This window comes from Piliocolobus tephrosceles, chromosome 19, assembly GCF_002776525.5.
Source record: "Piliocolobus tephrosceles isolate RC106 chromosome 19, ASM277652v3, whole genome shotgun sequence".
Lineage (NCBI taxonomy): Eukaryota > Metazoa > Chordata > Mammalia > Primates > Cercopithecidae > Piliocolobus > Piliocolobus tephrosceles.
Window position 1 is genome coordinate 50,376,416 of NC_045452.1, and position 64,003 is coordinate 50,440,418.

The 64,003-nt window shown below is 39.8% G+C and overlaps 2 protein-coding genes and 1 pseudogene across 4 annotated transcripts; all 3 read left to right on the forward strand.

Moving 5' to 3' along the window:
• The first annotated feature begins 1,657 nt into the window (after positions 1–1,657).
• On the forward strand, positions 1,658–8,497 carry LOC111527068 (THUMP domain-containing protein 1-like). The gene is given in 4 exon segments (XM_023193242.1): positions 1,658–2,274; positions 2,712–2,864; positions 3,203–3,508; positions 8,482–8,497. Coding segments are annotated over 4 exon segments (1,092 nt in total).
• Positions 8,498–9,496: 999 nt separating this feature from the next.
• On the forward strand, positions 9,497–17,015 carry LOC111527060 (annotated as a pseudogene).
• A 16,044-nt stretch (positions 17,016–33,059) lies between these two features.
• Positions 33,060–54,885, forward strand: N6AMT1 (N-6 adenine-specific DNA methyltransferase 1). Of its 3 annotated transcripts, XR_002725867.1 has the most exons (7): positions 33,060–33,221; positions 35,352–35,438; positions 36,488–36,578; positions 38,837–38,920; positions 48,641–48,782; positions 50,569–50,748; positions 54,341–54,885. XR_002725867.1 is itself a non-coding variant. In XM_023190069.2 (6 exons), the coding sequence occupies exons 1-6, from the start codon at positions 33,088–33,090 to the stop codon at positions 50,673–50,675; spliced, it is 645 nt and encodes a 214-aa protein (XP_023045837.1). In that variant the 5' UTR covers positions 33,064–33,087; the 3' UTR covers positions 50,676–54,885. The 3 variants fall into 3 exon arrangements, 2 of the variants coding, with proteins under 2 accessions (XP_023045837.1, XP_023045851.1); XM_023190069.2 differs by having other exon boundaries at positions 33,064–33,221; positions 50,569–54,885; XM_023190083.1 differs by lacking the exon at positions 35,352–35,438 and having other exon boundaries at positions 33,077–33,221; positions 50,569–54,885.
• The last annotated feature ends 9,118 nt before the right edge of the window (positions 54,886–64,003 follow it).

The window sequence follows — 64,003 nt, forward strand, 5'->3', positions numbered from 1 at the left end:
AGAAATCAGGGGAATTGTTTATTTGAAGCATGAAACCTAAGTTAATGAATGGGATATTTTCGTATTCTTGCAAAGCCAAGAAATATACATTCTACTGCCCACTGGGGAAAAAAACAGGATATTTGCCAATGGAAGTCCAGTTAGGACATTAGCCTCTGATAGCAGCTGACTTCCATCTTATCCAAGGGCTCTTTCAAAAGTTTTCCCTACTTTCTGATAACTTTTCTCTCTCTTTTTCCTTTCTCTCTTTTTTTTTTTTCTTTGAGACAGGGTCTCACTCTGTCTCCCAGGCTGAAGTGCAGTGGCGTGACCATGGCTCACTCAATCAATCCTCCCACCTCACCTCCCGAGTAGCTGGGACTACAGGCACGCACCGCCACACCCGGCTAATTTTTTTGTGTTTTTTGTAGAGACGGAGTTTTGCCATGTTACCCAGGCTGGTCTCAAATTCCTGGGCTCAAGCAATCCACCTGGCTCTGATAACCTTTCTGCACATATATATACATATATCAAAATGATAAATGTACATGGATTTTTCAGGAAGTGGGGAAACTTTTCAGAGGCTACTATTTCACTAAAACCCCATAAGTGGTCAATACTAACATCAATTAGTAGACGCAGCCCCTAGATGAGTGTGGCAGCCTCTACAAAATAAAGTAAAAAACTGGTGATGGGTTGGGGGAGGGATGATCCAAGTAATTTAAAGAGAAATCCTTCCATTAATAATCATTTATGACACTTATTTGCTTATTGAAATTATAAAGTTTGTACAAACTTTCTGTTTTTCTTTTTTTTTGGAGACACAGTCTTGCTCTATCTCTGAGGCTGGAGTGCAGTGGCTCAATCTCAGCTCACTGCAACCTTCTGTCTCCTGGGCTCAAGTAATACTCCTACCTCAGCCTCCCAAATAGCTGGGATTGCAGGCATGCACTACCACACCCAGCTCATTTTTGCACTTTTAGTAGAGACAGGGTTTTGCCATGTTGGCCAGGCTGGTCTCGAACTGCTCGCCTCTAGCCTCGCCCACCACAACCTCCCAAAGTACTGGGATTACAGGTGCAAACCAGTATGCCCAGAACAAATTTTCTTAATATATATTTTTTCATGCTGAGTGTCAAACCATGAGCCTCATGTCCTAGGTGATATTTAGCATTCCCAAAATGGTATAGAGTGCCCAGAAGGCAAATGTTTTGTCTTTTACCAAACACACATCACTTTGCTTTTGCATATATACACACACACACACACACACACGCCTAATATACACATATATGGTTTTTTCCCACACTGAACTCTAAGTGATCGCCATACAAAGCATAATTGCTTTCGGATCTTGTTTAGTTTCCTAAGAAGGAAGTTTCCTTTCAGGAAGCTGCACTGGCTAGATGCCTTCATGAAACACTAACAGGATTTCAAAAGAAATTTGTCTCCTCAGAAAGAGAAAGATGTGTCCATGAAATCTTTGTGAGAAGACAAAAACACTTCAGTGATTAAAAACTACTCATGGTCTGCAGGTAAGAAGGCATATGTATCCCAAATGTTGAAGCCATCGTACTTCTTCTATTCACACCCCTAAACCATGTAGAAGTTCGCCGGGAGGTGACGACTCCAACAGCTGTGGAGAAGCGTTTCTCTTTCCTCTCAGCTTGCACACATCATGGCGGTTGCCGCCCAGCAGCCTCCTCAGCCTGGCGGCAGGAAGCGCAGAGGCAAGGCTCAGTATGTGCTGGCCAAGCGGGCTCGGAGCTGCGACTCTGGCGGACCCAGTCAGCTATAGCCCAGGCTACGGGGCATCCTCATCACCTGCAACATGAACCAGCGGAAGTGTGTGGAGGAGGTCTACACCCTGCTCAACGAATATGGCGACGACACGTATGGGCTGGAAAAGTTTATAGACAAGGATCAGAAGGCCCCTGGAAGTGAGGGAGATAATGATGTGCAGGCTGCCTTGAAGAAAGAAGTTGGTGACATTAAGGCATCTACAGAGATGAGCCTAAGAAGATTCCAGTTAGTGGAAAGTAGAGCAAATAACATTGTCTTCATTAGGACACTCGGGATAGAACCTGATATATTGGTGCATAATATTCTCCAGGATGTGTACAAAACCAAGAAGACTCAAGTTATTCTACGAATGTTACCCATCTCAGGCACATGCAAAGCTTTTTTAGAAGATATGAAAAAACATGCAGAAACATTTTTGGAACCCTGGTTTAAAGTTCCAAGCAAAGGGATGTTTCAGATTGTGTACAAATCTCAAAATAGCAGTCATGAGAGGTGAACCCAACTGGACTTCCTGGGTCCAGTGGGGACTTGGAGAACTAGTCTGTCTTACAAGGGGATTGTAAAATGCACCAATCAGTGCTCTGTAGCTAGCAAGAAGTGTGTAAAATGGACCAATCAGCAGGATTCTAAAAGTAACCAATCATTGTGAGGATTGAGAAAAGGGCATTCTGATAGGACAGAAACAGGACATGGGAGGGGACAAATAAGGGAATAAAAGTTGGCCACCCCAGCCAGCAGTGGCAACCCACTTGGTCTCCTCACATGCTGTGGTACCTTTGTTCTTTCTTCACAATAAAATCTTGCTGCTGCTCACTCTTTGGGTCCGTGCCACCTTTAAGGGCTGTAACACTGACTGGGAAGGCCCGCGGCTTCATTCTTGAAGTCAATGAGATCACGAACCCACCAGAAGGAACCAACTCCGGACACAGTCACAAGAATAGAGAAGTTATCAAAGAATTGGGAGGAAAAGTGTGTACCCTCCATTCAGAAAATAAACTGGATCTCACCAATCCACAGTACATGGTGGTAGTAGAAATCATCAAAGCTGTCTGTTGCCTGAGTGTCGTGAAAGATTACATGTTGTTTAGAAAATACAATTTCCGGTTGGGCGGTGGCTCATGCCTGTAATCCTAACACTTTGGGAGGCCAAGGAGGTGGGCAGATAACGAGGACAAGAGATCAAAACCATCCTGGCCAACACGGTGAAACTCCATCTCCACTAAAAATTTAAAAATTAGCTGGGCATGGTGGTGCGGGCCTGTAATCTTAGCTACTTGGGAGGAGGCTGAGGCAGGAGAATCGCTTGAACTTGGGGGGCGTAGGTTGCAGTGAGCTGAGGTGGGAGATGGTGCCATTGCACTCCAGCCTGGCAACAGAGCATTCAAAAAAAAAAAAAAAAAAAAAAAAGAAAGAAAGAAAGAAAAAGAAAATTCAATCTCCAGGAGGTGATAACGAGCTCTAAGGATCCATCACAGCTTAACTCAAAGCAGGGAAATGGGAAAGAAGGTAAACTGGAAGCTGCTGACAAATCAGATCAAAACAACACAGCAGAAGGGAAAAATAACCAGCAGGTACCAGAGAATACTGAGGTGCTGAGGCAGACAAAACCGTCTAATCCACAGGTGGTAAATGAGGGAGGAGCCAAACCCGAACTTGCAAGTCAAGCCACAGAAGGGTCCAAATCAAATGAAAATGATCTCTCACAGGAGGCCATTTGGTGCTGGAGGTGGGTTTCTCAACTGGGGCTCTATGAGATGTTGCTGGGGTTCCACCTTGAATTGTGACTAAAAACAGTTTTTTAATTGGGTGCTGCATTATGCTGTTCTCACAGTAGTGAACAATGATTGCACAGCCCCGTTAATCATTTTGTTAGGGATCTTTCAGCCCTTATGGAATTATGTAGAGGCAGACCCCTGTGCCACACTATTGCAAAGAGGGGAGGATGGGAGGGGAGGGGGAAGCTGGCCTCTCCCAGGCTCCTCTTATGCAGTGCCAGCTGACTTACTGTAGTGAACTAACTGTAAAGTAGAAAATCAGAGGGGAGTTTTCATTCGAAGGCAGGAGTTTTTACATGCCACAGCTCAGCTGTCCCCCTGCCACTTTGTTGTAAACATTGCAAAAATGTGGATCATGTAGGTTAGAAGTGAACTGTTTGAAGTTTTTGTACTTTTGTGATTTTCTTGTTTGGCTATGTCTGTTTTTATATTTTATTAACATTTGTGTGTAACAAAGCTGACAGTTCAGTGCTGCAATTTGGGAAGGCAAGATGTGAGAAAGAAGAGAGCCATTTTAGGCACAGAACTACAGACATTTCTGAAAAGGTTGGTGATGAAGAATTTTGGTCTTCTGAGTATACTTCAGTATTCCAGTGCAACAAGGGACACAAAGAAATTCTGTCTTTATAATGAAAGCTAGTCCTCAAGGGTTTTATACGAACTCAGTCCAAGCTGTCCTATCCCACTGTGCATAGTCTGTGGCATGCAACTTACAAAACTAGAAATTGTAACTATAAATCACAGCCACTTGACAAGAAAGAATATTCATTATTTTCAAATTGCTTTTGGACTATCAAAACAGTAAGGCTTTTGTTCAAAAATCACATTTAGTCAAAAGGTTTAGGAAGCGAATAATCTAGTAGCAGAACTTATCTCAGGAAAGGAAAATATGCATAGTTGATGAGAATCTAATAACATTACAATGCTGGGGCAGGATGCATTACAAAATTGAAAAGACTTTATTCTCAATAAGTCTTGAGAATAAAAGACTTTATTCTCAATAAGTCTGATATCTCAAATGATGCTAAAAAGGTTTTGCGCCATTAACTGAAAAGCAGCAGCTTCTCTATCCAGGATGATGAGTCAACAGGTTTCACTAATATTTGTCATGCTGTAGCATTTGTAAAATTTGTAAATGATGAAACTCAAAGAAAACTTCTTCTGTTTCTAGGCTACCAAAGCAAAGGCCAATATATAATGTTGTTACATCATATCTGGTAACCAGAGGTCTGTTATCTACCCTCCTGGTGCCCCATCAGTGGTTGTCTCCATAAGTCATTTTGCATCATTAAAAAAAAAAAAAAGAAAGAAATCCTGATGTTGACGTTATAGCACACTGCTTTCTTCACAGAGATGCTGATATCAAAAAACTTGAAGATACAGTGATGTTCTGAATAATGCTACAAAACTGGTTCCCCGTATCAAAGACCCATTTATGCAAAAATGTTTAAAAAATTAAAACACCCAAAACAAAAACCTGGACAAACAGCACATAAACCTCCTGCACCATCAGACATCCAGTGACTTATCAGAGGAAGAGTCCTCTACAGGACATTTGAGTTGAAAGGTGAATTGCCAAGTACTTACCAGAAAACAGCCAGCTTTTGCTGAGTGCTTTGGAAATGAAAAATGGCTACAGAAACTAGCCTATTTAGCAGACGATTTTCATCACATGAACAAATGAACAAGTCTCTGAAAGGTTCTGGGGAAAAAAATTTTTCTTAAAGTGACAAGAGTCTTAGATCTACAAGGAACCTGATTTGCTACTTTGCCAGGGGAATTCTTGAAATGTTTCTGCAGCCACTTGGACTTGAAAATGAAGAGTACAACTCTCAAATCTTTCTAGAACCCACCTGCAGGAACCACAAAACCCAATTAAGTAGTATTTTCTCTCCTTTTCCCAGCACTAGTATATGACTGTATGGGGAACCCTTTCTGCAAACCCGCTCAACTTGGAATTTTGTCTCTGAAAGAAGAGAATGAACTCAGCTCTAGTCTGACAGTCCTACATTTCTGTGAATTAAGAGTATTCTTCAACTTAGTGCTCACACTCACACACCATAAGGGTTCCCTGCAGGGGTTTCCTGAATTTGAAAGTTTTTTCACGGCCTATTTTTTGGGTAAAATAATTGAAAAAGGCAGACACCAACAAAGTCTGCAAAGTAAACTGTCCAGATTAAGAATATTAAGGAGCTGTAAAGTTAGCTTGTGGAAATGGGCTTATCCTTAAGTTTTGAAAAGTTAGGAAGTAGTAAAAATGTTAGGCTTCCTGCACAAATGGCTATGTTTATTTAATGGCTAGTGAACATGGGAATATATTTTTATCCTCCTAGCTAGTGGTTCTGTTTGGTAAACCAGACTAGAATGATTTGAGAGGAGCGAAGAGAATAGGCAGGACCTTCCTTCTACAGCTTTACATATTTAGAATGTTAATTCTTAATGGCACTGAAGTTACCTTGAAAAGATTGATAAGAGGTTTATTAATATTATTTAGGGGAATAGGGAGGATAGAATTTTGATGCCTTCTTCAGCAGACATACTCCATGACAAAGATTCTTTTATTTTGATAGTGCATGACAAAAGGACATGGAAAAAAATTGACCATATGCCTACAGAATATACAACTCTGTGGAACTAAGTTGTTTTTACTTTGTGAAAGTTGCCACGCTACAGAAAGATTTTGATTTTATAGTTTGTTTTTAGTTGCCTTTTATATTTATTTGTATTTGGTAAGGCTCGGTTATACAAGCTGTTCCTTCCCAGCTACAAAATCCTGTGTTTGGTTGTAACCTGAACTCATTAAAAGACTTGTTTTCAGGTTTATCAACTGTTTATTTTCACTGGCATTTGAGCATGTTATTTTATAAATGATGAGATTCCAGGGTAGGAGGTGAGTGCTTTTAATTCGCCTTTAGTTTTTTCTTCTAAAAATTATGTCAGTTAAAAAACAACAACAACAAAAAAACCTGCAGTCTTGTGGTTTAGAAAACTTGTGTAGCTCTATAGAGAAAAGAATGTTAAATTTTGTATTTTAAAACATGTTTCTCTAAGGTTAAACATGGTTTTCAAATGTTATTTTTACTTGTACTTTGCTTTTGGTACAGCCAAATATCAACCTTGTTTTTCATAGTTCCTGATATTTTCAAAAAAATCAAAATAAACTTGTTCCCTAAAAAATAAAAAAAAATTAGTTTGCCAATGGTCTAGGAAGCTCTAACCTCATCATTCTATTGGTAGCATAGTTTATTCCTAACCAGACACACATGGGTTAATGGACCCACAAGGTTTAGGTCTTTCCTAATGGCTTCAATTGGGTGATTTTTATCCAAGCAAGCTGCCTCCTCTTTTTAATTCTGTCTTCCCTGTAAGTATTCCTATACTAAAAGGAAAAAATACATTTTTCATTTTACCAAAAAAAAAATTACCTAAATTAGGGTTTTTATAGTAACAATGTCTTCATAGTTATGGACTACCTTTCCTTCCTTTAAAAAAAAAAAAAGGCAACAAAACATCCACAAAAGTCACTTTCACCCACCACAGAAAACCCTACCTCCCACCATCCAAAAATGCCACCTTTGAGCTGCCAACAGGATTTCTCACTATTCCTTAGGCATTCCTCCAGATAGTTTTTTCAAAGTCTGACTTAATTCACCACAATTTAACCTGAGATTTGTAGAGGTCAGACTCTAGCAAAATACGATTACAAAAAATGGAGATTAAACTAGTTTTAAACTGCATAAATATATATATATATATATAAATAAATCCATCAACTCTCTCAACTGCAGCAGTCTAATCATTAATAGTCTACCAGTTAATTATTCCATTAATAATCTAGCAGTTCTCCTGCCTCAGTCTCCCGAGTAGCTGGAACTATAGGCACATGCCACCATGCCTGGCTAATTTTTGTATTTTTAGTAGAGACAGGGTTTCCCTATGTTGCCCAGGCTGGTACAAACTCCTGACCTCAAGTGATCCACCTGCCTCAGCTTTCCAAAGTGCTACACAAGCTCTTCCCAAGAGCTACACAAGTTTTCTAAACCACAAGACTGCAGGTTTTTTTTTTGTTGTTGTTGTTTTTTAACTGACATAATTTTTAGAAGAATCTACCAGTTCAAACTACCGGTTCTCCCAGTCTTCAATGTGCCCATAGATGTCAGAAGATTAGTCTCTTATATCCACTTACGTTTGTCTCTTTAGAGAATTTGACAATTAGTGTGTAAAGTTTAAATTGCTTTTAAGTTGGTGTTAGCTGCACCATGTTAAGAAAATAAAATCAGTGTTGATTTGCTGTATTCTTCTCCTATTGCTACTATAACAATATATCCAAACTAGTATCATTTTAACATGTCATCAATATTTTAAAATTATTGCCAGGCGCATTGGCTCACACCTGTAATTCCAGCACTTTGGGAAGCCGAGGCAGGTGGATCACTTGAGGTCAGGAGTTTGTACCAGCCTGGGCAACACAGGGAAACCCTGTCTCTACTAAAAATACAAAAATTAGCCAGGCATGGTGGCATGTGCCTATAGTTCCAGCTACTCGGGAGACTGAGGCAGGAGAACTGCTTAAACCCAGGAGGAGGAGGTTGCAGTGAGCTGACATTGTGTCACTACACTCCAGCCTAGATGACAGAACAAGACTGTCTCAAAAACAAAACAAAGCAAAAATCATCAAGGTATTTTTGTACTCTTCTTTACAAAATCCATAGTGTATCTTAGACTTCCTGCACATCTCATTACATTCTAGATACAATTCCAGGGCACAGTAGCTCCAGGTGGGGTGGACAGTGCAGGTCTAGGGGGTGCTGGGTTAAAGGGTTGGACAAACACTGCGTGAACACTACCAGTTCTCCCAGTCTTCAATGTGCCCATAGATGTCAGAAGATTAGTCTCTTATATCCACTTACGTTTGTCTCTTTAGAGAATTTGACAACTAGTGTGTAAAGTTTAAATTGCTTTTAAGTTGGTGTTAGCTGCACCATGTTAAGAAAATAAAATCAGTGTTGATTTGCTGTATTCTTCTCCTATTGCTACTATAACAAATTATCACAAATTTATTGGCTTAAAACAACACATATTTATTATCTTACAGTTCAGGAGATCAGAAGTCTAAAACGGGTTGGCATGGTTGTGTTCCTTCTGGAGGCTCTTGGGGGAATCCATTTCCCTGCCTTTTCCAGCTTCTGGAGGTGGCCTGCATTCCTTGGCTCAGGGCCCCTTCGTCCATCTTCAAAACAAAAGCAGCAGCATATCATCTTCAACTCTCTCTCTTTCTCTCTCCTCTGCTCAAACATCATATCTCCTACCCTTATTTCTTTCTTCCTCCCTCATAGGAGGAGCCTTCTGATGACATTGAACCCACCTGGTTAATCCAGGATACTCTCCCCACATCAAGATCCTTAACTCAATCATGTGTACAAACTCCCTTTTGCCATGTAAAGTTCATATTCACAGATTCTGGGGATTAGGATGTGAATATCTTTGGAGGACCACGGCAGACAGAATTGTCTACCACAGTGAAACAGGCTCATATGCTCAACTCAGATCTACAGGTGAGATTTTGTCACAACACGTCTAATTATGACATAGCTATGGCAAAAACTAGCTATGCCCTCGATCAGTGATCCCCAGCCTTTTTAGCACCAAGGACCAGTTTCGTGAAAGACAGTTTTTCCATGGCCAGGAGGTGGAGGGGATAGTTTCAGGACAAAACTGTTCCACCTCAAATCATCAGGCATTAACTAGAATCTCATAAGAAGCACACCACCTAGATCCCTCGCACGTGCAGTTCACCATAGGGTTCGTGCTCTTATGAGAATCTAATGCCGCTGCCGATCTCACAGGAGGCGGAGCTCAGGCAGTAATGCTCATTTACTTGCCACTCACCTCCTGCTGTGCAGTTCAGTTACGAACAGGCCACAGACGAATACCGGTCCATGGTCCAGGGGTTCGGGACCTCTGTCCTGGGTGACTAGTTGTTCCAAGCAGTATTTCATAAAACTAAAAATGTAGTGTAATAAATATTAGACACATGCTTGGCTTTAATAAGTGAATGTGGCGGTTTCTAGAATTGAAATATATATGCTTAGGGAAAGGCAAGATAGTAGGTATATGAGTTGAATCTGGAAAGAAAGACTCTTCAGCTGTGTAGTACCTATTTTTTAAGCCGTTGTTCCAAATTTGCCAGGAAAAATCTTCACCTTCACACTCAAGTAATTAGTACCACATTTAGCATGGAGTATACTTTGTCACAAGGATATGATAAAATTCTTTTATAAGAATTTACTCTTTGCTAAATACATGTGATGAAGTAAAAAACATCTTAAATCAACAAATATCTAATAAGAATATTATGAGGAAGGCACAGTGCCCAGTACAAAATATACCATAACTTAAACTATAAATTTAACTTTCTTAAGAATAACTACTTTAAAAATTTTCCTTCCTTAGCAAGTCAGTGCAAGCAAACTGTTCATGGATTCCACTGGAATACTGCCCTTTAATACTTTCTCTTCAATTTAATCTTATTTGGAGGTTCTGTTTACACACTGAAAGAGAAAATTGAGGCAACAATTCCAATTTTAAAACATGTGTTCCTAAACTGCCTGGATCAACAACATCTGAGTTTGCACCATCCCTATGTGCTCGGGCTCCAGGTCTCTTGTCCTTGGGGGATGGACAGATACACCTTGACTTGTGATGGGGTTATGTCACAATAAACTAATCATAAATTGAAAATATCTCAAGTTTAAAATGCAATTAATACACCAAATCTACAGAATATCGTGGCTTAGCCTAACCTTCTTGAAACATGCTCAGAATACTTACATCAGCCTACAGATGGGCAACATTACCTAACACAAAGCCTATTTTATAAGGTGTGGAATATCTCATGTAATTTTTTGAATACTATACTGAGAGTAAAAACCAGGATGACTGTATGGGCACTCCAATTAGAGTTTCTACTGAATGCTTTTCACTTTTGCACCATCATAAAGTCAAAAAAGCATAAGTGGAACCATTGTTAGGTTGGGGACCATTTCTAATCCTCAGCTCATGCTGCAATAACAAAATACCATAGACTGAGTGGCTCAACAACGTACATTTATTTCCACAGTTATGGAGGCCAGAAGTCTTCATGCACCAGCATGGTTGGAGCTAGATCTCTCTTTCTGGCTTGCAGATGGCCGCCTTCTCCCTGTGTCCTCACAATGGCAGAAAGAGAGACACACAGCAAGCTCTCTGGTGCCACTTCTTTTAACAGTACTAATTCCATCGTGAGGCCATGGCCTCATGACCTCATCTAAACTTAATTATCTCCCAAAGGCCACATCTCCAAATACGATGACATTGGGGGTTAAGGCTTCAAAATATGAATTTTACAAGGAAGTAATTCAGTCCATAGCATGGAATATGCAGGACCTAGGCAAAAAAGGGCCTCAGGGTGATGACCTATTCTGGCAAACTGGATCAAACTCAGCCCTTTAGTCATCCTGCAGCGTTCCTGGTGGCTTCTTCCAGACACCCCAGGCTGTGGGGAGAAGAGTGAATGTGATTACTGCTGAAAGCTCACTTCTCAGGTTCTCTAAATATGGGTTCAATGTGCAACCCTCAAAGGGAATTTTCTACCCAAAACTACAGCTTTGCAGCTAAACAATTATATTCTTGAAATGATGCCTAGGGAGACTGAGTTTTCTTAAATAACAAATCTAAGGAGAAACCAAATGCTTAGCTAGCAAGACAACTTTCTTGCCTAATTTTGCTTTTTAAAATATTTTTTACTTTCTCGAAATAGAAATAAATAGGGTGAAGTTCTATAAGCCAGGGAAAAGATTCACTTACTGATTCTTGAACTAAAATATCACTGTGCTGAAAAGAGAAGTAGATGATGAGTATATATATGACAATCACTTTCATGAAAACTCAGTTCTAGAAAGACACTAAATTTCATTTATTGTTTGTCTAAAAAGAAAGCGCATGCATAGTAATTAACGGAGAAGACGGTCAAAAAGTAACTGTTCTAGTGCTTTATTCTGGATAAATGCAGTGTAATTATGATTCTTGTGAATTTCAGTAAAGCATGATTTAATACTACAGCAAGGGTTCCATTAAAGTGTGGGTATTAACTTTCCAATAATTTCTAGAAATTGAAATGGAATGTGTTTGGCAATAACATGACATTTTGACACCAATGAAAATATTTTATGTAGTTACGTAAGTGATAAAAATAAATGCTTTATAAAAATTTATCCAGAAGGACTTATAACTAGGAAAAACAATCATAATTAACAAGATTTTGTGAAGCGTGCAGCAGCCAAAGACAACTTTTAGACCAGCTGAAGGTGATGAGGTCATTTCTGGTCCTAAGTTCATAGAATGTGACCACCTGTAGAGATTTTTTTTAAAGCACTTAAAAGAATTAATTTTCCAAATATGGAGAAACTGAGAGAGTCTCTGTCTTTTACGTGACTTTCTATTGTGCCAATGTAATGGAATCAAATACACAGTTCAGCTTTTTAAACAGCTGTTCCTATGGTGCAGGAGTAAATGTGTAAACTCCACCAGTACCAGCTGGAAGAAAAGAACATGAATCTATTATTTCCGAATGTATTATGAAGCCTAGATTTTGTTTCCAGGATAGAATGTGTCCAAAGCAACCAAATTAAGAGGAGGATTGTGAAATTATCCAGTGGATAAGGAACCACCTTGACATTTCGACTGGCTGATACAAAGCTATATGGGCAGGTGACCCTGCCTCTTGTTGCATTAACTGTGCAGAGTCCACCACAATACTGAAGAGATTCTTTTTACTATTTTTAACTGAGATCATTACAGCACAAGACTCTTAACCACAGTAACATCAAAAGAACAAGAAGCAATTTTATCAAGTACATATCTTTTTCAAAATGAACATTACTGATCTCTAAATTCATAATGTCTAGTGAGGATTTCTAAGTCAAATGATAATAACTATGATGATAGTAATAATAATAGAAGATATTTCACTAAAACATGCATATCTTTTGACTCTACATTTAAATATAATTTTAATAAAATTCTATTTGTAAGTATTACCAAATAAGGACAAAAAACTTTTAGTGTATGATGGTGTTTTTCAAAATAAAATTTATCTTTTAGACAAGTTTTAGGTTCACAGCAAAATTGAGTACAAAGTACAGAGAGTTCTCGTCTATACCCTGCACCCCCTGATACACACACGTAAACAACTATCAGTCTCCTGCAAGGAAGGGGTACATTTGTTACAATCAACAAACCTACATTTATACATGTTTATCATCCAAAATCCAGAGTTCATTGTTGATGTTGTATATTCTATGGCTTTGGACATGTATCCACCATTATAGTATCATAAACAATAGTTTCACTGTTGTAAAAAATCCTCCATGTTCCATCTACTTATCTCTCATTCCTCCTCAACCCTTGGCAAGTACGGTTCTTTTTACTGTCTCTATAGTTTTGCATTTTCCAGAATGTCGTATAGTTAGAATCACACAGTATATAGCCTTTTAAGATTGGCTTCTTTCACTTAGCAATATGCATTTAAGTTTTCCCCATGTCTTTTCGTGGCTTCATTTTAGTTTTGAATAATCTTCTGTTTTCTGGATGTACCACAATTTATTTACCCATTCACCCAGAGAAAGACATCGTGATTGCTTCTAAATTTTGGCAATTATGAACAAAGCTGTCATAAATATTAGTGTGCAGGTTTTTGTGTAGACACATGTTTTCAACTCATTTGAGTAAATACCAAAGAGCACTATTGTTGGAGTGTATGGTAAAAGTATGTTTAGTTTTTGTAAGAAATTGCCCAGCTGTCTTCCAAAGTAGCTGTACCATTTTGCATTCCCATCAGCAATGAATGAGAGTTCCTATTGTTGCAAATTCTCATCAGCACTTGTTGTCAGTGTTTCAGATTTTGGCCATTATAATAAGGGTGTAACAATATCTCATTGTGGCATTAATTTGCAATTTCCTAATGCCATATCATTTTCAGGATCCTTACACATGCATATTTGCCATCCATATGTCTTCTTTGGTGAGGTGTCTGTCCAGGACCTTTGCTTATTTTTTAGTGGGGCTGTTCCTTTGGTCCTTTGTCTGATTTTTAGTGGGGCTGTTGCTTTTCTTATTGTTGAGTTCTAATACTTTGCATATTTCAGATAGCTGTCCTTTATCAGATATGTCTTTTGCAAATATTTTCTCCTACTCTATGTCATAGTGTTTTAAGTGTTGGTCAACCTTGAGCCTTTATAGAAACAAAAAACAATTTGAACAAATTCTACAATTGTAAAGCTTTAGAACCATTCTTGAAGATGCATTTAAAATGATCTATCGGCTGGGTGCAACGGCTCAAGTCTGTAATGCTAGCACTTTTGGAGGCCTAGACGGGAGAATTGCATGAGCCTAGGAGTTTGAAATCAGCCTGGGCAACATAGGGAGACTTAATCTCTACAAAAAAATTAAAAAATTAACCAGGTGCAGTGGCACATGCCAGTAGTCCCAGCTACTTGGGAGGCTGAGATGGGAGGATCGCTTGAGCCCAGAAGGTCAAGGCTGGAGTGAGCCATGATGGCATCACTGCACTCCAGCCTAGGTGACAGAAGGAGACCCCATCTCAGAAGAAAAACTAGAAATAATGAAAAAAATTATCTATCTTAGATTATTGTTTCAGTAACTACTGTGAAAGTTGTCAGAATCAAAATGGAGTCACTAATGTTAAACACACACACACACACACACACACACACACACACACACACACAAACCTGACATACCAAAACCAGACAAGAACACAATAAAAAAAAGAAAACTACAGGCCAATATCCTTGATGAACATAGATGCAAAAATCCTCAATGGAATATTAGCAAACGGAATGCAACAACACATTACAAAGGTCATTTACCATGATCAAGTGGGATTCATCCCAGGGATACAAGGATGGTTCAGCATGTACAAATCAATAACAAGTGTGATACATCATGTCAACAGAACCAAGAACAAAAGCCATGTAATCATTTCAATAGATGCTGAAAAAGCATTCAATAAAATTCAACATTCCCTTATGATAAAAAATGCTCAACACGTTGTGAGTAAAAATACACACAAACTGGGTATATATGACAAACCCACAGCTAACATCATACTCAATGAGGAAAAGCTGAAAGCTTTTCCTTTAAGAAGTAGAACAAGCCCCCTCACTCACCACCGACAGCCCGTGTCAGCGTGCGCAAGTCCTGCCATCACCCTGCAGAAATCCTTCAATTACCTGCAGTCTTTTGTCAGATGAGACCAGTGCCGAGGGTCCTGGCTCCTCATCTCACTCGGGTTTATGCCAAAGATGTAAAATTTTTGGTGCAGATGCCTGAGTCTTAATGCTTCAAGGTGTAGACCTTTTACTCACTGCTGTAGCCATTACAATGGGGCCAAAGGGGAAAACAGTGATTATTGAGCAGAACTGGGGAAGTCCCAAAGTAACAAAAGATGGTATGACTGTTGCAAAGTCCATTGACTTAAAGGATAAATATAAAAATATCGGAGCTAAACTTGTGCAAGATGTTGCCAATAACACAAATGAAGAGCCTGGGGATGGCACTACCACTGCTACTGTTGCCAAGGAAGGCTTCAAGAAGTTTAGCAAAGGTGCTAATCCAGTGGAAATCAAGAGAAGTGTGATGTTAGCTGTTGATGCTGTAATTGCTGAACTTAAAAAGCAGTCTAGGGCCGGGCGCGGTGGCTCAAGCCTGTAATCCCAGCACTTTGGGAGGCCAAGATAGGTGGATCATGAGGTCAGGAGATCGAGACCATCCTGGCTAACATGGTGAAACCCCGTTTCTACTAAAAAATACAAAAAAAAAAAAAAAAAAAAAAAGCAGTCTAAACCTGTGACCACCCCTGAAGAAATTGCTCAGGTTGCTACAATGTCTGCAAATGGAGACAAAGAAATTGGCAACCTAATTTCTGATGCAATGAAAAAGGCCAAAAGAAAGGGTTCCATCACATTAAAGATGGAAAAACACTACGGATGAATTAGACATTATTGAAGGCACGAGGCCAGGTGCGGTGGCTCACACCTGTAATCCCAGCACTTTGGGAGGTGGAGGCGGGCAGATCACGAGGTCAGGAGATTGAGACCACCCTGGCTAACACGGTGAAACACCGTCTCTACTAAAAATACAAACAATTAGCCGGATGTGGTGGCATGCGCCTGTAGTCCTAGCTACTTGGCAGGCTGAGGCAGGAGAATCGCTTGAACCCAGGAGGCAGAGGTTGCAGTGAGCTGAGATTGTGCCACTGCACTCCAGCATGGGTGACAGAGCGAGACTCCATCTTAAAAAAAAAAGAAAAAAGAAATTATTGAAGGCATGAAAGTTTGAGGATATATTTCTCTATACTTTATTAATACATCAAAAGGTCAGAAATGTGAATTCCAGGATGCTTATGTTCTATTGAGTGAAAAGAAAATTTCTAATGTCCAGACCATTATACCTGCTCTTGAAATTGCCCATGCTCACCATAAGCCTTTGGTCATAATTGCTGAAAATGTTGATGGAGAAACTCTAAGCACACTCATTTTGAATAGGCTAAATAAAAGTTGGTCTTCAGGTTGTAGCAGTCAAAGCTCGAAGGTTTGGTGACAGTTGAAAGAACCAGTTTAACGGTATAACTATTGCTACTGGTGGTGCAGTGTTTGAAGATGAGGAGTTGACCTTAAATCTCGAAGATGTTCAGCCTCATGACTTAGGAGAAGTTGAAGAGGTCACTGTGATCAAAGATGATCTTATGTCCTTAAAAGGAAAAGGTGACAAGGCTCGAATTGAAAAACGAATTCAAGGAATCATTGAGCAGTTGGATGTCACAACTAGTGAATATGAAAAGGAAAAATTGAACGCCTGGCAAAACTTTCAGATAGAGGAGCTGTGCTGATGGTTAGTGGGACAAGTGATGTTGAAGTGAATGAAAAGAAAGACAGAGTTACAGATGCCCTTAATTCTACAAGAGCTGTTGTGGAAGAAGGTATTGTTCTGGGAGGGGGTTGTACCCTACTTTGGTGCATTGGTGCCTTGGACTCATTGACTCCAGCTAATGAAGATCAAAAAATTGGTACAGAAATTATTAAGAGAACACTCAAAATTCCTGAAATGACCATTGCTAAAAATGCAGGTGTTGAAGGATCTTTGATAGTTCAGAAAATTATGTAGTTCCTCAGAAGTTGGTTATGATGCCATGGTCAGAAATTTTGTGAATATGGTGGAAAAAGGAATTGTTGAGCCAACAAAGGTTGTGAGAAGTGCTTTATTGGATGCTGCTGGGGTAGCCTCTCTGTTAACTACAGCAGAGGTTGTAGTCACAGAAATTCCTAAAAAAAAGAGAAGCACCCTGTAATGGGTGCAATGGGTAGAATGGGAGGTGTTATGGGAGATGGCAAGTTCTAATTATTAGAATAGTGCTTTACTTTAATTAATGAACTATGGCAGGAAGTCCAAGGCAGTGTTCCTCACCATTAACTTCAGAGAAGCTGCAGAAAATGACTGAAGAAAAGGCTAGCTGATGTTCAGGAAATCACTATAACAATCAGCTACTGGTTTCAAGTGACAAATATATAATGTTTGACTGCTGTCATTGTCTATGCCTACAGATAATTTATTTGTATTTTTGGATAAAAAGACTTTATATATTCCTAACACTGGGTGCAAAAGCCATGTACCAATGTACTGCTTTCAACGTAAATCACTGAGGCATTTTTAACACTATTCTGTTAAAATCAGGATTTTAGGGCTTGCCACCACCAAAGGAGAATTTAAGCAGCTTTCTGTGGAGAGTGAGAATAATTGTGTACAAAGTAGAGAAATATCCAATTATGTGACAACATTAGTGTAATAAAAATTTGCTTAAAGTTAAAAAAAAAAAAAAAAAGAACTGGAACAAGACAAAGATGTCCGCACTCGCCATTCCTATTCAACACAGTACTGGAATTCCTAGCCAGTACAATTAGAAAAGAGAAATAAATTAAGGGCATCCAAATCAGAAAGGAAGAAGTCAAATTATCCTTGTTCACAGACAACATGAGTGTATAATTAGAAAACCCTAAAGACTCCACAAAAAAATGTTGGTTAGGGCAGTGAAAGTATTCTCTAGGGTAATGTAATTTGTCGAAACGCAGAGAATGGAAAACAGTGAACGGAAAATGCAGAGTAAACCCTAATGTCAACTCTGAACTTCAGTTAATAATAATGTATCACTATTGGCTCATTAATTGTAACAAATGAACCATAATGATGAAAGATGTTAATAATTGGGGAGCCTGTGGACGATCGGAGGGGTGAAGGGTTATATGAGGATTTGCTGTACTTTTTGCTCAATTTTTCTGTAACCCTAAAGCTACTCTAAAAAATGAAGTGTATTAAGTAAATAAATAAGTAAATAACCAACCCCCCCCCAAAAAAATGTTGGAACTGATAAATGAATTCAGTTGGAACTGAAAAATGAATTCTAAGTAAAGTTGCAGGATACAAAATAATCACACAAAAATCAATATTATTTATATACACTAACAGCACATGCTCTGAAAAAGAAATCAAGAAGGCAAACCCATTTACAATAGCTACATGAATTATAAAATACCTAGAATACATTTAACCAAATAAGTGAAAGATCTATCTTAGAAAAGCTATAACACACTGATGAAAGAAATTGAAGAGGACATTTTAAAAATCGAAAGGGTTCATGACCAGCCTGGCCAACATGGTTAAACTGTGTCTCTACTAAAAAAAAGGACAAAACGCTTGAACCTGGGAGGCAGAGGTTGCAGTGAGCTGAGATTCCACCATCGTACTCTAGTGCCTGGCTGACAGAGTGAGACTCCATATAAAAAAAAAAAAAAAAAAAAGGAAAGATATTGTATGCTCATGGATTAGAATTAATATTGTCAAAATGTCAATACTACCCAGAGCAATCTACAGATTTAACGAAACTCCTATCAAAATATCAATGACATTCTTCACAGAAATAGAAAAAACAGTCCCCAAATTTACATGAAACCACAAAAGACTGAATAGCCAAAGGAATCCTGAGCAAAATGAACAAAGCTGGAGGCATCACACTACATGACTTCAAAACACATTATAAACCAATGGTAACCAAAGTAGCATTGTACTTGGGGAAAAATAGACACATAAGGCTAGGTGCAGTGGCTCACGACTGTATTCTCAGCACTCTGGGAGGCTGAGGCGGGAAGATCACTTGAGGCCAAGAGTTTGAGACCAGTCTTAGCAACATACTGAGACTCTATGTCTACAAAAAAGAAAAAAAAAAAATGGCTGGGTATGGTGGCGTGCACTAGTTGTCCCTAGATGCTCAGGAGGCTGAGGCTGGAGGACTGCTTGAGCCTAGGAGTTAAAGGCTGCAGTGAGCTATGATCACGCCACTGCACTCTAGTGTGGATGACAGGGTGTGATCCTGTCAGAAAGAAAAAAAGACAGACAGAGAGAGAGAGAGAGAGAGAGAGAGAGAGAGAGAGAGATGAGGGAAGGAAGGAAGGAAGGAAGGAAGGAAGGAAGGAAGGAAGGAAGGACAGACACACAGAACAATGCAACAGAATAGAGAACCTAGAAATGAATCCATGTACTCACAATCAACTCATTTCTACAAAGGTGCCAAGAACAAACATTGGGAAAAAGACAGTCTCTTCAACAAACGGTGCTGAAAAACTAGATAACCCTATGCAGAAGAATGAAACTAGACCCCTATCTCTAAGATATAGAAAAAGCAAATCAAAATGGATCAACGACATAAATCCAAAACCTTAAACTATGAAACTACTAGAAGAAAACAATGGGGAAATGTTCCAGGACATTAGTCTGGGCAAAGGTTCTTGAGTAAGATCTCAAAAGCACAGGCTACAAAAGCAAAAATAGACAAATAGGATTACATCAAGTGAAAAAGGATTTGCACAGCAGTGACAATCAACAAAGAGAAGAGACAGCCCACCTAGTGGGAGAAATTATTTGCAAATTATCCAACTGACAAGGAATTAATTACCAGAATATATGAGGAGCTCAAACAACTCAACAGCAGAAAAATAAACAATCCAATTAAAAATGAGAAAAATATCTGAGTAGATATTTTTCAAAAGAAGACAAACAAATGGCCAACAGGTATAAAATAAAATGCTCAACATCACTAATCATGGAAAAAATGCAAATCAAAACCACAATGAGATATCCTCTCACCCTAGTTAAAATGGCTTTTATTAAAAAGACAAAGAGGCTGGGTGTGGTGGCTCAAGCCTGTAATCTCAGCACGTTGGGAGGCTGAGGCTGGTGGATCACCTAAGGTCAGGAGTTTGAAACCAGCATGGCTAACATGATGAAACCCCGTCTCTACTAAATATACAAAAAGTAGCTGGGCATAGTGGTGGGTGCCTGTAATCCCATCTACTCTGGAGGCTGAGGTGGGAGAATCGCTTGAACCTGGGAGGCGGAGGTTGCAGTGAGCCGAGGTCGTGCCACTGTACCCCAGGCTGAGTGACAGAGTGAGACTCCATCTCAAAAGAAAAAAAAGACAAAGAATAATGAGTGCTGGCAGGGATGTGGAGAAAGGGGAACCCTCATACACTGTTGGTGGGAATGTAAATTAGTACAGTCACTATGGAGAACAGTTTAGAGGTTCCTCAGAAAACTAAAAATAGAGCTACCATAGAAGACAGCAATCCCACTACTGGGTATATACCAAAAAAACCAACATATCAAAGAAATACCTGTGCTCACGTGTTTACTGTAGCATTATTCACGATAGCCAAAATATGGAATCAACCTAAGTACCTATCAATGCATGAAGAAACTGTGGTATATATATACAATAGAATATTATTCAGGCATAAAAAAGAATGAAATCCTGTCATTTGCAGCAACATGGGCAGAACTGGGGGTCACTATGTTATGTGAAATAAGCCAGGCACAGAAAGACACATATTGCATGTTCTCATTCATATGTGGGAGCTAAAACAGTGGATCTCATGGAGGTAGAGAGGAGAAGAATGGTTACCAGAGACTGAGAAGGATGGGGGAAGAGGGAATAAATGAGGTTGACTAATGGGCACAAAAATATCATTAGATAGAAGATATAATACATAGTGTTTGGTAAGTCAGTAAGGTTGTTAGGGAAGCAGGAGCCTAGGAGAGCCAGGATGACACCATTTTAAGTTCCACTTCATTTTGAGACTAACCAGGCACATTCCTTGCCAGCCATGACCCATGGTCATAAGATGTTTACAGTTGAGGAAAACTTACAAGGACGCACTCCTACGACAGCAGAAAGTCTAGATGTCCCAATACTCATGACAATATATGATTTCAAAATAATTATAGTTATGCTTTACTTACACACTAAAATGTCAAGAATCATTTTCCTTAAATCAGCAGTATAATAAATTTTGTCATGCTGTCTGCTCACCCACATGTAGGCACAGCTTAGTTTGGCCTTTACATAGACAAGACCCCTATATAAGAAAAACTTAAAGACAGTACATTCCTCTGCTTGCTTTCTGAGGATGCCCTACTCTATAATGAAGTAGCTTTCAATAAACTGTATCTTCTCACTGTACAACCTTAGACTGGTGCTACATTTGTTACTGATTTTTGTAGCTAAGGATAATCATTTCAAAACATTTACATAATCTTCTTCATTTTTACTTTAAAAACTTTTATTCTTTCTTTCTCTCCCTGAATACATACAGTTTACTGTGGTATGCAAATTCACGTAGCAATGCTCTATTCCCAAATAAGCATTGTTTTCTTTTACAGAGCCTAGAAACTTTCTGTTTGCTATTTACGTTAACAACACAAACCAACTTGAAATTAACTGGACTCCCTACAGAATCCTGATATATCTAAGAAAGACTTGGAATCTAGTCAAGGTCGGTACTACCCCTGAATATCGTGAAGAGAGCTGCAACTCATAGTTTCTATTAAAATGCAAACCAGGTACTAAATGTTTCTTACTAGAAAAAAAAGGAGGGATATTCTCTCTCACACTGAAAGAGGCTTGGACCAAAGCCTTCTGAAAAGCAGAAATATCCCTTATTACGTTATGTTATTATGTTACTAGACTCTATTACCTCTAAGAAACATTAATTCTCACTAGAAAGATGAAAGTAAAATGACTGACTGAGCACATGCTCCTACCATCATAGCACCAAAAACCACAAGCAAGGATGGAACCAAATGCCCTCCAAATAATTCATTTGAAACATCTCTTCAATAAGAAGTCATGACTGTAACATACTAGAAAATGCAGGGAATCCACATGTACCAGAGAGGGTTCCATTGCATACAACAGAATCTAGGCTAGTTAGTTTAATCTAAAGGGAATTTATTACAGCAGAGGTTCCCCAACCCCAAGGCCATGGACTGGTACCTCCTGTCAGATCAGCGGCGGCATTAGATTCTCATAGAAGCGCAAACCCTACTGTGAACTGCACAGGTGAGGGATCTAGGTTGTGCACTCCTTATGAGAAACTCATGCCTGATGATCTGTCACTCAAATCACTCCCTAATGGGATCCTCTAGTTGCAGGAAAACAAGCTCTGGGCTCCCACTGATTCTACATTATGGTGAGGGTATAATTATTTCATTATATATTACAATGTAATAAATGAAGTGCACAATGAATGTAATGTGGCTGGGCGCGGTGGCTCACACCTGTAATCCCAGCACTTTGGGAGGCCGAGGCAGGTGGATCACTTGAGGTCAGGAGTTCGAGACCAGCCCAGCCAACGTAGTGAAATCCCACCTCTATTAAAAACAAAAAAATTTGCCAGGCATGGTGGTGCGTGCCTGTAGTCTCAGCTACTTGGGAGGCTGAGGCAGGAGAATCGCTTTAACTGGGAGGCAGATGTTGCAGTGAGCTGAGACCACGCCACTGCACTCCAGCCTGGATGACAGAGCCAGACTCCATCTCAAAAATAAATAATAAATAAATAAATAAATAAGTAAAATGAATTAAATAAATGTAATGGGCTTGAATCATCACAAAATCAAACCCCCTCCCCATGGTCTGTGGAAAAACTGTCTTCCACAAACCAGTCCCTGATGCCAAAAAGGTTGGGGGCTGCTATATTACAGCAAAGCCAAAGGGTCTCACAATCACTGGGAGGTATAAAGAAGACCTACTTTGGGCTATACTTTCAAGAACATCTCCTAAAGCCACGCTGCAGAACTGAGCTTCTGGCCCTGCCGGAGTCAGGAAACTGTGGAATCAGGAATCAGCTGCTACACTACAAGCTACACACCAAAGCCACTTACACCACCTGCCATCCACAGCTGCAAAATGAAGGAGCTACGTGCAGGAAATTCTTCTAATTGGCTCTTGCCTCAGATTTCCTTTTGAATACAAATTTAAATTTCTTATACCAGAAACAGAGCTCGGTCACCCTTGACACAATTTTCAGTTCTACAACACACCTGAATGGCTCAGCCAGTGGCCAGTGACAACAACTTAAGAGACATCCCTCCCACCTAGCTGACTGGGCCCCTGTTCTCCCATTGTTTCCTTTAAATGGACCGTTCAGACATCAGTTTGTGAACTTAAAGTGGCCATATCCCATTTCCGTATGTATATGGCTGGTAACCACATGCTTCTCTCTTTTGCCTGACTCTTCATTCTGGCTTCACATGACCCAGGGATGGAAGAACCCTCGTGACTCACTACACCCTCCTTGCCCAGGTTTTCTATGTAAAAATCTTTGAACTTGTTTCTTATTGTGGTGGTGTATTAAACTTGTGCATTCCAGGGCTGGGCACGGTGGCTCATGCCTATAATCCCAGCACTTTGGGAGGTGAGTGGATCACTTCAGGTCAAGAGTTCGAAGCAGCCTGGCCAACATGGTGAAACCCCATCTCTACCAAAAATACAAAAATTAGCCAGGCCTGGTGGCGGGTGCTAGTTGGGAGACTGAGACACGAGAATCACTTGAACCTGGGAGGTGGAGGTTGCAGTGAGCCGAGATCATGCCACTGTACTCCAGCCTGGGTGACAAAGAGAGGCTCTATCTCCAAAAAAAAAAAAAAAAAAAAAAAAAAAAAAAAAAAAAAAAAAAAAAAATGAATTTGTGCCTTCCATCTGAAGAAGTAGGAGCTGCCCTGGGCTGGGATATTTCTGGAATGCAGGGGAGAACATAAGGTCGGGCTCCCAGTGCCAGAGCCATAGCCAGGCAGGTGTAAACTGGACATAGGTCAGACATGAGCCACCAGGGCATCTGCCAGTACAAACAAGCTTCCTCTGTAAGGGATTCCCTGGTCAAGGGTCAGACAGCCAGGCATTAGGCTATTTGCCCGGTAAAGGAATCATCCTGAGAAAGGCACACTGTAAACACCACATCTGGCTCCCTCCATTTCTGGTTAGGGCAGGGTTGCTAGCCACTCTGGTACCAGAACCCCAGTTTAGCTGGGAGTTTTCAAAGCAGTATGGCCTGCCTCTCAACACTCATGAAGCCAGAGACCCAGCAGTGAGGAGTCTCAACACCACAGCTCTTTCAGAAAAACCAACTCTGTCGGCAGAAATAGTAGAGGCAAAAGAAGTCAGCCTCTACCCGCGGTGTTCCACCTCTGCCTTCCAAAACCCATGTGGCTGTAAAGGATAGGTGGGACACTAAATCCCATCTAAAAGCAGAGCTTCAAGGGCATGTCAAAAATGTAGTTTTCCAGCCTCAGTAATTCCAGCAGGCATATGTAGAAGGAGGGTAGAAAAGATACTGAGTGAGGTAGAAAAGAGTAGAAAGGACGTGACTATCAGAGGAAAGCGAGGAGTGATTCCAGAAGAACTCCAAGTGTCAGGGCCTGTGGACACCAGGGTCTCGAGGTAGTCTTGGAGTAACCACCAGGGTGACTGTCTCCATCAACATTAGAGCGGTAGGTAGGCTGCCTGAACTCCCCTCTTTGAGTGGAGAACAAAGACAGAATGGAAGAATTGGTTATGAGTGTTGGGTCAGAGCCATGCTTAGGAAGAACAGAAACTCCTCTTCTCTAAGAGAAACTGCTGGCAGTACAATGCCCCCTTGTCTGAAATCACTGGAAGCTGACTGTGGTATGCATACCACCTTCATATTCAGGCCAACAGCGCCTCAATGACGAAGATGAGCATGCAGCCAGGAGTTAAACATCTGAAGTGGACAAACACCATGAAAGAGAGGTATACAACTTAATGAACAAAGGAAATCACTTAACACATTAGAATTTATGCAGCAAATGAAAACTTTGAAAATTTATAAAAACTTAGAGATATGACAATAGATATTGCATCCATGAAACAAGATGAATATGATGATGATGATTATTTTTTGAAACCGAGTCTCGCTCAGTCACCCAGGCTGGAGTGCAGTGGTGCGATCTCGGCTCACTGCAACCTTTGCCTTCTGCGTTCAAGTGATTCTCCTGCCTCAGCCTCCCCAGTCGCTGGGACTACAGGCATATGCTACCACGCCCAGCTAATTTTTTGTAGTTTTAGCAGAGATGAGGTTTCACCATGTTAGCCAGGATGGTCTCGATCTCCTGACCTCATGATCTGCCCACCTCGGCCTCCCAAAGTGCTGGGATTACAGGTGTGGGCCACTGTGCCCAGCCTATTTTTTTTAAATATTAGAAAAAAATGTGCTTACTAAATAAAAATCCCAATAAATAACCCACAAAATAGAGTATACTCAGCTGATGAGATGACATGCTAGCTAGAAGCCTGAATTTCCCTCAAAATGAAAGAGAGGGTAGTGGGTGCAGTGGTGTGCTACCCAGATCTCCCTGTAGGAACCAAGGCACTCACTCTACCATCTACTGGCTGTTGACAGGTCACAGCTAACTCCCTTTCTAGGAATTCTCCTCAGGAAAGAAAGCTTCTTTGCCCAGGTAATATCCCCTCCCAAAAGTACACAAGACACTTCACTTGGATTTAGAACAATCTGAAGTGTCAGCCCAAGCCCAAAGCTCCCAGCAGGGTCAGGCGAGGTCGTTGTTGAAATTAGATCTCAACCCAACTTCTCCCTCTACCCTGCCCCGCTTCTCTCTCCACTGGCTGCATGCGAATCTCCATCTGAGAGTCTGTTTCTGGGTAGCCCATCCATCTAAGATAGACAGAAAGAACGAAAACAGAAGACATCTAGATATTTGTCCTTCTGTCTAATCGGATTTCTAAGAGACAAGAACAGAGAATGGAGGGAAGGGAAAATCAAATAAAAGTATCAAAGTAGATTTTCCATCAATAAAAGAGAATGATGAGATGAAACAGGCCCACCAACTGTTGGATAAGATGAAAAGAAAAAATATATGTATGCATATATGTGTTGTATTAGCGTTCTCCAGAGAAACAGAACCAACAGGATGTGTGTATACACAGAAAGAGATTTATTTTAAGGAACTGGCTAAGGTGATTATGGAGGCTGACAGGTCTCAAGATCTTCAGGATGGGCCAGCAGGATGGGGGCCCAGGAAAAGCCAACGTTGCAGTTCAAACCCAAAGGCCATCTGCTGCAGAATTCCCGAGGTCAGGAAATGAAGGTCATTCTTTTGTTCTACCTAGGCCTCAAAGTGATTGGATGAGGCCCTCTCACATTATAGGGTGCAATCTGCTTTAAAGCTCACGAATGTAAATGTTAATCTCATGTAAAAACACCCTCACTAAAATATCCAGAGTGTCTGACCACATGTCTAAGTGATGTGGCCCAATCAAGGTGACACATAAAATTAAGCATCACACATATACATATACATCTACTATGAGACTTTCAGAAGACCAAAAATAAACACTTCCAGGGTAAAAAAAAAAAAAAAAAGATAATTTATCTACAAAGGAATAAGATAGAATTGGCATGATATCTCATTGATATGGAAGGGCTGGGCTCCTGGCTAAACCTCACCCTTAAGCCTGGAACACGGCCCTAAGTGAAAGCAGCTGACCTCGTTTTCAAATGCCCAAGTGTTGCCTTTTTGGCCTGCCACACCCCTATCTTGTGCCCATAAAAGCCTTTAGCTGGCAGAGCAACACAAGCAGCTGAGTAGCAGGGATACAAGTGGCTGAGTGACGAACAGAGAAGCAACTGAGTGTCGGAGACTACAGATAGATGTGGCTAACTGCAGACAGTGTGGCCTTAGGGAAAGATCTACAGGTAGATGCCGCTAACTTCAGACAGTGCAGCTTCAGGGAAAGATCACCTTCTTCCCAGTATTCCCTTTCCAATTCCCCATCCCGCCCCCCATACGAGAGCCATTTCCATCGTCCAATAAAATCCTCCACATACACTACCCTTCAATCTGTTCATGTGACCTGATTCTTAGACAAGAACCCGGGTGCCAAAAAGGCAGGGGCTTGGATGCTGCTGCAGGGCCTGCACAGAGCCTACTCTTGCCAGGGAGGAGTCACCGGCCAGTTCCAGTGTTCACTCCCTCCGGTTCCCATACCCGCTTGCTTGCATGCTCCCTCTCGCAAGGAGTGGCCAGCAGCATGCTGAGTGAAACAAGCCATTCCAGTTCCTGCCCACAAAGCGGGTCAAGGGAACTATCTCGTCTTCTCATCAACAGCAACAATGAATGTTAGGAAGACACTGGAGAATTACCTTCAAAGTTCTGAGGGAATATTATTTTCAACCTAGAATCCTTAATATACAAAAACTGTTTTTTAGGTTGAGGACTGAAATAAAGACATTTGGGATATTACTCTCAGAAACAATTAGCAGAGTATGTATTCCAAACCAATATAAGTCATAAGAAAAAACATGGCATACTATAAAACTGTGGATCAGAGAACTATTAAAATATGTAGTTATATATTTTTAAAAAGCCAGGTGCATTGGCTCATGCCCATAATTCAGGAGACTTGGGAGGCTGAGGGGGGAGAATTAGTTGAGGCAAAGACTTGGAGACCAGCCTAGGCAACATAGCAAGACCCCATCTCTAAAAAAATAAAAGAATAAAACAACATATGTGGTTAAATTAAATTAGTTAGTTGTTTTTAAAAATTAATAAGCATCTCCAAAATTTTCAGATGATCTCAACCTGGGATGGGGGGTTAGGGGACACTGGAAAAAAAGAGAAATAAAAACATGCCAGAATTTTTATCTTTATTAGGAGAAGATGTGATGCTGACCAATGGCAACACTAAGAAAAATGTGTGTGTGTTTCAAAGTTTAAGTGTGACTGACAGTGAAAAAAAGACAAAGGCAGATTAGGAAAATGGAAACAAAAAGAAGGCAAGATTGTATCCTTAATTTCAAGCAAATTAATTTCAGGCAAACTGAATACACAATACAAACACAAAGGCAGATACTTTACAGTAGGCATAATCTTCAGTCAACATGTATCAATCACTCCAACTGGCATAGCATTGAAATTAGAAAAACCAAAATCTATCAAGAAATATAAGTAGACAAACTCTCTAGTAAGAAAAGACTTTTATTACAATTATTATAAAAAGTTAATTCACCTTATTCAGGCCATAAAGATCAAATAGATACAAAAATAAATAGGATTCTAGAAGACCTAAAAACCTAAGTAATAAGGTAAACTCAATTACTAAAGTCTATACTTTGAAACCAGAAACCAGAAAATAAACTTTCTTTTCAATGGCAGAGAGTAGGAAAGATATTTCTAAGAACAATACAAGAACGAGAAACAAACAAAATAAAGTAGATTGAATAAATATTTCCACCAAAAAAAGGTTAATATCTGAAAAACTGTTAATATCTGGTGGAAAATACTGTAAATATAACCAAAAGATAATAACACACTGGAGGAAAATAATTACCAATACTTACATGAGAAATTTCCATGTAGCAGAAATTGTGTGTTTATTGCCTGGCATCCACACCAGCAACACAGTTTTGCTTGGAAACACCATTCTGGCGACGCAGCTAAAGTGAGACCTCATTCTCAGCCCTGAGTGGGGCAGATCATTTCATCTCCTTAGCCACAGGATTGATCCACACATAAGCACATGACTCATTTGGGGCCAATAAGAAAGAGTAAATGGCAGGACTTGCTGCAAGCAATGGTAAGACTCTTCCATTGAATTCGGTGGTGTGAGGATATGAAGATGCAGCCATCTTGCTACCACAAGGAGAGCCAGTCTGAAGGTAAAACAGCAAAGAATAAGTAAATCCAAGAAATAAACACCAGAGACATGTTTTGGTGCCTAAGTAAATTAGAGAGAAATAATCAGAACGCTCAATGTCTTTAAATGTATTGGTGGAGAGGGGGTGGTAACAATTGGAAGAGACTTTGAGGCTGATTTGCGATATATTAGAAAACTAAGCAAATGAAAAAGTAGCTATGACTAGATTATTGTGGGTTGAGTTGTATTTCCTGAAGAGACATTTTGAAGCCCTAACCACCTTCTCTACCACCACCACCCTCGAAACTGTGAATGTGATCTTAAATATAGTAGGGTCTTTGCAGATGTAATCAAGTTGAGATGCTGCTGGATTAGGGTGCCTCCTAACTGCACCCTAATGCTTGCAGGGATACCAAGGAGAGAGAGATCCTTACAAGGAGAGAGAGTCTTGGAGACACAAAGACACAGGGGGGAAGGCCAAAGAAAGATAAAAGCAGAGATGGGAGCTCTGCTGACACAAGCCAAAGGCTGCCAGGATTGCTGGCAACCACCAGAAGCTGGAAGACGAAAGGAAGGACTCTTCTCTTCATCAAGGGGCACGGTCAGGCCAACACCTTGATTTCAGATTTCTAATCTACAGGACCAGGAAGAATAAATGTCTTTATTTGTTTACCCAGTTTGTGGTAATTTGTTATGGCATCCCAAGAAACTAATAATTATTAACTTCAAGGAAAAGCAAAAAGTTGTGCAAGAAAGCAAACGTAACTGCGTAACTGGTATAACACATGGGGGTCAGATTTCAGTAGCATTTATATAGGCAAAATAATGTTTTAAAAATAATACAATTTTTTTTTTTCTCACTTTGTCATCCAGGCAGGAGTACAGTGGTGTGAACTTGGCTCACTGCAACCTCCACCTCCCGGGTTCAAACAATTATCATGCCTCAGCCTCCTGAGTAGCTGGGATTACAGGCACCCACCACCACACCAGAGTAATTTTTGTATTTTTAGTGAGACAGGGTTTCACCTTGTTGGCCAGACAGGTCTTGAATTCCTGACCTTAAGTGATCCACCCTCCTTGGACTCCAAATGTGCTGGGATTACAGGTGTGAGCCACCATGCCCGGCTGAGAAATTTTTTTTTTCTTTTTTTTTTTTTTGAGACAGAGTCTCGCTCTGTAGCCCAGGCTGGAGAGCAGTGGCGCGATCTCGACTCACTGCAAGCTCCGCCTCCTGGGTTCCCGCCATTCTCTTGCCTCAGCCTCCTGAGTAGCTGAGACTACAGGCGCCCACCACGCGGGGCTATTTTTTTTGTATTTTTAGTAAAGACGGGGTTTCACCGTGTTAGCCAGGATCGTCTCGATCTCCTGACCTTGTGATCCGCCTGCCTTTGCCTCCCAAAGTGCTGGGATTACAGGTGTGAGCCACCGCGCCCAGCTGAGAAAGTTTTTTAAAAACCATGGTATCACATTGTGAAGAAAGGGAGAGGAGACTGGCAACTATATTGGTCTATTGGATACAAGAGAATTATTCTTACTTCCAGTCATAGAAATTCTATAGATAATGCTTAACGTTTGAAAATGAAGTATTATTATAAGCTTAGTATACAGAGATATGGAAATGAATGGCAAAAGACACAGCTAAAAGTTGAAGGTGATCCCCTCTGAAGAATGAGACATGAGAAATTGGATGTTGAGTGCTAGAAAAGACTGCTTTTTCATAATAAATTTTGTAGAACTGTTTGCCCTATTAAACTATGTATGTATCAACTTTGACAAAAAATAAAGGCAAAATTAAGGTAAAATAAGCAAAAATGAATAATCTACAAAGGAAGAAACAAATGAACACATGCCCAACATCAGTTAGCTATGAGATCAATTTAAAATAAACAAAAATAAGTTTTATAATATTAAATATCAAATCTGCAATCAAGAGGTAGGAGTATAAATAAGTAAAATGAGTTTGTAGAAATACTGAAAATCTGCATACACTAAAACCCAGCTCATCCACTTCTAGGTTGACACTCAGGAAATTTTTGTACAACATCAGGAGAAACTATATATAAGAAAGTTAATCATGGCCCAGCACAGTGGCTCATGCCTGTAATCCCAGCACTTTGGAAGGATGAGGCTGTCAGATCACCTGACGTCAGGAGTTCGAGACCAGCCTGACCAACATGGTGAAACCCCATTTCTACTAAAAATACAAAAATTAGCAGGGCATGGTAGTGCATGCCTGTAATCCCAGTTACTCGGGAGGCTAAGGTAGGAGAATTGCTTGAATCTGGAAGGTGGAGGTTGCAATGAGTTGAGATCACGCCACTGCACTCCAGCCTGGGCAACAGAGCAAGACTCCATCTCAAAAAAAAAAAAAAAAAAAAAAAAAGAAAGACAGTTAATCACCATGTTGTTCATAATAGTGAAAACCTGAAAAGAAGAAAATCTTTACCAGTAGACATTTATCCAACCCAGATAAAAGATACTTTAGGCACAGTGGCTCATGTCTGTAATCTTAGCATTTTGGGAGGCTTAGGTTGAAGGACTGCTTGACCTCAGGAGTCTGAGAATAGCTTGGGAAACGGGGTGAGACCCCCATCTATTAAAAAAAAAAAATTAAACATTAGCCGGGAGTTACTAGGGAGGCTGAGGCACGAGATTAGCTTGAATCCGGAGGCAGAGGTTGCAGTGAGCCAAGATCACGCCAATGCACTCCAGCGTCAGTGACAGAGCGCGACTCCATCTCAAAAAATAAATAAAATAAAATAAGCTGGGAGTGGTGGCGTGCGCCTGTGGTTCCAGCTACTCAGGAGGCTGAGGCAGGAGGATCGTTTGGACCCAGGAGATCAAGTACAACTCTGTCTCTCTCGCTCTCTTTCTTTCTATATATATTTCATATTTTTATATAATATTCTATATGGCAGTTAAGAGAGTAACCTAACTTTATATATCAAAACATAAATCTCATATGTCGACTGAAAAATTTGAAAAACATGTCCAACCTAGTACCAGTTATGAAAATTTTAAAACACACCACATGTTGCTTATAAAGATATGAATGTTTATAAACGTATAAATGCAAGATCCGTGTTTTTACATGGGTTAGATGGACATACACTAAATCCATAAGAGCCTTGGAGAGAAGGTTACACAATTAAACTGAAGGTAAGTAGAGAAAGAACATCCATCTTATTTGTAATATTTTAGTTCTTGTATTTAAAAAATATTTTAAGGAAACATGAGAAAATACTGTCATTTCTGGGTTTAAAACTTGGGGTTTTTAAATTTGTAACCCAGCAACGTGCATTACAGGCTCACACCTGTTATCCCAGCACTTTGGGAGCCCGAGGCGGGTAGATCACCTGAGGTCAGCAGTTTGAGACCAGCCTGGCCAACATGGGGAAAATCCGTCTCCACTAAAAATACAGATTAGGCGGCCGTGGCGGCAGGTGCCTGTAATCCCGTCGACTCCGGAGGCTGAGGCAGGAGAATCGCTTGAACCTGGGAGGCAGAGGTTGCAGTTAGCCTAGATCGCGCCACTGCCCTCCAGCCTGGGGGCATACAGCGAGACTCTGTCTCCAAAAAATAAATAAATAAAAATAAAATAAAATTTGTAACTCAAACGCTTTTCTGTATTTTTATTTTTCAAATTTAAAAAAACAGCTGTAAAAATGTTTCGTTGGGAAACAAATTTCAGAAATCGACTCAAAAAGAATGCAAGTACTTGAACAGTCTAATAACTTATAAATGTTCCAAAACATCAAAGATCCATCTACTCAAAAAGGCACCAAGCCCAGCCAGTTTTAAGGTTTTCTACCTAATGTTCCAGAAACAGTGTCCTAACTCATACAATGAGGGTAGCGTAATCTTGGTAAAAAACAGAGCCAGATTATTAGCTCCCCAAATTCAGCAGTGTATTAAACCGCATCATCTTGCTTAAGGTTTATAAAAAGAGTGCATTCATGATTCATCAGGAAAGCAATTTATAAAGTACAGTAAAAAAAAATCAAACGAGAAAAGTCTTCATATTTATAGCGTAAAGCTTAAGGTTCAGCTGACAAAAAATAGTAAAATTTATTATGTATTTTTTTCAAATCCTTGCAAACTAGGAGTAAAACAGAATTTCTAAATATTAGTAGAATGAAGAACATTTACCTTAGTCAAAAACAACTCAGAATGTCCACTATCAAGTTCTAGTCAACAGAATAAAATTTAAATGTTCCAAAGGAGAAAGTAAATGTCAATAGTCACGGATTATACAACTGTCTACTTAGAAATTTCAAGGAGGTCCCCAGACAAATTCAGATATAAGACCGACCAACACTCGGGTCGCCCGGAACTCCAGCCCCACTCCGAGGCCGGGGCTTGAGGGGATGCGCATGCGCGCGCCCTGCGCAGGCGCGCAGGACGCAGTGAAGGACGATGGCGAGCCAGCGCTTCCCTACGCCGTTCCACGGGCACGTGGGCCGCGGCGCCTTCAGCAACGTGTACGAGCCCGCGGAGGACACGTTTCTGCTTCTGGACGCGCTCGAGGCAGCAGCTGCCGAGCTGGCGGGGTGCGAGGAGGGGAGGGGCTCTGACGGGAAAGGGCTGAGGCGTTCTGAAGAAGTGCGGTGGCGGAGGGCCGGGACGGTGACTATCACCGCCTTGAGCCGGAGGAGGCGGGTTCCACTTGCAGATGATTGACTGCCAGGACGCCGTAATTGAGAATTTTCCTGTACTTACGAGGAATGAGTGTGCCGGGGACACATCTTTGCCAGGGGCTGCTCTGTCTCATGAGCTCCCTGACTGCTTACCATGCAAAGGCGTCTCTTTTCCTGTCACCTGTTAATATGAAGAACACCTGTCCCTGAGAGATGCGATAGTATAACACGTTTGGAAACAAAATATTCCGGAGACGTTGCTTATTAATTTTTAAAGTATTAAATATTAAAATTGCGTGGTATTATTTGATTTACTCAGCACATAGCACCCTTAACAAACATGAAAGAAAGTTGTGTTACTGGAGTGGGGAAATATTTTAAAACCCACTGGATAGCATACTCTAGCACCAGCCAGTTCTCACATGTGGCTACAGAGCACTTGAAATGTGGCTAGTGCTACCGAGGAACTGAATTTTTCATTTAATTGTTACAAAATAGTTACATGTAGCTAGCAGACAATAGTCTACCCTAGCACTTTATTTAAATGGATTTGTTGAAGTGATCGCCATCAATTTTAAATTAATAGCAGAAAGAATGAATACTGACATTGTGAATTTTAAATGTAAGGAATTTGGGTTGTTAGATTTGTTTGAAGATGAGGTGAACTGGGTTTTCTCAGGATGGAACAAACAGCTGTCAGATTTCAAAGATCTATATTGTATTTATTTATCCCTCTTAAACTTGGTCATATTTTTCCACGTATAAAATGCCCCAGCTCTTATTAAACTCGTCTTTCATTGTAGATGATGGAACTTTTGGATTTACTGGAGTATAGAGTGGAACAGTACTGTTTTATAACTTGTCTTTTCTCAAGATAGCCCAGAAAGATTTACAAGCACAAATTGCATTGCAAAGTATGCTGTAAAAGGAGCTGATTTTGTTATAAAGTCTTGGGTTATTTCTAGTTTGGAATTCTAATTATTTATGAGACCATGATAGTTATTTTCAAAGAGAAGCCACCTGGTGAGATTCACAGATCTTACTACCACCTAATAAAGACTTGTCAGTTGTGTAGACTGGTTCCAAAAGTTTAAAACCTCTGGAGCTTGTCACTGGATAGTTGTTTTGGGAGTTTAGTGCTAAAAATTTCCCTAAATGCCATCAAGCTGATCTTTGTGATAGTTTATGCTTTTGATGCATGTGTAACATTATAGAGGCCTGGCACTGTGGTTTATGACTGTAGTCCTAACTACTTGGGAGGCTGAGGCAGGAGATCACTTGAGCCCAGGAGTTAAAGGCTGCGGTGAGCTATGGTGGCACCACTGCACTCTAGCCTAGGTGACAGAGCAAGAGCACAGATCTAAAAAAGAAACAACTTCCAAGATTATAGGCAAGAAAATAAATTTAATGGAAAGATAAAGTATGGTAGAATGAAGATTTTATAGTTAACAGCATTCTTGGATGGCTAACATTAGAAGATCAGATACTATTTTCTGAATTAGCTTATAGCTGTACAGAAAAGGAATTTTTGTCCTGCTCTAAGTCTATTACTGGGGGACCTTTTAATTCTCTAGGATATACTGATGTCTCTATGAATGTTAGGTGTTAAAAATGATAGAGGAAACTTTTATCAAAAATAAGTTTAGTAATAATACAAAGCTTATCATTTTAGGAAATACTAAGCTAGGAGCTCCTTGTACGAAGGAATGATGTCTTTCACATTAAGATTTCCAACCCTGGATTAACATTTTTCCATACTTTTTAATGTAATGGTTTGTCGAAATTAACTGAAAGCCATGTTTGGTAACATATAACTTTTGTGGACTTAAAATATATTACATACCCAAAATATTAGTAATTTTGAGTTATGCAATATTAAATATGAAGTGGTTGTCAGAAATTACAAATTTCTATTTTCATACATTTGCAGGTTAGTGATGATGCTAGAGAAATATACATGCTAGAAATAAAGCTAGCATGAGAGTTTTCTGTGAAGAGTATTTTGATTCTACTGTACTGATATTTATTTTGTTTTTTTTTTAGAGTGGAAATATGCCTAGAAGTAGGGGCAGGGTCTGGTGTAGTGTCTGCGTTCCTAGCCTCTATGATAGGTCCTCAGGCTTTGTACATGTAAGTATATCATATTCATCTAGATCTTCCACTGACAGGTTAACCATGATTAATGAATAATTTTTAAATAGACAGTATGTATCTTATAGTATTTAAGCATAGCAAAAACTCAGATTACAAACTATGCTTCCCTAAAAATTATTCATGTTCAAACTGCTCCATCATACTGCATAATTGTAAAAGCAGCATAATTTTAGATAATCTCTAAATTTGATTTATTTCTTAGGTAAATAATTTGATATAAGAAATTTAAAGTTGCTTAAATTTATAGAAAATTGGAGAATATAGAAAAGTATAAAGAAGAAAATTAAAATCACCTATAAATTTTACCATACATGGTCCAACGTGTTTCCTTCTATTTTTTTTTCATTTCCTGTGTTTTTTTTGTTTTTTTTTTTTTTTTTTTTTTTGAGACAAAGTCTCACTCTGTCGCCTATCATAGAGTGCAGTGGCGTGATCTTGGCTCACTGCAACCTCAGCCTCCTGGGTTCTTGCCATTCTCCTGCCTCAGCCTCCTGAGTAGCTGGGACTACAGTCACCCGCCACCACGCCCAGCTAATTTTCTTTTTGTATTTTTAGTAGAGATGGGGTTTCACCATGTTAGGCAGGTTGGTCTTGATCTCCTGACCTGGTGATCCGCCTGCCTCGGCCTCCCAAAGTGCTGGGATTACAGGCGTGAGCCACCACGCCCGGCCCATTTCCTGTGTTTTTAATTTAATTTTGTCTCATAAACATTTTCCTATCAAAAATTCCCTTTAAATTTCATTTTTGGTGGCTGCATAGTACTCCTTCGTTGGGTGTATCATAATTTCATAAATTCCTTCAGATGTGTGTGCATGTATGTGTATTCTACTCTTGGACATTGTATAACAGTCTTTTTCATCAGTAGAACAAATCCTTGTTCTCTTCCTCTTTGCCATTATTGAATACATTCTAATTTTTTTTTCTAAATCTGTTCTGTGTAGAATTAATGGAACATTCCTTGAAATTACTCAGAAACAGATTTGCCTTATGGACATAGGATAGTTTCCTTTCATTTCTGTTTAAAGGTGCACTGATATCAACCCTGAGGCAGCAGCTTGTACCCTAGAGACAGCACGCTGTAACAAAGTCCACGTTCAACCAGTTATTACAGATTTGGTAAGTTAATCTTTGTCCAATAATAATTTTCTTTTCAAATAAGGTTAAGATGTTTTAGGTCAAAGAAACTTTGGTAAGTAATTGACTTTTGACCCACTAAGCAGTATACTCTATACAAAGTACATTCTTTGTTGATGTAATCCATCTTTTCCACAATTCAAAAGGAATTTATATTAACTTCTATAGATCAGGCCTCTTTCAGTCAGAAGTTATAGTGAACCCTGTTCAAACTGGCTTAAATTTAAAAAGTTAGTCCACATGCAAAGGCTCACGCCTTTAGTCCCAGTACTCTGGGATGCCAAGGCAGGATGATTGCTTAAGCCCAGGAGTTCCAGACCAGCTTGTACGATATAGTGAGACCTCATCTCTACAAAAAATAAAAATTAAAAAAAAAATAGCTGGATGTGGTTGTGCACACCTGTGGTGCCAGCTACTTGGGAGGCTGAGGTGGGAGGATTGCTTGACCCTGGGAGGTTGAGGCTGCCTTGAGCCATGATTGTGCCACTGCACTCCAGCCTGGGGAACAGAACAAGGCCCTGTCTCAAAAAAAACAACAACAAAAAAACAAAACAAAAATTTGATGGCTTCAGCACAGCTACTTCCAGGAACTCTAAGAACGTTATAGACATCTTTTTCTTATCTCTGAACTTCTCTCTGGTGGCTCTATTCCTAGGCAGTCTTTCCCTTCATGGTAACAGGATGTTTGCATATCTGTATCTTATTTCTCAACACCTTCCCGAGGAAAGAGGCCCTTTCTATTCAGTTACTGTAGAAGAGGCCCCAGAATGAGTATTATCTGGGATCAACTTGGGTTATGTGCCTATCTGTTAACCTTTTGCTGTGGTCAAAGGAGATTTGAATATGGAGATGATTGGCTTCAACCTGGCTCATAGTCCCATCCCAGGAGCTGGGTTGGGATAAACCCTACTCAGGCCACTTAGATAAAGAATGATGGGAGGTAGAGCTTCCCTAACAAAAGTCAAGGAAGTTAAATCAGAAGAAAGGGGCAGTGGGTCCTCAGTAGGTAAAAACAACAAGTGACAACTGCACAACCATTGTTTTAAGAAGTTAACAGCACACATTTTCAAGTGGCAGTTTTAAATTTGTGGGTTTTTAATTTATGTATGTGAAATACCTTTTTATAGGCAAAAATAATAATAGCATGCACCAGGTGGACATATGAAATACAAAATACTTCTGTGCTCCTTAACCTACACTGTTCTTGCACTGATGAGCATAGGTAGCTTTCCTGTTTTTTTTTTTTTTAATTTGTAAATGATTTTGTAGCTTAGAAGGAATTAAGCCAAAGAGATAAGAAATTATTTTCATATTATTAGAAGTTGTTACTGCTAATAAAAGCTAGGGTATCAAGAAAGGTACTCCGGTAATTTGCATGCGATCAATGTGGTGATTTTTTTTTTGTATTTAAAAAATTTCTTTTTTTCTTTCTCTTTTTTCTTTTTTTTTTTTTTTGAGAGAGAGTCTTACTCTGTCGCCCAGGCTGGAGTGTAGTGGTGCGGTCTTGGCTCACTGCAAACTCCGCCTCCTGGGTTCAAGCAATTATCCTGCCTCAGCCTCCCGAGTAGCTGGGATTACAGGCACCCACCACTGCACCTGGCTAGTTTTTTATATTTTTAGTAGAGACTGGGTTTCATGATGCTGGCCATGGGTTGGCCAGGCTGGTCTTGAACTCCTGAGCTCAGGTGATCCGCCTGCCTCGGCCTCCCAAAATGCTGGGATAACAGGCATGAGCCACCATGCCTGACCTAAAAATTTCTTTAATGTTTCCATAATTAGTGTTAAGTAAGTGTTTTTGATAGAATGGTGAAACACCAGAGATAGAGAAACTATAGAACAGTATCCAGTAAATGATGGTACAGATATGGGAAAAATTGTGAAAATGTTAGCAAATATAGTTGTAAACTTACATCCAAGTCTATACAGATTATACAGAATTAGAGTTTGCTTTCTTATTTCATTTTCTAAAAGTGAACCCAGAATATAAATATATGTGCTATTGAGGAGTACAGGCTTTTTAATATTCATTCTGATAGTTTAATTTCCTTATTTTTATTTAATAGCCTATATTATTTTTCTGAACAAAAACGTAAAAATACTTAACTTCATTTCTCTCTACAAGTGCAGGCCCTAACACGTTATTTTCCCAAAAACATGGAAGATTATTTTTAAAGATTGATTTGTCAATTATTTAATTCAGAGTTTAATGTAAAATTCTCACTCTTGTTGAATACATTTAGGTCAAAGGCTTGCTACCAAGATTGAAGGAAAAAGTTGATCTTCTGGTGTTCAATCCCCCCTATGTAGTGACTCCACCTGAAGAGGTAAAAACATACAACAAAATTTAATTATTAATATTTTCAATTATTTTGTTTGTAAATTCAAATGAATGTCACCCTATGACATCAATCAGCTGCTGCTATCACAGACTACTCTGATTTTACTCCTAATTGTCAGTAATTAAGTCCTATTAATAGACCTAGGAAAGGAACCTTAAATGATGGAAATACAAACTGTGACACATATCTGTCACTAAAAATCACATTCGTATCAGGCCACGGTGTTTATATTCATATATTCGAATATACACGTACATATATATTACATATATCCTTTATCATGAATAAAAAAATTGCAAAACAAAATGTTTTGACCTGCTGGTCGCAGTGGCCCACGCCTGTAATCCCAGCACTTTGGGAGGCCGAGGCGGCAGATTACTGGGGTCAAAGGTTCAAGACCAGCCTGGCCAACATGGTGAAACCCCGTCTCTACTAAAAATACAAAAATTAGCCGGGCCTGGTGGCACACACCTGTAATCCCAGCTATTTGGGAGACTGTCGCAGGAGAATTGCTTGAGCCTGGAAGACGGAGGTTGCAATGAGCCGAGATCAGCCAGTGCACTCCAGCCTGGCTGACAGTAAGACTGTCTCAAAAAAAAAAAAAAAAATTTTTTTAACCAATCTTAAATTCACATAGGAATTCCTTCTGAAAGTTTCTGGTTTCCTCCTTTCACAAGTATTTCCAAAAAGTGAAAGAGTGCAACCAATTCTCATTTCAGATAGGGAAAACAAATAATCTTGAAGTATATTATTTTTTAAAATCTCGGTAACGAAGAGGTAAATTGCGTTAACCTTTTCCCAGGAATGGTCAAAGTTTAATAATGGGCTAAGACTAGCTTTCCTTTAATTATTATTCTTTTTTATTCTTTGATAATTATTCTCTGGCAAGGCTAGTAAACATTATATTCACCTCAACACCAAGATGGGAAGGATCCATTTGGCTGCCATTGCTACTAATGGCAGTTAAACAGCAAAAAAGCTATTGCTGTGCTGACATATGAACTCATATGACAGAGAAGTCAGAAGGTGAACAGCCATTGAGGGAAACGCAGCTTCTTAAAGCTCTTTAGGAAAGCACTATCCAACTAGTGGGAAGACTAATCAATGAAAAGGAGATTCTGGGAACATGGTGATCTGAATGGGTTCCCTTTCTTCATTTTTCTAGCCCCAAGCCACATGCTTCTGAGCCTTACAGCTGCTGGGACATATACATGATTGAGTGCAGGCAATACTTTGGGCTTTTTTGCTTTCCCAATGGAAAGAAAACCTGTTGTATTCTCATGAGCTGGGCAATTAGCTAGAAAGCAGGATAAAATACACAACAAAGATGTCTTGGAGCTTAAAAATACGTTTTACACAGTAAAACATCAGGTGAATTAAAAGAGAATGTGGTCACTGTCAAGACCTGAATCAGTGGTCTGGAAACCCAATGAAAAAAAGATTTCAGTGCACAGAGCATAAAGATACGGAGAAGAATTCACAAAGGTAAAAGAGAAGAGACTCAGAGATTAGATCCAGGAAACATAATATACAAATAAAAGGAGTTTGTATTTATAATAAGCTGTGGGTATACTTACTGATATATCCAGAAACATGAAGTAAGATGTTGGTATGTGCCAACAGCACAAATGGGGAGTATAACCCGGGAGAAAAGTAGAGAGAATGCTAGGAAAAGGAAGTCTCCAGGAGGAAAGTCTTAAAAACAGAGGAAATGATACATATCCTAATATGATTAACTTTGTGGAAAATTGTGTTGAGAAGCTTATGATAGGTGTGGCAATGATTAGAGTCAAAAAAATTAAGCAAATGGACATAGTGAATGCTCATCAATAGCCAACTAAGATGTGATACTTTTCTTCCAGGAAATATTATATAGCCCTTAAAAGAATGAATTAGAAGTAGAGAGGGGGTTTCACCATGTTGGCCAGGCTGGTCTTGAACTCCTGACTTCCGGTAATCTGCCTGCCTTGGCCTCTCAAAATCCTGGGATTACAAGCATGAACCACCACACCCGGCCTCGATTCACTTATAAATTTTATGTGGAGTCCTAAAAACAGGATTTTGAAACATTGAAGATGATCTGGCCATGATCTTTAATCTTCAGAATCCTTGTTGATGTCATCAGCATTGACAAGATGGCAGAGAATTTCCGTCTGATCTGTGACACCAAGGGTCACTTTGCTGTACATCATATTACACCTGAGGAGGCCAAGTACAAGTTGTACAAAGTGGCAAAAATCTTTGTGGGCACAAAAGGGATCCCTCATCTGGTGACTCATGATGTTTGCAACATCTGCTACCATGATCCCCTCATCAAGGTGAATGACACCATTCAGATTGATTTGGAGACTGGCAAGATTACTGATTTCAACAAATTTGATACTGGTCACCTGTGTATGGTGACTGGAGGTGCTAACCTGGGTAGAAATTGGTGTGATCCCCAACCCTGGATCTTTTGATGTGGTTCACCTGAAAGATGCCAATGGCAACAGATTTGCCACTCGACTTTCCAACATTTTTCTTATTGGCAAGAACAACAAACTGTGGATTTCTCTTCCCTGAGGAAAGGGTATCCACCTCACCATTGCTGAAGAAAGAGACAAGAGACTGGCGGCCAAACAGAGCAGTGGGCGAAGTGGTCCCTGGGTGACACGTTAGATTTTTGTATATAATTAAAAATAATGTGGCATGTTTAATAGCAAAAAAAAAAAAAAAAAAAAAAAAAAAAAAAGAATTAGAACTATATCAAATGATATGAAGAGATTTTCATAAGGTATTGTTGAATGAGAAAAGCAAGATGTAAGTAAGCGTATAGAATATATCCAGTCTTTGTAAAACATGGCAAAAAAGAAAAACCTGTGTGTGTAGAAGATAGGCAAAGGCAGACAAACAAAACAGTAAAATCAAAAAGTGTGGCTTTTTATTTCTTTTTCTTCAAGCTCTGTTCGACCTGCTTTTTAAAAGCAGGAATGTGAACATTTCTCTTCTTCATAAAGGTATATGTGCATAAGGTTATAGCTATAAAGCAATTATTTTTAATGAGGAAATATATGCTATATTAAATGAATGACTAGCAAACATTATTGTGTAAAAATAATTTAAACTAAAATATGGACAAAGGGCTCAAAAGGAAATAGGAAGAAAATAGTTGTGTTAGGGTGAAAGTAACTTCTGAGGGACATCTTCAAAACATTCTTTAATCTTAAAAATAATGTACAATAGAGGGGCGGAGCAAGATGGCCGAATAGGAACAGCTCCAGTCTCCAGCTCCCAGCGCGAGCGACACAGAAGACAGGAACGCAGCTCATCGACAGTGACGGATCAAAGCTGGACGGAGAATGACTTTGATGAGATGAGAGAAGAAGGCTTCAGACCATCAAACTTCTCAGAGCTAAAGGAGGAATTACGTACCCAGCACAAAGAAACTAAAAGTCTTGAAAAAAGAGTAGAAGAATTGATAACCAGAATAATTAATGCAGAGAAGGCCATAAACGAACTGACAGAGATGAAAACCATGACACAAGAAATACGTGACAAATGCACCAGCTTCAGTTACCGACTCGATCAACTGGAAGAAAGAATATCAGCGATTGAGGATCAAATGAATGAAATGAAGCGAGAAGAGGAGTCTAAAGAAAAAAGTAGAAAAAGAAATCAACAAAGCCTGCAAGAAGTATGGGATTATGTAAAAAGACCAAATCTACGTCTGACTGGGGTGCATGAAAGTGAGGGGGAAAATGGAACCAAGTTGGAAAACACTCTTCAGGATATCATCCAGGAGAACTTCCCCAACCTAGTAGGGCAGGCCAACATTCAAATTCAGGAAATACAGAGAACGCCACAAAGATACTCCTCGAGAAGAGCAACTCCAAGACACATAATTGCCAGATTCACCAAAGTTGAAATGAAGGAAAAAATCTTAAGGGCAGCCAGAGAGAAAGGTCGGGTTACTCACAAAGGGAAGCCCATCAGACTAACAGCAGTCTCTCGGCAAAAACTCTACAAGCCAGAAGAGAGTGGGGGCCAGTATTCAACATTCTTAAAGAAAAGAATTTTAAACCCAGAATTTCATATCCAGCCAAACTAAGTTTCATAAGTGAAGGAGAAATAAAATCCTTTACAGATAAGCAAATGCTTAGAGATTTTGTCACCACCAGGCCTGCCTTACAAGAGACCCTGAAGGAAGCCCTAAACATGGAAAGGAACAACCGGTACCAGCCATTGCAAAAACACGCCAAAATGTAAAGACCATCGAGGCTAGGAAGAAACGGCATCAACTAACAAGCAAAATACCCAGTTAATAACGTAATGGCAGGATCAAGTTCACACATAACAATATTAACCTTAAATGTAAATGGACTAAATGCTCCAATTAAAAGACACAGACTGGCAAATTGGATAACGAGTCAAGACCCATCAGTCTGCTGTATTCAGGAGGCCCATCTCACATGCAGAGACATACATAGGCTCAAAATAAAGAGATGGAGGAAGGTCTACCAAGCAAATGGAGAACACAAAAAAGCAGGGGTTGCAATCCTAGTCTCTGATAAAACAGACTTTAAACCATCAAAGATCAAAAGAGACAAAGAAGGCCATTACATAATGGTAAAGGGATCAATTCAACAGGAAGAGCTAACTATCCTAAATATATATGCACCCAATACAGGAGCACCCAGATTCATAAAGCAAGTCCTTAGAGACTTACAAAGAGACTTAGACTCCCATACAATAATATTGGGAGACTTGAACACCCTACTGTCAACATTAGACAGATCAACGAGACAGAAAGTTAACAAGGATATATAGGAATTGAACTCATCTCTGCGCAAGCAGACCTAATAGACATCTATAGAACTCTCCACCCCAAATCAACAGAATATACATTCTTCTCAGCACCACATCACACTTATTCCAAAACTGACCACATAATTGGAAGTAAAGCACTTCTCAGCAAATGTACAAAAACAGAAATTATAACAAACTGTCTCTCAGACCACAGTGCAATCAAACTAGAACTGAGGACTAAGAAACTCAATCAAAACTGCTGAACTACATGGAAACTGAACAACCTGCTCCTGAATGACTACTGGGTACATAACGAAATGAAGGCAGAAATAAAGATGTTCTTTGAAACCAATGAGAACAAAGATACAACATACCAGAATCTCTGGGACACATTTAAAGCAGTGTGTAGAGGGAAATTTATAGCACTAAATGCCCACAAGAGAAAGCAGGAAAGATCTAAAATTGGCACTCTAACATCACAATTAAAAGAACTAGAGAAGCAAGAGCAAACACATTCAGAAGCTAGCAGAAGGCAAGAAATAACTAAGATCAGAGCAGAACTGAAGGAGATAGAGACGCAAAAAGCCCTCCAAAAAATCAATGAATCCAGGAGTTGGTTTTTTGAAAAGATCAACAAAATTGATCGACCGCTAGCAAGACTAATAAGAAAAGAGAGAAGAATCAAATAGACGCAATAAAAAATGATAAAGGGGATATCACCACCGACCCCACAGAAATACAAACTACCATCAGAGAATACTATAAACACCTCTACGCAAATAAACTAGAAAATCTAGAAGAAATGGATAATTTCCTGGACACGTACACTCTCCCAAGACTAAACCAGGAAGAAGCTGAATCCCTGAATAGACCAATAGCAGGCTCTGAAATTAAGGCAATAATTAATAGCCTACCAACCAAAAAAAGTCCAGGACCAGATGAATTCACAGCTGATTTCTACCAGAGGTACAAGGAGGAGCTGGTACCATTCCTTCTGAAACTATTCCAATCAATAGAAAAAGAGGGAATCCTCCCTAACTCATTTTATGAGGCCAACATCATCCTGATACCAAAGCCTGGCAGAGACACAACAAAAAAAGAGAATTTTAGACCAATCTCCCTGATGAACATCGATGCAAAAATCCTCAATAAAATACTGGCAAACCGGATCCAGCAGCACATCAAAAAGCTTATCCACCATGATCAAGTGGGCTTCATCCCTGGGATGCAAGGCTGGTTCAACATACGCAAATCAATAAATGTAATCCAGCATATAAACAGAACCAAAGACAAAAACCACATGATTATCTCAATAGATGCAGAAAAGGCCTTTGACAAAATTCAACAGCCCTTCATGCTAAAAATGCTCAATAAATTCGGTATTGATGGAACGTATCTCAAAATAATAAGAGCTATTTATGACAAACCCACAGCCAATATCATACTGAATGGGCAAAAACTGGAAAAATTCCCTTTGAAAACTGGCACAAGACAGAGATGCCTTCTCTCACCACTCCTATTCAACATAGTGTTGGAAGTTCTGGCTAGGGCAATCAGGCAAGAGAAAGAAATCAAGGGTATTCAGTTAGGAAAAGAAGAAGTCAAATTGTCCCTGTTTGCAGATGACATGATTGTATATTTAGAAAACCCCATTGTCTCAGCCCAAAATATCCTTAAGCTGATAAGAAACTTCAGCAAAGTCTCAGGATACAAAATTAATGTGCAAAAATCACAAGCATTCTTACACACCAGTAACAAACAGAGAGCCAAATCAGGAATGAACTTCCATTCACAATTGCTTCAAAGAGAATAAAATACCTAGGAATCCAACTTACAAGGGATGTAAAGGACCTCTTCAAGGAGAACTACAAACCACTGCTCAGTGAAATAAAAGAGGACACAAACAAATGGAAGAACATACCATGCTCATGGATAGGAAGAATCAATATCGTGAAAATGGCCATACTGCCCAAGGTCATTTATAGATTCAATGCCATCCCCATCAAGCTACCAATGAGTTTCTTCACCGAATTGGAAAAAACTGCTTTAAAGTTCATATGGAACCAAAAAAGAGCCCGCATTGCCAAGACAATCCTAAGTCAAAAGAACAAAGCTGGAGGCATCACGCTACCTGACTTCAAACTATACTACAAGGCGACAGTAACCAAAACAGCATGGTACTGGTACCAAAACAGAGATATAGACCAATGGAACAGAACAGAGTCCTCAGAAATAATACCACACATCTACAGCCATCTGATCTTTGACAAACCTGAGAGAAACAAGAAATGGGGAAAGGATTCCCTATTTAATAAATGGTGCTGGGAAAATTGGCTAGCCATAAGTAGAAAGCTGAAACTGGATCCTTTCCTTACTCCTTATACGAAAATTAATTCCAGATGGATTAGAGACTTAAATGTTAGACCTAACACCATAAAAACCCTAGAAGAAAACCTAGGTAATACCATTCAGGACATATGCATGGGCAAGGACTTCATGTCTAAAACACCAAAAGCAATGGCAGCAAAAGCCAAAATTGACAAATGGGATCTAATTAAACTAAAGAGCTTCTGCACAGCAAAAGAAACTACCATCAGAGTGAACAGGCAACCTACAGAACGGGAGAAAATTTTTGCAATCTACTCATCTGACAAAGGGCTAATATCCAGAACCTACAAAGAACTCAAAGAAATTTACAAGAAAAAAACAACCCCATCAAAAAGTGGGGAAAGGATATGAACTGACATTTCTCAAAAGAAGACATTCATACAGCCAACAGACACATGAAAAAATGCTCATCATCACTCGCCATCAGAGAAATGCAAATCAAAACCACAATGAGATACCATCTCACACCAGTTAGAATGGCAATCATTAAAAAATCAGGAAACAACAGGTGCTGGTGAGGATGTGGAGAAATAGGAACACTTTTACACTGTTGGTGGGATTGTAAACTAGTTCAACCATTATGGAAAACAGTATGGCGATTCCTCAAGGATCTAGAAATAGAAGTACCATATGACCCAGGCATCCCATTACTGGGTATATACCCAAAGGATTACAAATCATGCTGCTATAAAGACACATGCACACGTATGTTTATTGCGGCACTATTCACAATAGCAAAGACTTGGAATCAACCCAAATGTCCATCAGTGACAGACTGGATTAAGAAAATGTGGCACATATACACCATGGAATACTATGCAGCCATAAAAAAGGATGAGTTTGAGTCCTTTGTAGGGACATGGATGCAGCTGGAAACCATCATTCTCAGCAAACTATCACAAGAACAGAAAACCAAACACCGCATGTTCTCACTCATAGGTGGGAACTGAACAATGAGATCACTTGGACTCGGGAAGGGGAACATCACACACCGGGGCCTATCACGGGGAGGGGGGAGGGGGGAGGGATTGCATTGGGAGTTATACCTGATGTAAATGATGAGTTGATGGGTGCTGACTAGTTGATGGGTGCTGATGAGTTGATGGGTGCAGCACACCAACATGGCACAAGTATAGATACGTAACAAACCTGCATGTTATGCACATGTACCCTAGAACTTAAAGTATAATAATAAAAAAAAAAAGTACAGTAGAGCAGTCTTGGTGGCTCGTGCCTATAACTCCAGCACTTTGGGAGGCTGACCTGGGAGGATCACGTGAGGCCAGAAGTTCTTGACCATCCTGGGCAACATAGTGACAGCCCCCTTTCTACAAAAAATTTAGAAAATTGGCCAGGCGCAGTGGTTCACACCTGTAATCCCAGCAGTTTGGGAGGCCGAGGCGGGGGAATCACGAGGTCAGGAGATTGAGACCATCCTGGCTAACACAGTGAAACCCCGTCTCTACTAAAAATACAAAAAATTAGCCGGACATGGTGGTGGGCACCTGTCTTCCTAGCTACTCGGGAGGCTGAGGCAGGAGAATGGCCTAAACCCCAGAGGCAGAGCTTGCAGTGAGCTGAGATTGAGCCACTGCACTCCCGCGTGGGTGATAGTGCGAGACTCCGTCTCAAAAAAAAAAAAAAAAAATTTAACCAGGCATGGTTGTTTGTGCCTATAGTCCTAGATACTTGGGAAGCTGAAGTGGGAGGATCACTTGAGCACAGGAGGTGGAAACTGCAGTGAGTCATGATTACATGACTGCACTCCAGTCTAGGTGACAGAGGGAGACCCTGTCTCAAAAAAAAAAAAAAAAAAAAAAAAAGTGTAAAAAGGAAACAATATACAATGATAAGGATCTAAAGATTTTTTAATACTATGTAAGCTCTCAGGTGTATTGTTTCTAAAATACAGATTGTTAGAGGAAACATGTTTCAGTATGTCTTTATATAATATATAATAAATGGATTCCTTAGAAAAGGTCTATGTGTTTTACACTTTAATCTACAAGAGGTCCAGATGCACTGGGACATTTTGAAACTTTGTTTCTGTACAGTAGGTATCTTATAATACAAGCTCCTCCTCCTAGCTTCTTTCTATATTAAGTATAAAAGCTACCCACGTCTCTCAATTTAAGCATTGTACTAATAGTAATAACTTATTAAGCCCTTGATATATGCAGAGCAGTGTTCTCAAAACTTTAAATATACTTCCTCATTTACTCCTAACAGTGGATAAAATTTTTTTTATTATTACAAAAACATTATTTATCCAGTTATTTTTCTAATTGTACATATGGAACTATTCTTTTCCTAATTTTACAGATAAAGGAGGAAAGTAATTCACAAACAAGATTACTAATTTACCCAAGGTTACACACTAGAAAATGATGAAACTTAGATTCAACTTTACTGCTCCTTCGTCAGCAGTAAAATGCAAAATATATACTTGTTTGGTGATAATACTTCGCAAAAAGATTCGGTTTGTGATCTAAATCAAACTTGAGTTAAAACATTCTTTCTAATTGTTCACAGGTAGGAAGTCACGGAATAGAGGCAGCTTGGGCTGGTGGCAGAAATGGTCGGGAAGTCATGGACAGGTTTTTTCCCCTGGTTCCAGATCTCCTTTCACCAAGAGGATTATTCTATTTAGTTACCATTAAAGAAAACAACCCAGGTAATACAAACCAATTTATTGTTTAAGCATTTATGTTGCTGAAATCAAAATTAATAATGTAAAATGCTGTAATTTATAAGATAACCTGGCATGTTAATGAATCACTTAAAACAATCACTGACAATAGCTAATAAAGGCATAAATTCATGTTGAAAGAGAAAAGAGGTTTTCAGGGGTAAATTTTTCTTATTTTAAAAAGTGTTATCTTCTCTTTTCCCCATTTATAACCTAATATTCAAGTACAAAAATCTCTAATGTTTTCTTCTAACACCTCACCCTCAGTATTATGAATTTTCTGTCTACCCTCTAGTCTTCATGTCCTTGACAATTGTGCTATACTCTTTAGTTCGTCTGGAGTTTTATCATGAAAGTTATTTTATTGTATAGATTTTTATATCTTTGTTTTCAGATTGCTTTATAACTAAATTGAACATAATCTTTCTTCTCTTTTTCTGTACACTTTTGATTTTCAGCTTATACTAAAAATCCTCAGTCCTTCAAATCACATGATTGTTAGTTTTCTCTTGCTTTGCTTTGCTTTCCTTTCCTTTCTTTTCCTTTCCTTTCCTTCTTTCTTTCTCTCTCTTTTCTCTTCTTCTTTTTTTCCTTCCTTCCATCCGTCTTTCTTTCCTCTTCCTTCCTTCTCTCTCTCTCTTTCTCCTTCCCTCTCTTCTTCCCTCCTTCCTTCCTCCCTTCCTTCCCTTCTCTTCCCTTCCCTTCCTTTCTTTTCTCTTTCTCTTTCCCCTCCTTCCGTCCGTCCGTCCTTCTTTCTTTCTTTCTTTCTTTTCTTTCCTTCCTTCCTTCCTTCCTTCCTTTCTTTCTTTCTTTCTGTATCTCTCTCTTTCTCTTTCCTTCCTTCCCTTTTCTTCTTTCTTTTTTCTCTTTTCTCTTCTTTTTTCCTTCTGTCCATATTTCTTTCCTTTTCTTTCTTTCTTTTCTTTCTTTCTTCTTTCTTTCTTTCTTTCTTTCCTTCCTTCCTTCCTTCCTTCCTTCCTTCTCACTCTTTCTCTTTCTCTTTCTCTTTTCTCTTCTCTTATTTTTTCCTCCCTTTGTCTGTCTTTCTCTCTTTCTCTTTCCTTCCTTCCTTTCTTTTCTCCTTCCTTCCTTCCTTCCTTCCTTCCTTCCTTCCTTCCTTCCTTCCTTCCTTCCTTTCTTTCTTTCTTTCTTTCTCTCTCTCTTTCTCTTCTCTTCTTTTTTTCCTTCCTTCCGTCCATCCTTCCTTCTCTCTCTCTTTTCTTTTCCTTACCTTTCCTTTTCTTTTTTTTTCTTTCTTTCTTCTCCATTTTCTTAGTTCAGTCTTCTTAGTTTTATTTATTTATAAGGAAGGTTTTCTTTTCTCAATATGCCTGAAAGAAATAAGCTACTTCTTTCACTCTCACTGTGCAATGTCACTATTCAGTTTGTCCCACACCTTCATTGGCTCTTGTCATCCAAAGAGAAAGACATAGGGCAGAGATTGGAGCCAAGCAACTAAAAAACTGGTCACTTGCTATAATAACAAGGACAGTTAATGTTTCTGCTGAGCCTAAAGTAGGCTGTGACTGCAAAGGAAGCCATTCATTCTGATTAGAATCACCAGCAACATTTTGAAAATACAAAGTGCTCCTATTTAGCTGAAGACCAAGTTCAATTTAATAGACATTTATTTGATATACATTGTTTTGTATATCAAATAAATTGATGAATATAATTTATAAATCATCTGTGTTTAACTTATTAAATTGCTTATTGATCATGCACACTACCAAATGGCTTAATGGATTTTACCTTTTGATTTTTATTTTAGAAGAAATTTTGAAAACAATGAAGACAAAAGGTCTGCAAGGAACCACTGCACTTTCCAGACAGGCAGGCCAAGAAACTCTTTCAGTCCTCAAGTTCACCAAGTCCTAGCATACAATGTGTGCCCAGAGCTACTGGAAACTGAATGCATTTAGCATATCTTGAAACTGAAGTCATTCATTAGGTAACAAGGAATTTTATCAGAAATTTGTCATTAAAAACATGTAGGAAGGTGGAACATTCCCTTCCAGTCAGGCCTATATAATTATTTGCAAAAGTACAAGTAAATATGTATATTATATTTATAATTTGCATTTTAAATATAAAAGTTATGTATGAAATATTTATTTCACCATTATTTGGTAAGGCAATGGAATTTATCTGGCAAATGTCTTTTTTTCATACCAGTCCATAAAGGCAGTTTGCTTTCAAATGGCAGGGCCGGCGACACACCTTCATTGTTGTATCTCTGGTGTATATCAGCTCTCCAACTCCATGTCATAATTCGGTTCATGGGGCTCTTGATTACCTTTCCCTTCCACAAAATATTACACTAATTCATTATATTGATGACATTATGCTGATTTGACCTAGTGAGCAAGAAGTAGAAACTACACTAGACTTAGTGGAAAGACATTTGCATCAAAGGGTAGGAAATAAATATGACTGCATTTCAAGGATCTTCTACCTTAGTGAAATTGGTAGGGATACAGTGACATGGGGCATGTTGGGATATTTCTTCTAAGGTGAAGGATAAGTACTTGCATCTTGCTGCTCTTACAACCCAGAAAGAGGCACAATACTTAGTGGGCCTCTTTGGGTTTTGGAGGCAACATTTTCCAATTTCATTATGTTACTTCAGCCCATTTACCAATTGACTCAAAAAGCTGCTAGTTTTGAGTAGGGCCCAGAACAAGAAGAGTCTCTGTAACAGGTCTAGGCTGCTGTTAAAGCTGCTCTGCCACTTAGGTCTTATGATCCAGCAGATCCAGTGGTGTTTAAGTGGCAGTGGCAGATAGGGATGCTGTTTGAAGCTTCTGGCAGGTCCCTGTAGGTGAATCTTGGTTTAGGATTTTAGAGCAAAGTCCTACCATTACCAACAAATAGCTAGTCTCTTTTTGAGAAACAGCTCTTGGCCTGCTACTGGGCCTTAGTACTTCTTGAGCCATGAAGTTACCATGCAACCTGAGCTGCCCGTCATGAACTGGATGTTATCTGAGCCACCAACGCACAAAGTTGGATATGCCCAGCAACACTCCGTCATCAGATGGAAATGGTATACACGTGATTGGGCCTGAGCAGGCCCTGAAGGCACAAGGAAGTTACATGAAGAAGTAGGCCAAATTTCCCTAGTCCCCACTTCTGCTACCTGCCTTCTCTCTTCCAGCCTGCATCTGTGGCTTCATGGGGGCTTCCCTATGACCAGCTGACAGAGAAAGAGAAGACTTAGGCCTGGTTTACAGAGGCTTCTATATGATATGCAGGTACCACCCAAAAGTGGACAGCTGCAGCACTCAGCTGACCTCTGGGCTACCTTGAAGGACAGTGGTGAAGGGAAATCCTCCCAGTGGAAAGAACTTTGAGCAGTCCCCCTTGTTGACTTTGCTTAGAAGGCAAAATGGGCAGATATTCAATTATATGCCAATTTGTAGGCTGTGGCCAGTGGTTTGGCAGGATGGTCAGGGAGTTCAACATAACTGGAAAATTGGTGACAAAGAAATTTGGAGATGAAGTATATGGATAGACACTGAATGGGCAAAAAGGGCAAAGATATTTGTGCCCCATTTGAATGCTCACCAAAGGGTTAGCAAAGAAGGATTTTAATAAAGTAGACAAGATAACCTGTTCTATGGATACTAGTAGACCTCTTTCTCCAGCCACCCTTGTCATCACCCAATTGTTTCATGAACAAAGTAGCCATGGTAACAAGAATAGAGGTTATGCATGGGCTCAGCAACGTGGACTTCTACTTACCAAGGCTGACCTGGCCAAAGCTATCTCTGAGTGCCCAGTCTGCCAGCAGCAGAGACCAACACTGAGCCCCTGATATGACACCATTTCCCAGAGTCAGCAGTCAGCTGCCTAGTGGCAGGTTAATTGCATTGATCCACCTCCATCGTTGAAGGGATAGTGTTTTGTCCTTACTGAAACACTAGATCTTACTCTGGATACAGATTCGATTTCCCTTCACGCAGTGCTTCTACTAAAACTACCATCGTGGACTTACAGAATCTCTCATCTATGACCGTGGTATTCCACACAGCCTTACAAGGAACTCAGTTCACAGCAAAAGTGTGGCAGTGGGCCCATGCTCATGGAATTTTCTTACAATGTTCCCTACTAGCCTGAATCAACTGGTTACATAGAGCAGTGGAATGGTATTTTGAAGACAGTAATAGCACCAGCTATACAGCAGTGCCTTGTAGGGCTGGGACAAGGTTCTGTGGAAGGCTGTCTACTCTCTGAGTCAGCATCCAGTATATGGTGCATTTCTCTTATGACTGGGATTCACAGGTCCAGGAATCAAGGGATCAAAATAGGAGGGACACTGTTCGCTATTAGCCCTAGTGACCCACTAGCAAAATTTTTGCTTCCCGTTGCCATGACTTATGCTCTGCTGGCATAGAGGTCTTACATAGGGTGGCATGTTTTCCATTGAGAGGTACAATCATGATTTAATTGAACTGGAAGTTTAAGACTGCTACTCAGCCACTTCGGGCTTCTCATGCCTCTAACTCAATAGACAAATGAGTTACAGTGCTGGCTGGGTGATTGCTCCCGACTACCATGTAGAAACTGGACTACCCCCAAATGGTGGTAAGGAAAAGTATGTTGGGAATACGTGAGATTCCTTAGGGCTTCTCTTAGTGTTACCATGCCCTGTGATTAAGGTCAGTGGAAAACTACAACTTAATTCAGACAGGACCACTAATGACCCAGACCTTTCAGGAATAAAGGTTTGGGTCACCACCAGGTAAGTACCATGACCAGATGAAGTGCTTGCTGAAGGCAAAGGGAATACAGAGTAAGTGGTGGAAGAAATACTGGCTTTGATCATATGACCAGTTACAGAAACATAGACTGTGATTGTCATAAGTATGTCCTCCATATTTTGCTATGACTCCATTTTGTGTGTGTGTAGCTTTCTTTCTTCTCATTTCCTTATTCTGTAACATAAGATGCATTGATTTTATTATAGTGATTTATTATAGATGCATTGTTTAAATATAGTATTTAAATATTATTAATTTTTTAAACTGGCTCCAATGTTCAACCTTGATTAATTTTACATCATGCTATTTAAGTTATGGGATATCAAGGAGAGAGTAAACATCACATGAAGACTTTACTTCCTCTTCTGGGAAATGGGTTAGTGTGTTTCTGGTAGAATGCTCGATTGTTAATCGTGTTAGATGGAATTATGACCTTGCTGTTGTCTTTATGTGGCAGTTAAGTATGGTTTAAGGAGATGCGTATGGGTGCCAAGCTGACAAGGGTAAACTTGCAATGGTTAATTTTATATGTCAACTTGAATAGGCCATAGGGTCCCAGATATCTGTTTAAACATTATTCTGGAGTGTCTTAAGTGTGTTTACAGAGGAGATTCGCATTTGAATTGGGGAATTCAGTAAAGGAGATGGCCATCCCCAAGGTGGGTGGACATCATCCAATTTGTTGAGGGTGTAAGTAAAAGGCCGAGGAAGGAAGAATCACCCCCCCTTTTTTTTCCTGCCTCATTGTTTGAGCTGTGACATCTCATCTTCTCCTGTCCTCAGATGGATTTACATCACCAACTCCCCTGGTTCTCACGCCTTTGGACTCAGACTGAATTATACCACAGGCCTTCCTGAGTCTCCAGCTTATAGATGACAGATCATGGGACCTCTTAGCCTCCATAATCATGTAAGCCATTTTCTTGTAGTGTTGGTAAAACATATATTAGACCAATCTATAAAACAAATAGCTATGAAAGAAAAGGGAGACGGGCACATGCCTAGGCAAATACGGAAGGGTGCCTGAAGAACGTCCGACTTGCCCAGGTCATTATGCACAGATGGCTTGCCTGAACATGCCCACTGTGAAAAATTCCATTTCTAAATACATGTGCAGTAAGGAAAATAAATCAATGTAGCTTAGACCAAGCGCCTGTACATGGGGTGGAGCCACGCGGAGTTTGCGCCTTATGCAGGGGAGAAGCCATGCCCCTTCAGCTCGTGTGTGGTGGCCTGGCATTCAATTTGTGAGGTGGAAAACCTGCATGAAAGACCCCTCCTTTTGTGGAGAGCTTTCCTTTCGCTTAATAAATTCTGTCCTCCTTGCCTTTCAGTGTATACGTGTGCCTTATTTTTTCTGGTTGTGTGATAATCCAAATTTAACTGAATTAAGGAACAGAAAATCCTGCCTCAGCTACATTAATAGCTGTTTGTACTGGATTGAGTAGCGTCCCCCCCGACAAAATTAGTGTTCAACTGAAACCTGTGAATATGATCCTATTTGGAATTAGGAACTTTGCAGATGTAATCAAGTTAAGACAAGGTCATACTGGATTAGGGTGGACGCTAAACCCAATATCCCTTGTGTCCTTGTAAGAACAGGAAAATCTGAACACAGAGACATAGGGAGGATGCCATATGAAGACAGAGGCAGAGGTTGGAGTGATGAGTCAACAAGTAAAGGAATGCCAGGGGTTGCTAGCAACTACCAGAGGCTAGAAGAGGCAGGAAGGATTCTTCTTTCAAGCCTTCAGAGGGAGCATGGTCCAGCCCACACCTTTATTTTAGACATCTAGCCTCACGAACTGTGAGAGAATGCATTTGTTTTAAGCTACTCAGTTGGTGGCACTGTTACAGTAACTCTCAGAAGTTAATATGCTGAGTGCAAAATTAAAAGCATGATTAGGAATAGACTTGGACACTGATATGGTTTGGATTTGTGTCCCCACTCAAATCTCATGTTGAATTTTAATCCCTAATATTGGAAGAGGGGCCTGGTGAGAGGTGACTGGATCATGGGGGCAGACTTCCTCCTTGCTGTTCTCATGATAGTGAGTTCTTAACGAGATCTGGTTGTTGAAAAGTGTGTAGTGCTCCCTCTTCGCTCTCTTCCTCCTGCTCCAACCATGTGGACATGCCTCCTTCCTCTTTGCCTTGCGCCATGATTTCAAGCTTCCTCAGGCCTCCCCAGCCATGTTTCCTGTACAGCCTGTAGAACTGTGAGCCAGTTAAACCTCTTCTTTACCCAGTCTCAGGTAATTCTTTATAGCAATGCGAGAAAAGACTAATACAGACACTAAAGAATGATAAGAATGATAAAGGGCGCCGGGTGCGGTGGCTCACGCCTGTAATCCCGGCACTTTGGGAGGCTGAGGCGGGCAGATCACGAGGTCAGGAGATGGAGACCATCCTGGTGAACACGGTGAAACCCCGTCTCTACTAAAAATACAAAAAAATTAGCCAGGTGTAGTGGCGGGCACCTGTAGTCCCAGCTTCTAGGGAGGCTGAGTCAGGGGAATGGTGTGAACCCGGGAGGTGGCGGAGCTTGCAGTGAGTGGAGATTGCGCCACTGCACTCCAGCCTGGGCGACAGAGCAAAACTCCGTCTCAAAAAAAAAAAAAAAAAAAAAAAAAGAATGATAAAGGGTTTACACTTTCTGAGATGGAGTCTTGCTCTTGTTGCCCAGGCTGGAGTGCAATGCCATGATCTCAGCTCACTGCCACCTCTGCCTCTCAAGCTCAAGCAATTCTCCTGCCTCAACCTCCCGAGTAGGTGGGATTACAGGCGCATGCCACCATATCAAGGAGACCAAAAAGGCAAAGAGATTTGAAAAATAGCAGTGAGTTTGATATCACAGACTAATATAGAACTCTGAAACTAACAATCAGGGAATGCATATTCTTTCCCAAGCAATCATGGGATGTTTACCAACATAATTACATATTAGACCAAAAATAAGTCCCTATAAAATTCAAAGAATCAATATGATATAGCTAATCTTCTCTCACTATAAAGTGTTTAGGTTATAAATTGATAACAAAAATAAAATTTAAAAGTCCCCATACATTTACAAAATTTAAAACATGCTTCTAAACAATTCATATGACAAGGAAGAAATAATGACATTTTAGGTTGGGCGTGATGGCTCACGCCTGTAATCCCACCACTTTTGGAGGCCGAGGCAGGCAGATCACCTGATGTCGGGAGTTTGGGACCAGCCTGGCCAACATGATGAAACCCCATCTCTACTAAAAATAAAAAAATTAGCTAGGCATGGTGGCATGCGCCTGTAATCCTATCTACTTGGGAGGTTGAGGCAGGAGAATAGCTTGAGCTTGAGAGGCAGAGATGGCAGTGAGCTGAGATCATGGCATTGCACTCCAGCCTGGGCAACAAGAGCAAGACTCCACTTCAAAAAAAAAAAAAAAGGAAATGACATTTTGAAAAATTACTGAACAGAGAGTGAACCCTAATATAAACTGTGAACTTTAGTTAGTAATAATGTATCAATATTGGTTCTCAGTTGTAACAGATGCACCACACTAATGCAGGATGCATCACACTAATGCAAGATGCAAATAATTAGGGGGAACTGTGCTTGTGTTTGTGCAGTCAGGGAGAGGTTTGTGCAAACTGTACTTTTTTTTGTTTTTTTAACCTTTGTCTACAACAAAACTCTCTGTACCTCCTTATCAGTTTTCCTGTAAAGCTAAAACTGTTCTAAAAAACATTTAAAAGGTCTTTTAGTGTAAGAGAAAACCAAAACAAAGCAAACAAGTAAAAAGGCAACATAATGATAAACAAAAAATTCAGGTTAGCGCTAACCAGTGGAATGAGAGGAGGTAAGGATGACTGGGAGAAAGGCTAGAGGAGAACCAGTCACCCAGATAAACACCATAAAGGGACTGGCAGTGTTCCAGTTCTGAAGTTGGATAGAGGGTTTCTTGGGTATACATTTTATTATTTTAAATTCATATGAACTGGGCCATGATCTTACAGTATGTGTTATTCTCATGTGCAGAGGTTCAACTGGTGTACCAAGTTCTTTATTAGTGACACACTAAAAATTTATTGCTTATGCATTTTATAATCTAATGTGCTTTGTCCAGGGCATAGAAAGTGTTCTATTCCATTTAGTCATTCAGAGACTCAGGATCCCTCTGTTTTGTACCACCATCACATTCAGCCTGTAACCTCTGTCAGCATAGATATGGAAAAAAGAGGAAGATCGTGCATGAGAGATTTTTGAGCCAGTCCTGGAAGTAGCATAAGTAACTTCGAATTCCAGTGGCCAGGACTCATTCAGATGATTCCAGTATAGTTGAACTGTATGCCCAAGAAGAAGTGATTCTTGTAATTCTTCCCCCTAAATAATTGTGTTAGGCAAAACCTTGATAACAAAACCAGATAAGGGTTATATAAGAAAGGAAACTGACAGGCCAATCACATTCACATAGAGGAAAAAAAGAATAAAAACTTCAACAAGCTAAATCTAGCAGTATATATAAAACAGATGATACACTATGACCAAGTTGAGTTTATCCCAGGAATGTAACCATGGTTTAATAGAAAAATCTATAAATTCCATTTATCATTCTAATAGATTAAAGGGAAGAAAAATAGCACATTATCACCTCAACAGATGTGGACACACATTTGTTGAAATTCAATACACTTGGCAAACTAGGAAGAGAAGGAACTTTCTTAACCCAGTATGGTCTGTATACAAAAAACTCTGGCAAATATTCTGTAAGTAGAAATACTGGAAGCATTCCCTATAAAAATCAGAAACGAGAAAATTGCCACCTATTACCACTCCTATTCATCATTTTCACTGGAAGTCCTAGCCAGCAAAATAAGAAAAGAAAAAAAAAATGAAAGGGAATAGGAGAGGAAAATATGAACAAAATTGTCGTCATTAACAGATGATATTATTTACCAGGAAAACATTTTAAAAAGCACTGACTTATAAGAGGGCTTAGGAAAGTGGTTGTCTGTAATAATAATATTCAGAAATCATTTATATTTCTATATAATATATATTTCCCCAAATCAGGAAAACATATTTTAATAACACCACTAAAAATGATAAATAAGGCATCATAGAATAAATATAACGAGTACAGGACTAACATGCAATTTGATCAATTTGATTAAAATACCTTTTTTTTTTTTTTTTTTGAGACAAGGTCTTGCTCTGTCACCCAGGCTGGAGTGCAGTGGCGTGAACTTGGCTCACTGCAACCTCCACCCCACAAGCTTAGGCCATCCTGCCACCTCAGCCTCTTGAGTTGCTGGGACCACAGGTGTGCACCACTACAACCAGCTAATTTTTCATAGTTTTAGTAGAGATGGGGATCTCACCATGTTACCCAGGCTGGTCTTGAATGCCAGAGCTCAAGCAATCCTCCCACCTCGGCCTCCCAAAGTGCTGAGATTACAGGCATGAGCCACCACGCATAGCCTAAAAGACATTTTAAATACCTAAGTAAATGGAAAATTATTTCATGTTTGACTAGGAAGACTCACTGTTATAAAGATACCAATTATTCCTATGCTTACAGTAAAATTCCAGTCAAAAACCCAAAAGCGTTTTTCATAAAACCTGAACAAATGACCAAGAACAGCCTAGACACTCCTAGATAATAGGAGGAGCATGAGAGAGCTTGAACTACTCAGATGCCAAATGCTTATTATTAAACAATAGTAATTAAGACAGTTTTATATTGACCCAAAGATAAATCAACTGAAACTTTATGGACTTCATGGAAAGTCCATAAAGAAACATGTACATATATAGAAATGTGTACATGACGAAATGGAACTGCAGAACAAATGGAATAGTACTGTTTAAGTGATTATATACAAAAGGAAACAGTGAAATTAGATTCTTACCTCACACCATATACAGAAGTCCACTAAAACGGATTAAGTTGTAAATAAAAAGGTTGAATTTTAAATTTGGAAAAAATATAGGAGAATATTTTTATGACAATAGAATGGGAAAGTGTATCTATAAAATAAAAAAGAATCACAGACCCTAAAAGACTGATAAATTCAGTTACAGTAAAGAGTTTTGTTCATCAAAAGGCGTTATAAAGAAAATTGAGGCTGGGCGTGTTGTAATCCCTGTACTGAGGGAGGCCAAGGAGGTCGGATCCATCTGGGACCATCCATGTTGCCTCCATAAGACTTGAGGTGAGGGGAAACTGATGAAATATACTGTTGCTTATGCTAATTGTTGTATTAATACTGTGAGTAATAAAGTTCCTTGTCTCTGACCCAAAAGCCTTGTTTTTTTCCTGCCAACAGTGAAACTGTGGCAGACTAATTTATTAGGTTGCAAGTGGAGTAAAATCTCAGATCCTTTACATTTCTCAACAGTCCAGTGTGCTGCAATTTTCCCTTGTTAGAACTTACTTTAGTTCTGCCTTACTGGAGCCAACAATTTTTCACTTGTCCTTGGTGATGGTACATTGGGATTTTTTTTATAGATTATAAAAAGACTTTTATAAATGTCCCACATTGCGTTTTCTGTTTAATATTTTTGTGCAACTTCTCCATGTTGATGAGTTGTTCACTCATTTTCCCTGATATATTCCACTATTCATTTATTCATACTTTGGTCATTGAATTTTAGGTTGTTTCCAGTTTTCCCTATTATGAATAATGTCACTATAAACATCTCTGTGCATGTCTGTTGGTACTCTAGTCAATACCTAGAAGTGGAATTTCTGAATCATACAGTACAATTACGTTTCATTTTACCTGATAATGCCAAATTGTTTTCCAGAAAGATGCCAGTTTACTTGCCAGTAGTGTATATGAGTTTCTATAGCACCATATCTTCACCAATATTTGGGACTGTTAGACTTCTTAGATTTTGCCAGTCTAGTAGGTCTAATATAATATTGATTTGTATTTTCCTAATGAATAGTATGGTTGAAATTTTCATATGTCTATTAGCCATTTAGATATTTTTGCTCTATTGTCATTTAAGCATTTTTGTATCAGATTTCTGTTGTCTTTTTACTTGTTGATTTGTAAGAACCAATTATTCATATATTCTGGCTACTAATCTACATTTTGCAAACATTTTCTACTCAATCGTCTCAATTTTCTTTCTTTTTTTGTTTTTTGAGCCAGCATCTCGTTCTGTCACCCAGGCTGGAGTGCAGTAGCGCAACCTTGGCTCACTGCAACCTGTGCCTCCAGATTTCATGCAATTCTCATGCCTCAGCCTCCCAAGGAGCTAGGATTATAGACATATGCCCCCACACAAGCCTCTGGAGTAGCTGGGACCACAGATGTGCACCACCCGGCTAATTCTTGTATTTTAAGTAGAGATGGGAGTTTCACCATGTGAAACTAATGCTTATTAGACTGTAGAGAAGAATGTGTGCTCTTTATTTATTTATTTTTTTGAGATGGAGTCTCACTGTTGTGCAGGCTGGAGTGCAGTGACATGATCTCGGCTCTCTACAGCCTCTGCCTCCTGGGTTTAAGCAGTTCTCCTGATTCGGCCTCCAAAGTAGCTAAGATCGCTCTGTTGCCCAGGCTGGAGTGCAGTGGTGTGATCTCGGCTGACTGCAGACTTGACCTCCTGGGCTCAAGTGATCCTCTCACCTCCGTTTCCCTAGTAGCTGGGATTATAGGTATGGGCCACTATGCCTGGCTCATTTAGTATGTGTGTGTGTGTGTGTGTGTGTGTGTGTGTGTGTGTGTGTGTGTTTTTCTCTGTAGAGAAGGGGTTTTGCCATACCATGTTGCCCAGGCTGGTCTCCAATTCCTGGACTCAAGCGATCCACCCCTGCCTTGGCCTCCCAAAGTGCTGGAAGTACAGGCATGAGCCACTGCACCTGCCAAAACTTTGACTATTCTTATTGGCTAATAGAAGGACAGTGAACTGTGATTGTGCCACTGCTCTCTAGACCAGGTGACAGAGTGAGACCCTGTTTCAAAAAAGAAAAGAAAAGGACAACTTTAGAATTTCAGAAGCCTGAAACAGTGGGGATACGTGGCTACAGTTTGATGACAGAGGAACGCACAGAGAGTTTTGGAGACTGTGAAGTCAATAATCCTATACATCCTGTAATTGATAATGGCTAAGTTGAGTCTAGAAAGGAGAATGGGATTCAGGCAAGTGCAGAAGAAGTGAGATGGCATTCAGCAGAGGGAAGAGTGCATGGAAAGGCCTAGAGGCTTCAGAGTCAGAGTCCAGCATATTCAGGGAATTGCAAGTAGCTCAGTCTGGCTAGGTCCAGGGTTCAGGTGGAGGACTGGTGAAAGAAGAGTCTAGGATACAGCAGGAAACTAACTGCATTCAGTGCTCACAAATTATGGGAAAGGATGTAGTCTTTATTCTGAAGACGTGCTTCTAAGCAAGGAGTCAACAAAATCAAACGTGTTTTCAAAATATCATTCTGGGCTGGGCACAGTGGCTCACGCCTGTAATCCCAGCATGTTGGGAGGCCAAGGTGGGCAGATCACTTGAGGCCAGGAGTCCGAGACCCAGCCTGGCCAACAAGGTGAAACCATGTCTCTACTAAAAATACAAAAATTTGCCAGGCGTTCTGGTGTGCACCTGTAATCTCAGCTACTCGGGAGGCTGAGGGAGGAGAATCACTTGAACCCAGGAGGTAAAAGTTGCAGTGAGTGGAGATTGTGCCATTGCACTCCAGCCTGGGCAAGAGAGCAAAATTCCATCTCGAAAACAAAACCAAAAACAAAACAAAAGAAAAACTAAAAGATCACTCTGGCTGTGGGGAATGGACCAGAGGCAGGTTAATCAGGAGATGGAGGACCCACTTGAGACTGCTGTGGTTAAATGAAGAGATGGTAGTGGCCTGAACTGAGATTGAGGCTATGGGAATGGGAAGATAACATATTTGCATAGGGTAAAGAAAGGACAGCACTTGGTAACTGATTGAATACCTGTCTATAGGTTCTGTCTCTCTCTCTCTCTCTCTCTCTATCATCTATCCATCTGTATCTATCTATCTATCTATCTATCTATCTATCTATCTATCTATCTATCTATCTATCTATCTATCTAAGAGAGAGGTAGGAGTTGAGGTGACTTGTGGGTTTTTAACTTGGGCAGCTGAAAGAATCATAGTGCCATTCCCACAAATGGAAACCAGAAGGGGTAAGCTTTGTGGAGGGAGAGTAAAATGGAATAGAGGGAAGATGATAAGGACAACATGGGGACAAGTTAGAATTGAAGTGAAACTTTTTAAGTGGACATGTCCAAATGTTTATGCACATGGGTCTGGGTTGAGGAAAGAGGAAATGAACTAGAGTTATTGAAATAGGAGCTATTATCATGTGAGGAGTGTTTGAAGTCATGTGATTGAATGAGCTCATCAAAGGAGAGTCATCATGGGATAACAGTTTTCAGGAAGGATTAAGCTGGTGCAATGCTCTTTTAGGACCTGCATCTTAAATGATAATGTAAGATGCCCAGGGGTCCAATTAATACACTTTTTAAAGTGCCTAGTATTTGAAGCTGTAGAAATCTTTTTAGCTATTTACTTACCAAAGGTGTCTTTTGCTTTAGAAGGCCTTTGGTTTTATAGCTCTCTCTCTCTCATCTCTAGATTTATGCAAAAGGAGGTGGGTGGCTAAAGTTCTAGCTTGGGAATGCCAGCTCTTAGGTTGCCATAGCTTATAATCCTTTCATCCAGCCAAGGGGAGGATTCTGTTCACAATGGACATTAAGACTACTTCTGGGGGCCAGGCACGGTGGCTCACGCCTGTATCCCCAGCACTTTGGGAGGCCAAGGTGGGTGGATCACTTCAGGTCAGAAGCTCTAGACTACCCTGGCCGACATGGTGAAACCCTGCCTCTACTAAAAAAATACAAAAAATTAGCCAGGCATGGTGGTACATGCCTGTAGTCTCAGCTAGTCGGGAGGCTGAGGCAGGAGAATTGTTTGAATCTCAGAGGTGGAGGTTACAGTGAGCCAAGATCATGCCACTGTACTCCAGCCTGGGCGACAGAGCAAGACTCTGTCTCAAAAAGTAAATAAATTATAGAAAAGGCTGTTTCTGGCACCAGAGCAGCAAGTGTTCAATGAGACCAAGGAATAAGAACAGTTTCAATGGTCCTGGTAATCTTAATCTAAAAACAGAGAAATGACAGTCTCTCCTTTGTAGTCTCTTAATCTGAAGTTTATGGACTTCCAGAAACCTGGTCACCCTCTGTGTATATGTAAGGGCTTTTTCCTTCTAGAGAAAGTATGTCTAGCTTTGTTTAGGTTTTCACCAGTGTCTGTGATCGCCTATAAGTTAATACCACTTACCATTTTCTCAAAGCCTTGTAGTGGAACAGAGTAAAATAGAATCTTGGTGTATTAGCTTTCTTTAGAGGGACAGAACTAATGGAATAGATACATACATATATATATATATATATATATATATATATATATATATATATATATA

Bases quoted from the DNA above. Each gene is read 5' to 3' on its own strand.
- N6AMT1 (XM_023190069.2), top strand. From the start codon at position 33,088: ATGGCGAGCCAGCGCTTCCCTACGCCGTTCCACGGGCACGTGGGCCGC. The intron at 33,222-35,351 runs GTGCGAGGAGGG...TTTTTTTTTTAG, and splicing joins GCAGCTGCCGAGCTGGCGGG to AGTGGAAATATGCCTAGAAG. The intron at 48,783-50,568 runs GTAATACAAACC...TTTTTATTTTAG, and splicing joins CATTAAAGAAAACAACCCAG to AAGAAATTTTGAAAACAATG.